The sequence below is a fragment of the Anas platyrhynchos genome, chromosome Z (genome assembly GCF_047663525.1).
Source record: "Anas platyrhynchos isolate ZD024472 breed Pekin duck chromosome Z, IASCAAS_PekinDuck_T2T, whole genome shotgun sequence".
Classification (NCBI taxonomy): Eukaryota; Metazoa; Chordata; class Aves; order Anseriformes; family Anatidae; genus Anas; species Anas platyrhynchos.
Genome location: NC_092621.1, coordinates 67908693 through 67980781, shown reverse-complemented (window position 1 = coordinate 67980781; position 72089 = coordinate 67908693). Strand labels below are relative to the sequence as shown.

The 72089-nt window shown below is 38.1% G+C and overlaps 2 long non-coding RNA genes across 3 annotated transcripts in view; one reads left to right on the top strand and one right to left on the bottom strand.

Moving 5' to 3' along the window:
- The window catches only part of LOC140000747 (uncharacterized), a 19817-nt gene extending 14394 nt beyond the window's left edge, over positions 1–5423 (bottom strand). For both annotated transcript variants that reach the window (XR_011805938.1, XR_011805939.1), the window contains exons 1-2: positions 4617–5423; positions 2033–2067 (exon numbers count right to left, since the gene is read on the bottom strand). This is a non-coding gene — a long non-coding RNA (uncharacterized lncRNA). The remainder of the gene's footprint in view (positions 1–2032; positions 2068–4616) is intronic.
- An 18875-nt stretch (positions 5424–24298) lies between these two features.
- On the top strand, positions 24299–66532 carry LOC110352787 (uncharacterized). Its single transcript, XR_002402357.4, has 4 exons — positions 24299–24607; positions 28349–28419; positions 54169–54240; positions 65690–66532. It is a non-coding gene; the product is annotated as an uncharacterized lncRNA (long non-coding RNA).
- The last annotated feature ends 5557 nt before the right edge of the window (positions 66533–72089 follow it).

Below are 72089 nucleotides of genomic sequence, written 5' to 3'. Positions count from 1 at the left end.
CCCTTCCCTTCCCTTCCCTTCCCTTCCCTTCCCTTCCCTTCCCTTCCCTTCCCTTCCTTTCCTTTTCCTCCTTCCACCAACAAAAAGATGAGTGCTGAGGATCTTGCTCCGAGAAGCATCCAGATGGAAGAGGTAGAGGAATACCTTACAGCAAAAGTTATTTTCAGTAACAGGGCAGCTTTTGCTTTTAGTAGGTTTTATGGTCTTCTCATCTATAGTTTTATCTAGAAGGTTTAAATGCATGGGCGTTGTGTCATGTATCTAATTTACGTAAAATAAATAAATAAATAAATAAATAAAATAAAATAAAATAAAATTTAAAATAAAATAAAATAAAATAAAATAAAATAAAACAAAATAAAATAAAATAAATGGAGGTAGATTGCAAATTCACTTAGGGATATTTTGCATTTGTTCCACTACGTGTGTCAGTGTGTATATGATTTATACTTCTTAAGCCAAAAAACATTAGTTTTCTCTGAACATCTGTCTGGCATCTGTGAGATCTACAGTATGCATCATTAATCTGAATATCTTTGTGAGGCTTGGTAATGACAGATAGTCTAAGTTCACTGTATTAATGTAATGATGTTCACTGGGGTACTGCAAAGCTACAGCTTTCACCATACACTTGAAAAAAAAAAAAAGGCTTTAATAACAGTCTAGAGTAAAGTGTTGCACTTGTACTTAACAAAATCATTTAATGAACATCTGTCTTCATTCCTACTACCTTGCTTTTTACAAAGTCCATATCATATTCTTCATTTCCTGTTCTAAGCTAGTGCTTGTTCTAAATGCCTTAACACTTATATTAACATGGATACATGTTACATACGCATGAGTGTACATATATGTGTTTATGTATATATGTACACATGTATATTGATCCGTACACCCAGTTCTCTCTCTGTATATATATGTGTATATACACATACACATGCATAGATACATTCATTTCCTACTAAGCCTAAGACTCTAGAAGAGACTACTATTATAAAACTATTTATATACCCAGTATCTTAGCTATAATTTCTGTATGATTAATTTTGACTGCATACGTGTGCATGTGTATAATATAAATAAATAAATTCCTTTTACCTCTCATACCATTTCTCTGCTAACAAAACATTTATATGTAAGGGTTACTTTAACTCCAGTGGGATCACGACCATTAATTTACCATCTTATTTCCATGATACACCATATTTGGTCAATGGAAAGACCATCTTTTTCAAAATATACATGGTTCAATTCAGTAACCAGATATAAGATCTGATGTGTGGATAAATTTCTGCCAGAAAGGATGATGAGCTGAATACACTGCTCTCCTCCTATTAATATCACCTACAAATTCTTATGAGCTTTTTATGTTGTATATTCATATAAGAGATGGTCACCTCTTTCCATAAATATAAAATTTCAACTGAAATGAATCCACAACAGGTGAACAAATATACCTGGGGTGAGATAGGAAGGCATAGCTACAGGGTATTGGCAATGTGTTTCACACATGGAAAATCAGTTCATTTTCTTCCATTTACCAGAACTGTTGGAAATGCATTTTAGGTATACCTCAAGTAAGTGACAGTGTAAACTGTGCTTGAAACATAATTAGAAAATTTCCTATTTTTCACATGGCAGAACACCTTGTTTAAATATTTCTTCCTTTTACTGTACCAAAGTTTTAAAAATCAATTTCTTCCACAATTAATTTATCTATTTTAAACATAAAAGCTCTCCTTCTCACACGTGGACATGCCAATTATCAGTTAAACCAGCATCCCAAAACACTAAAGAATTACAAGTAAATCGGTGGTGCAGTTGTATTTTGCATTGATTTTGTTGTTGTTTTTTAATGCCAAGAAAAATCAATTGGGTTATAATTGGCTCTAACTGGCTTTCACACAGGCTGTAGCTTTTTTTTTTTTTTTTACCTGAAGCCAAGTAGCTCTCACACAGTAGATATTTCTCCCCAGAATTTTAAAATATCAAAGCAAAAATATCAAAGAAAATCTAATACAAACTTCTATACCTTGTAATGAGAGGTGAGGAGCAAGTACTTGGTGCCTGGAAGATAAGTAGCAAAGATCATGTGTTTATATTTTTGCACTCAGAATTAGTCCTCAAATGTTATTACATTGACTCAGTTATATTTTCTAAATACTTTTCTCACAAAGTTTATTTATTTAGTTTATTTAGTACCCAGTGTGATCAGGGATCACAGAGATGAAGGACACTATTCCCTATTGCTCTGAACCTTAAAGTGTTGTTTTTACTTCCACAAATGACTCAAAATGGCAGAGAACATCATCCTTCACAAAATCACTAGTGCCTCACTGCAGGTGAACACAATGCTCTACATGGAAAATGTCATGTTTTCTTCTAATGAAAAATATCTCTGATGCCATTTAGGAATCTGATAATGCCATCCCTTCAGTGGAGCTAATGAAGAGACTAAGAAAAACTCATGACAGAGCCACAGTATTTCTGATACTGAAAAATAGAATTACAATAATTCTATGCATGATAATAACACTATTTTAAGCAAAATGTCAGACATCAGTGCCAAGTGTGATCTATCAAAAGTGGAGAAAATATGCCACAAGACAATAGCCTGTCAGTTGAAGACATACAAACAAGCAAAAAATTTCCTATGAATACTAACCCACAAATTCTGTGGTGAAAATAGATACTCTAAGGAGGTCTCATGAATACCCTAGATATTTCCTTATTTTCCATCAAGTAAACAAGTTTATATGAATTGATTGACTAAGATGTTGCTACATGCAAAAACATTGTGCTGTTCTTTGTCTAAATGTAAGTGGAATGAATATCCGTGGTGATGTAGAATCATTTCTTAGGGGTTTATAGTTTTCTATTTTTTTTATCTCTAGGTGTCAGTTATGTGTCCCAGCTGCCAAATTAATTTTAGATGTTCTTCCAAATGCTCTCTGGGTTCCTGGTGATTTATACTGACAATTGTACTAGAATGCTGGACTTAGAAATGATTCTTTTCTTGGACAAGGAATCAAGGAGGCAATGAAATAATGTTAGCGGCCGATTTCAATAAATCAGAGTTGTTTTTTTGTTGCTGTTGTTTTGTTTTGTTTTTGTTTTTACGAAGAGTTGTATAACTCCATGCCAAGAAATCCTTTCTCAAAGTTAAACATTGGTCCATATAATCTTTCATATCCTCACATCAAATTCCTCTTGTTGAATATTTTATATTTTCTGTGTGAGCTAGTAGTAAAATACTTTTGCCCTCTACTATAAGATACTAATTTGCAGGTGAATGTTAAAGTCCTGCCACATTTATTGTTAAAATTTGTGTCTGTATCACAAGTAAGACCCAGAATCTTCAGCATGAATTCTGTAAAATATTTTAGAGCAATTTCATAAACAATTATAACTATTAATCCTTCTTGTTACTAGCACCTTTTAAGCAGTTCCTTCCCAAAACCAAAATCAAATGTTAAGTAAATCAATATAGTAAATATATAGTAAATCAAATAATAGGTACTGCAATCATAATGAAGATTTCCTACTACTGAAGATTGTCCCAATTGTCTCAAAAATATCCAACAATGGAAACAAAGGACTATCCTGATGGTTTGTATTCATCTCTGTCATGAATTAATCTCCAGGCTTTCATATGTTAAATTCTAACCAGCTTTAATTAGTTTAATAATTAATTACTGCCTATCATTGGCAAGAACAATAAAAAGTAGCACTCCAGTCTACTAACTGGGACAGAGCATCAGAGACTGTGCTTCTTATCCATTCATTGGAAGTGAAAACCAGAATACCAGGTAAAGGTGTGTCCTTGCTTCTTTCTCTAATTTTGTAGTAGTTTATCTAAACCTTTGATTATGCATCACCAATCACAATCCATTTTACAAAATCAGCTAGCCTCATATACTGATGTAAGCAAACCAGATTAACACGGGTTTCTTTGTGCAGTACCACAGAACACTTAGTGCAGTTGCAGCTAATTTAATCTGTTTGCATTCTAAGGTAAAAAAAAAAAAAAAAAAAAAAAAAAGAGTTTGTATATGTATATTAATGGCTGCCTAGGAGTCTCATGGAAAAATGTCACTCATCCACTACAGAACAGTTTAGGAGCTCTCAGATAAATTTCAATGAAGAAGGATCTTTTAATGTTTCATTGAAATTCTGGTGCGTTTGACCCTTTCTCACCTTTGTATGCTAACTAAATTTAGTTAATATCTAAAGTCATTTAAACTGTTTCTTTTCTTTCCAAAATGAAACAGTGGTAGTATGGAAACATAATCAGAGACTTTGCACCAATCTTCTTGACATGAAAGAGACAGGATGTTGCACAGTGGATACTTGATGGCTGTAATACCCAGTGTGGTAAGGATGTAGAGAGGATAACTGGGGATATCTGCCTACACCAAATACCCCAAATCCTGCTTGTTCTCCTGACAGTGGTGCCCTGTTGATCAGTAGCTAGGAGATGGGCACCAGCAGCCCCTCCTCACCCAGTAGACACAACATCAACACACAACATCAAATAAACCAAATTATTTTGAGAGCAGAAAAATGTCAGCAAATGTCTTTGAGAATGATGTCTAAGATTCAGCGTTGTCTCTCACCTCTGGAGGGGAAAGGGACCAATGTAAATCTCTCATCCATGGCTTCAGTACTTAAACACAAATCTGTGCTGTTCTTGGAGAAAATACAAAAGCCTGTTATTCAGACTTTGCAGACTGAGCTGAAAAATATGACATTTGCTAGTTCTGGAAGGTTGATTATCCAGCATAATGTTCTTTAGTATATTTTGGCCTGCAGTTGTAGTATTTATAGTGCATTTTGCACGGCTGTAACTCAAACACTTCTATGAATGCTCAGTCTAAGTTTGGTTTCACAACAACTGTTGTATGACTTTGTTAGCCTAGTTTCTGCTCAGAATTAATATTAGTGTGTTGACTTGAATTATGTCCCCATATAATCACAATATGGCATGCAATATTGAATGTCATGTTTGTTTGACTCATGAGAAAGGGAAATAAAAAATTGCCTGGAGCATTATGAATGCAAATACATACTACCTCTTTGGCAGTGGTCATTTTATATTACATTATGACTATTTTATTGAAGGCATATTAAAACTGTTTTTCATAGAATTCCATGTTCTGAGACAAATGCTGTTATTTTAAGTGGGTATTTTACTTGGGATAGCTGACAGACTTTTGGCGAGTGATGATGACAGAGAAAACTAATTGTGCAAACAAGCTTCAAAAAATCAATTAGGCAAGAAAGTAATGAAACAAATTATAAAATGACAACTACGTCTTTGCTTTTGACCAGTGTCAAATATAATTTCTAATAGGGATTCTACTATTCCTTGAAATTCAGTTTTCAGTTTTCAGATATTCCGTTTTGCAGATCCATTTATTTAACCAAAGTTGTAAAGATTAAACCACATTTTGAAAATTTATAGATATTTTTGAATAAGTGATACTTTCAACTACATAAGTTGAAAGATTTCATGATTGATTTTAAGGATTTTAAAATGAATAAATCATGTAATATTTTGTTAACTTTATTAATTTTTGTTCATATTTTAAGTTAACATAAGAAATTCTATTTCTATTATTTCATAAATTTACACTGTTCAGGTATACTGTATACATTGAATACATATTTCTGAGTGTAGGTAGCTAATGTTGCTGTCAAATAATACAATTAAATTGCCCAGGCTTTTATGCAAAATTATATTTTAATTAATTTTTGTAATTTTTAAAAATACATTCAAATCACAAAAACAGTATTTACGTTGTTGTGATCAGTGTTGTTGTTCTGAAACCTTGCTAGGTTTCCTGGAAAATTGTGCTGCTGGTATGCCTGCCTAGTTATTAAAATCTTTATGAAATTACTAAGGTATTTCTAAATTGACAATCAGAATATATAGAAACAACAGATAATTTTTGAGTATATGTGGTGGTTTTACCGTGCTGGGCAGCTTAACCCCACAACCGCTCTCTCACTCCCCCTCCTTTAGATGAGGAGGGGGAGAAGTAAAGCAAAGAACAACTCATGGATTGAGATAAGGATAATTTAATTAAAGGGAAATAATAATAACAATTAAATAAAGACTACCATGAACTAAACAATTTAACTAAGGGGAAATAAGGGGAAATAAAAAGAGAAAGGGGAAAAGGGAGGGAAAAAGGAAAAATAAAAAAGAAGGGAGGGAAACAAACAAACAAAATAAATGAAGGCTATATGGAAGTGCAGAGGAAAGAAATTACTCTCTACTTCCCACAAATGAGCGATGATTGACCACGTCCTTGAAGCAAGGCCTCAACACACGCAGCCGGTGTTCGAGAGGAGGACTGATGTTTTCCCAATGAGAGCCCACCCCTCCCCTCTTCTTCCTGTTTCCACCTTTTAGTGCTGAGTGTGACATCACATGGTATGGAATATCCCTTTGGTTGGTTTAGGTCAGCTGTCCTGGTGATGTTTCTCTCCTCACTTTTTGCCCACCCCCTAGGAGGGTTAGGGAGAGGCCTGATGCTGTGCCAGCACTGCTCAGCAGTAGACACAACACTGGTGTGTGATAACACTGCTGTTCCAGCTACAAGTGCAGAGTACGGCACTGTATGGGCTGCTGCCGGGAAAGTTAACATTCCAGCCAGACCCAGTACAGTATATAACAATTCTAAGAGTATATGTCATTTCCACAAGTCATGTCACAGGCAAGGTTATAATTGTAAGTATGATTGGGTGGAAAATAACAAACTACCTGGCCCAATTTTATCTATGTAACCCAAAGTATAGATTTCTTTAAGTTGTAGTTAAAAATTTTCAGTCAAAAACACCCATAGTTTCTGGGAGTCCTGTAACAGTATTTAATCTCTTAAAGAGTTGGGTAATTCTTAAGTTTTAAGCTGAATCTGTTTTGTAGATTAAGCTTCTATTTTTCTTACTTTCTTTTAATTATTTTTTTCTCCAACAGAAAATAATTGAGCACTCTACCTTTGGGATAATTTTCTCTGTAGTGCATTATCACAGCACACTAAACCTTGGAATTCTCAGTCATCAGCACAAATAAATGATGAAGAATAGCCATCAACTTTTCCTCAAAATATATATTTCCTAAACCTACACTTTAATCTCTCCAGTTTGTTTACCTCTTTCATATATAACAGTGTTTCAACGAGAACAAGCTCTCAAGCTGAGACCTCAAAGCATCTACTGTCTATGTCCTGTATAAAAGTTGGTAGTGCATCACGGAAATATGAGGAGCGGGGGAGTTGTGTATGCTGGTCCCTCTAGATTTTTTTCTATAGAACTACTAAATATTCTATGACTCCAGTTCTCTCTATGTACCAGCACTAACTCAATTTTAGAAAGTCTGTTATTTAATCCTTTTCTGTCTTCTCTTTTCTGAGCAAAATAATTCCAGTTCCGTAAGCCTTTACCCCTACACCTAGAGCTTCCTATCACCACTATTATCAGGGCCCTCCATAGGGTTCATCAGGGCTCTCCACTCCGCTGATCTTTATTTTTCATCAGAGAATGCACAAACGGAAACAGCTCCCCAGCTGTGGCATAGCAACTGCTGGATAGGGGAGCTTAACTCATTTGTTTCACCCGCTGGTTATATTGTAAAATAAATATTACACATCTGCTTAGCAATGGAAGGAGTAAAACCAGAAAAATAATACTAATTAGTTGGCAACATGACACTATTTTCAGAAGTTGAAACAGCAGTCGAGTAGGCAATGGAAACCATAGGCACACAGGAGATCATAAAGTAAAGCTCCAAAACTCCTCTTCATCAGCAATCTCAAAAAGGAAGATTATCTTAATTAAACAACAAAGAATAGGTACAGATACTAAATACAGGATGATTTCACTTGCTTTCTAATATACAAAAAAAAAAAAAAAAAAAGAAAAGAAAAAGAAAAAAGAGAGAGAGAAAGGGAAGGAGAGGGGAAGAGAGAGACTGGGAAAGAGAGAGGAAGAAAGGAAGGAAGAATAGAGGGAAAGAAGGAGGAAAGAGAGAGAGAGAAAGATAGAAAAAGAGAGAAAGGAAAGAAGAGAGAAAGGAAGGAAGAAATAGAGAAGGAGGAAGAGGAAAAGGAAAAGGAAGAGGAAAGGGAAGGGGAAGGGGAAGGGGAAGAAGGGGAAGGGGAAGGGGAAGGAGAAGGGGAAGAGGAAGAGGAAGAGGAAGAGGAAGAGGAAGAGGAAGAGAGAAAAGGAGGGGTTGAGTAAGAAAGTTGGAGAGGGGGAGAGAGAGGGAGGGGAGAGGGGGAGAAGGGGGATAGGAAGGGGAAGAAAGAATGGAGAAGAAGAGGAAGAGGAAGAGGAAGAGGAAGAGGAAGAGGAAGAGGAAGAGGAAGAGGAAGAGGAAGAGGAAGAGGAAGAGGAAGAGGGGGAGAGAATGGGGAGAAAGAGGGAGAGAGAGGTAGAGAGGGAGAGAGGGAGAGAGGTGGAGATGAGAAGAGGAAGGGGGGAGAGGGAGGAAAAGGGGAGAGGTGGAAAGGGGGAGGGGAAGAGATGGGGAGGGGGAGGAAGGGAGGAGAGGGGTGAGATGGAGGGGTGAGGCTGAGGGGGGAAATGGGTGGGAGAGGGAAGGGGGAGAGGGAAAAGGAAAGGGAGAAATAAAAAAAGATAAAAGTTGTAGTTCTGAGCTCTGTGAAATTATTCTGTCTGACAGCACAGGAATGTTGTTCTGTGGCAACTTTAAACAATGCATCTGGCAACTTATAGCCCGTAATTCTCCCACTCTTGACAAGATACAGAAATATTTCGTACAACTTCTGGACAAGACACCTGCAAGCCCAGATTCAGGCTTTAGAGATCTAGTTGCAAAGTCAACTGGCTATCTGAGGCTCTTCAAGGAGCTTTTTGACTATACAGGGAAGTGCTACCAATAAAACAAAAACCAACAGTTTTTCATAGAAAATGGAAAAAAAATGTTATTCAACTTTTTAGAATTTCAGACTGATTTACAGTTCAATGTCTGTTTTGCTTCTAGTGTTTTGCAAACTATAAAAAAGTAAATACATTCAAAAGAATGGTATAAGGAAATTCAGTCTTGGAGCTAATACTACACAGTTGTCAAATAACTACCAGTGGAAAATAAAGTCTGAGACACTCCAAGCTTCTTCCGTCTGTTTTACCATAAATAATCTTGGCTGGACCCATCTTTTTCAAATGATGTGCATGAAACTCATGTTGACATACAGAACATCCATCAACTGAGTTTTTTCAACAATACAATTAGTTCTAAAAGCAGCAGTCACTTAGAGAATATGGTAGATCTGTCCTTTCATTATACATCTATACCATGACTTATTTAGACACTCTACTTACTATATGAAGGAGCAGTAGATAAGATCTGTAATAGTGACATACTCTCAAATCTGTATCGCAACTTCAGAAACTATTGTAGCATGTTGCTAATTTTCTAAACATTCATGGTAATTGTTGAGTAAATCTCTAATTCATTTTTTAAAATAGGAGTAAATAAAACTAATAAAAAAAAAAATAAGTTTCAGAAATGATTTTTAAAGTATAATTTCTGTCTCACTTTGCCACTTTCTAGGAGCTGATTGATTCTAGAATGATTGCTCATAGTTCTTCTCTTCAAAAATATTTTTGTCTTCTCAAGTTTGAACAATTTCAGCATTATTGCTTCTGAACTTGAACAGATTCCAAAGATACAATACTTTATACCTGAATAGTTAATTAAGACTGTTATTATTATTTCACTTTTCTTCTCAAATTGATAGTTACCTGCTTACTAAGATACTTAATGTCTAGTAAATATTAGCATTATTACAAAACATAACAAAAAAGACTTTTTGAAAAGGTGAGACATTTACTGTTCTAAGGGAGTGATTTTTTTTTTTCCTTTTTTTTCTGTTTGATATGTTCCTTTCTAGTCTAGAATTAGGATGAGAGAATTAGGAAGCCAAAAGTAATCAACATCCCAAAACAAAACAAAAACATAACCAAAACAGTTGTACCCCCAAAGCATTAACAAATATAGTTTTATTGGTGCATAATTAAGAGAATTAAGAACAAATGTTATCATAGGCAAACAAATGTCTACTTTTCATTTATATATAAGCTTACATAAGTACACTCCAAATCTTCAATTTAAAATTCCAAAAGAATATTTCCTCAGTTGATTTATTACATGCAGACACACAACTACACCAGTCTAGAAAACTACTGACAATGAAGTGGTCTGTCCCCCTTCAGGGGAAGCATAGCAGAAATAATTGTACTTAATCTAGTACAGTGTAATAAGAAGTTAAAATATCACACAAACAGCTTACTAGAGGGAAAAGAGTCCATTCATCTCCAGCCTGGGAAATGTCCTGTCTAGTGTATGTTTCTAAAAGCTCCGTCTCAATGTAGAGAGGATTATTGCTGATGACTAAGCAGTTGGGAAAGAGAAAACTTTCACATATCTGAAACATAAAAAGAAAACCCTTGACTCTGAATTGCTATTGCTGTAAGGAAATTGATCTTTAAGAAGCACAATTCTTCCTACAAGTCTCATATCAGGCTGGAAACAAAATGATCTTCCTTCCCAGCTGCTATTTGTAGAGCACACTCCTCTGCCAATCTGGAACAAACTCCTGCAACTTTCTTTAATGTTTCCTTATGCTGAAAAACTGCCAAATGATCATTTAAAAAAAAAAAAAAAAAAAAAAAAGTTTCAAAGTTTCATTCAAATTCTGGATCATTTTAATAGGTATTCAGGCTTGAAACCACCTAAAAGACAACAACTAGAAAAAGTAGTTGGGTGCTATTGGATAAGGAGAACCACAGACATTGTGCAGAAGCACTTTTTGTCTGAAAACAAATTAAAAAGCTAACACCCTGGACCTACTCTAATTTATGGACTAATATGTTTGCTAACTCCTTTGCTATTATTCCCCTCCAACATAGGTAATTTCCTCCTGTTATGTCCGTGTAACCATGCTTAGCTCCAGAGTGACTGTTAAAGCTCACTGTCTCTTTACAAGCCTTACCTTCTTTGCACTATTTCCATAGACATAATCTCGGCTGCAACCCTTGCCTCTCTTGTAAATTATCACTTCATCTTGACTACAGCCCTTTAGTTATAATCTTTTTGCAGAACCACACCTTGAGAACTCCAAAATGCTGAATGAGAGTGATTTAATGTTTCTGTTCTTAAAAACAAGCAAAGCAAAACCACCACCCCCAAAACAAGAACAACAAACTTTCTTATAGCTTGTGTCTACATAGAAAAGACTGTAGGATTTTCCTTCAATGTTCTTATGATACTGGTCTACCCTGCCAAGAGTGAAGTCTTACAGCCATGATGTAACTCCGTATGAAACTCTCCAGCATTGTACAGGCTGCAATGCAAGCGTTAGCAGGCAGCAAACCTGCTGCAAACTTTTGTTGTGAAAATATGGAAAGTTTGCACTGGTGTAGGTAATACTAATTGCAAGTGCAGACTTTCTGAGTACCTATCTTCCTGTCACACCTGAAAATTCAATGATAATTATCTCTAAGTTCTTTCTTTTTAGATGCCTTAGACACCATATGAATTTATTTTCAGTCCATTTTAATGTGAAAGAACGAGAACCAGAAACGATATACAGTTGTTTAAACTGACAAAAAATGAAATGGTATGTGACAGTAATAAGACAATTAAAACTTGTATCTGTTCATGTAGAATTCTAGGAAAGAGCAGAGAGAACACCTAATCTAGAAGGAGGTAATTGTTTAAATGTTCTTATTTTCAGGATCAATTTCTGAATAAAGACCAGTTTGGTGCATAAAATGAATTTTAGTAATTTATTACTCCTCAGATTGCAAATTTCTCCAAGACTAAAATATAACTGCTAATTACCATGGGGATAAATTTTATCAATTTGTTTACAAATTCAATAACATAAAATTAAGACCTTATAAAATATTCTTCCTCTTCCCCAGCAAAAATTAGTTCAACTTTCTCAATCTTTTGTTATATCATGAACCAAAGGAGGGATGATGACATGACAGATAAATGTTGTATTCTTTGTGAGAAGCAGTGTACAGAGCTCTTTGTAGTATTTTTTTTTTTTTTGGACCTCTACTTTTGTACATTCTCCAAGCAATATTCCTGGCTGTTTTCTTCATTGCAGCTGACAGGTTAATATCTTTTAATACAGCATTTTCCTCTACTTTCATTAAGATCTATTTCCTTATTGGTTTATTACCATATGTTACTATTTATTTCATATCTTGTAGTTCTTTACTACAGAATTTACTAATGTATTTCTATCTGCAGTGAACTCCATTTGCACTCTATTAGGCAGGTACCTAAATGACTTTAGTCATTATGAACCTGATTACATTTTACATTGTCCTTTATTATTTAATGAAACTTCCAGTTCGGTATCATCAAAAACCTTGCCTTTGACATTAGCTGCTGGAGCTTTGCTCTATTCTGCCTTTTTTGAGCAAATTGCTCAAACTAAATGTATTGTCAGGTTGAAAAACCTCCTGTCTTCCCAGAAACACTCTTTAGAAAAATAAATAAACAAAACAAGTAGAATCCAACCCTAAACTCAGAGACAAGTTTGCTTGATCCAACTTTCAAATGCTGGAAATTTTATATATTACAAAATATCCCGGAGTATTACAAAGGTTAATGTATCTTGGAAATGAGAAAACTGAATTCTGAAAATATAGGACCAGGTCAGATATTTCTAAAAAAACACTGTAAGTATACCCTTCTTTTTGCAGATATATAGAAGACCTAGAATTAAGAAGTATAGACCTGTCCACTTTATTTATAGCTGCCTTATCATTCGTCTGGTGATACTCATTGTCCTTATCCTCAGGGCTACTATCTTCATCTAAAATTTTGAGGTGGCAGGAAGATGAGAATGACAGAAATATAGAAAGGTATGTAGAGAAAAATGTGTTAGTCTTGAGGTATCAGGAATTTAAATAAAATTCAAATTCTAGCTATGTATTAAACATTTATGGAAATTACAACTTGATTACATTTAAAAGGAAAACTGCCCCTATATTATTCAACAGTTTTGCAGTTCCTTCTTAACTTATCCAAAAAAAAGGTTTAGCTAGTTGGTGGGGTGAAATATCTAAAAAACTGTAGCAACAACAAGCCCCAATATAAGAGACATATTTGATCATGACATTGTCCATTGGCTCTGCAAAATGCTGATGCAATGCTGTATTTTAGCAAATAGAACTGGGGAGCTCAATGCATGTAGGATAAATGAGTAATATACTGATTATCTAAATTGCTGAAACATGGTATATTTCATTTTTCCAATAATGACTGGGAAAAAAAAGTTTCCTGACCCCATTCTCGAACTTCCTCCCCCAGTAAAATATTGAAAAGAACCAGAAGTCATCACAACTAGAGTTAGAGAGATTCCTTCCATACTCTGCCAAAGGCAGCAGGAGCCCACCTGTATAAATAGTGAATGTATTCATTGGACTGCAGCAACTTTTTTTCTGAGAAACTCTTCTTGCGAGATTCCTGAGATAAATACATTTTGGGGGCAGTAGCACCCGATGGTAGTCACTGTGTTTTTTGTTTGTTTTTTTTTCATAACGTTTCCTGACTTGAAAATGAGAAATCCTAAAGGCAAGAATATTTGCACCTTCAAAAACAAAGTTCAGAGGAGAGGGGTGTTGTTGGCTTCATACCCTGCTAGCCTGGATTTTTTTCTGGGAACTGGAATTGCTTTAATCGTATGAGCCAACACAAAACATGTCTGCCTCCCTCTTATTTCCTCTGTTCTTTTCAGTTGTTGAGTTCATCTGTGTGTGAATTGTGATTTTTTAAACTTTCCCTTCATCTCAAAATTACTGACATATGGAAAATTCTGCACTAGTGCATTTATAAATTAAAATACATAACTTTAAATATAACATAACCAGGTGCAATATAGCACTACAAAGAAGGAGAACCCATGGCAAAGCTTTCTTAGTTTTCTTAGCTTTCTAAGCTTTCTTAGAGGTTGTTTTGTTTATTATTATTATTATTATTATTATTATTATTATTATTATTATTATTATTATTATTATTATTATTATTATTATGTAGAAGACCTGGGTTCCAGTTTCTGTCTTCAAGAGATTTAAACCAGCACTCTTTAGTAAATTGAAACTATGAGAAAGTATCTGGTTTGAGGAACTTTTTTTGAACTTTTTTTTTTCCCTCTTCACTTACAAATGGTCAAATGGCTAAGTGTCAAATGACTTAAGTGAGGAATATTAATTAACAAAGTTAAACACCTGCTCACATCCTATGGGCCTTAATGAAATTTAATGCTATGATTTAAGATAGGTATACTGTTGTTTTCATAAATATGTATGAAGTGAGCTATACTATTATTCTTACTGCTAAATTAAGAATATTCACAGCTCAAGGGAGAAAGGTCAGTCTGGATTTAACATCTTGTAACACTATTTTATTCTGGCAGCAGCAGAAACCCATAAACCCTTTTGAGGATGGACAGATAATTTTGCTAATATCATTGAAATCTAAATGCAGCTGCTATTATTTTTCTTGCATTTCCTCAAATCTATCATAATAGTATGAATTTTGAAATATTGTATATTTGAAAGTTGAAAAAAATCCTAAAATATTTTTTTAATTTATCCACTGAAATTATGGGAAGAATAAGTTGAATAGGTTGTATTTATTAATGTATCCTTGAAAAAATATAGGTACTGAAATATTAGTTATGTGATGAGTTAATTTCACACAGAAACTATCAAGTGATGTTTGAAAGTGAATTTTAACTACTTTACAAAGTTAAAACATAATTTTCTGAATTCTTAAATCAAAAGCATACAAGAGTAATAGTAGTCATAGAGTGCTGTCTTCTCATTCTCTTCTAGCAGGCATCTTAATTGAGCCAACTGAATTATCTATAATTGTATTATTAGGCTAAAAAAACATACATAATTGTGGCCAATGCACACCTGTTCTAAAACTTATTTGTTTTGGTGTCAACTTGATCTGTGGGGAAAAGACACATGATTAGCACAAAACTATCTCTTGCTTAATCTAATTTTTACTTGATGGTTAACATCCCTCCATCTTTAATGTGTATAACATGCATAGTAATTTTTGTATTCATACATAATGCTGTAATGGCTGAACCAGAGGACGTGAATGCAGGTAGGTATCTGAGGCTGCTTCACCCATGTTCTGAGAGGGATCTTGTACATTTTCATTACAAATCAGAAGTGTAATACACAATAAATGTTTGTTCATTGTCTTTTGTATTATAAAAACAAGGAGTTCTGTTTGAGGAACGGGAGTTGTGAAAACTCCCTGCTGAAGTAAGGAGCTGTATAATGCTTGGCTAGACACTATGAAAATTCTTTTGCTTAATGTAACAAAAAAGAGAACCCCCCCCTCTTCTCTCCTTCTGCATCTCAGTTGCCTCTTTTGTTTAAAGACACTGCTGCAAAGCTCATGTAACCATCTCCTGATAAGTTGCTAACCTAGTGTATCAACATCCTGCCTTCCTGTCTCACGCTGGGCCAACATGACCAAATAAAAAAAAGAAGTTGAACCACAACGCCGAGGAAGACTACGGCCTTCAGCTTCACGACCACCAGAGGGACAGAGACGACCCCCTAGCAACAGCGCGCGCAGTCGCAGAATATACCAGGATGTGCTGCGTAATCCCGGAATTACCAAGATATAAAAAGGGACCCTGGCGGGGGTGAGGTGCGCGCCGTTGGTGGAGCCGAGACTCCCCGGCCGCCCAGCGCTGTTTTGCTTGCTGTTGCTTACTCAATAAATTCCTTTCTATTATTAATGCAATGCTCTCTGAAAATTAATTAAGGGGGCAACTTATAACAAGAAGTAGGTGTCATCTGCCAACTGGACCAGCATACACACACTGCCTGCGCTGGCCAAGGAGCAGAAATAACCAGCTTCAGGTAATGACTTCTGGAGACAACCACAACACTGGTGTCAGTGGAAAGAGAAATAAAGAGGAACATTAATTCACTTAATAATTGAAGATGATCAAACTGATGGTAAGCAAACGGAAGATAAGCTTGTGCTAACTGAGAGGAATTTCTGTCACCAAACATCTTGCCATCTGGGGTCTTCATGTGACAGTCAAGGTGTAAGAGCACACCACGTCCTCTCCTCTGATGCGCTCCCTCATGTTTCAGGGAGACCCATGCCAAGCACAGTGACTATATTAAAATGAAATGGCAAAGATCTCAAACATGTTAAATGTGCAGTTAAGCAATGTGGCTAATGACATTTTCCTTTTTGCAGTTTCATCATACTTGAACTTTCCCCAAGTGCCCGGTGGAAAATAAATAAACAAATAAATATCAGAACTTTCTGGTTTCCAATGGGCAAGTTTCAGAGTCTTGGGGCAGTCACAATGAAATTTCTTGCAAACTATTCCTTATCTTTTTGCAGCAAGTAGCTTGCTAACTGTGACAACATTCTTTGCATCAAGAGCAGACAGAAGGAGGGATATGAACCTTGGATTCCCCTTAAGAACTGATACTGCTTAAGCAAATTGGAAATTTTCACATAAAGCCCATGTATGGCTTCAAAATAATTTTAAAATTTTAACTTTAATTTATGGTATCAAAACTTGAACAGGGGTTTCTCAAGTTCATTAGAAATAGGTATTGTTTCATATCTTGAAAGCAAATTAAGTTATCAAATCTTAGTGCCATTTAAAATACGTTTTAGCAAGAAATGGCTAAAGAACAATTCAATGAAATCTCCCAACAACTGCCTTCCTGTGGACAGGACCATACAAATAAATAAATCAATAAATAAATATTGAGTAAACAACACTTTCAAGTATCTAGATGAGAATTTATGCTGAACTATATAATGCACAAGGATATTGTCTGTGATATATGTTGGTAGTGGTACTGTTATCAAGCCTTCTGTCATTTTTCTTTCATTGTATTGACATGCTAATGTGATTTCAGTGGTGTTTTTGTTTGTTTGTTTGTTTGTTTGTATGCTTTTCCATCAAAACTATGGCTGGTTAAGGAAAGTGAATGCCAATATTCCTTTTCATTATGCACTTAGACATATAACATTTTTATGAACGTGTCCTCCAAGAAAATAGATCAGCTCTTTTTTGTACATTTGATAACCTGTTAGGTATTTTAACCATGAAATTTATGTGGGATAGACAAAGGTATTGCCAATGACAACTTATTTTGTAAAGAAGATTCCATAGAATACCTTTGAATAAAGAGCACTCACTTCTCTTGGTACAACATATTTATGTTTTACTGACTTTGATGTTCAACAACTCGCTAATGTCTTAAGGATATCCATACTGGCAGGGAACTTGGGTTTTGATTTCATTAGTAACCTGAAGTAACAGAAATCAATTATAGCCAATGTACATGCAATTAAATCGATTGCATTAGATGATAGCTTAAGCAACTGTCACTGTACCAAGATTTAAATCAAACTATATTGGAGCATTCATACGTGCTATTTGTTTAAAGAAGAATCTTCTACATGCAGTAACATTTTGCGTATTTGTATTTATTTATTTATTTTTCCAGTAGAGCTGTAAACTTGACTATAACAAAGTAAAGAATGGATGACAATGACCTTGAAATAGTATATGGACTCTAACAGCTCCCAATATGTGATTTTTTGTTAAAATTTATGTAAGTCATTTGTAAGAGAGTTTAGCAACAGAGAAATCTCACAGAAACTTATAACAACTGTTATAAGCCTGTAAGTCAGCTGTTTATATAGTTTGCCATATGTACATGGTAAAAGAAACATGAATTCTTTCCATGTACAGTCCCTCCTATTTGTGCACTGGACCTCAGGCATGACAGGAATTGTTAAGTTGATGCTTACTACATGTATATTGCTGTCTCCAACCCCCACCCCACCCTGCTCCACTTCCTTCCTTATGCTTATTTTTTAATGTTGTGTGCCATCAGAGATGCTTGGCTGGTATTTAGAATCTGCACCTTGACCATGTGAGCTGAAAGCTGATAACAGAGACCATTAAGCACAGCCTCACAGAGCTCATACTGCTGCAGAACACAACTTTATGTGTGATTGGCATAGAGGTACATCTCATCCCACTTGACTTGTAATTACAGAAACAAGAAATTGCTTCTCATTAAAATTTTAAGGTTAACAATAAAAGAACATCAAGAAAACACAGCAAAATGAAACAAAACACATTTAATGGAATCTCACTGCTGGAGTTGAATAAAGCCTCATACAAGTCAACTCTATACTTAGGCATACTCTTCTTCACATGGTGTAGGTCTGTAATGCATTATCAATCTCCTTTTATCTGTTTTGATGTTTATGAAAAATGTTACCAATTTGTAACTGCCCAACAATGTGGCACTTTTCCAGAATCTTTTCTCAAATCATACTATACCATATTTTTTCCTTCTGTCAAAACAACAACAAAACCCATGAACTTCTCCCTTGCAAAAATAGATGAGTTTCCTAATTTACTAATTACTAACTTATATTTTCTAATTTATTCAAACTTACTAATCCATGGCATTCTTATTCCTATATTCAAATAAAAATAACAAACTGTTCTATATATTGTTTTCCTTTCAAAAGGATCCCAAAACACATTGCTTGATAAGATAATCAGATACTTCTTGCCAAGGTATTTCCGTTATAGAAGCTTTAAAAAGAGCACAAGAAAAGGAATGAACATTTATTTCCAGAAATGGAAAACAATATGATGTCAAATTGGCATAAGTGTAACAGAAGTTTATGTTTCAGTTTTGATTCTAAAGTAAAGACCAGTTGTTTCCTCTAGTACTGTAAATAAATATATATATAATAATAAAAATTAAAAAATAAAAAAGACAATGTGAGATTTTGAAGCTGAAATATTTTATCTAAAACATTCTGCATATGTTTGTAAGTTTGTTTGTTTATTTGTTTTAAAATGTTAACAAAGCAGTGAATGATAAATCTAAAAATTACTTGTCAATATATACTTCAGTTTTTAATGTAGTAACAAAAGATCAAATTGGATGAAGTTATGGAAGACAACAATAAAGAAAAAATGATGAGAACCTGAAGAATAATAATGTCTTCTTTTATTTTATACAATACTGAAGAAGCTACTCTTTTCCTTTCTTTAGTCACCATGCAGAGATCTACAAGAAAGCAAGGCACAATTATGCTATGCACACACCCTAACTGAGGAAGACTAATTTTTTTTCTTTCAAGAAATATATTTTCATTATACCATTCTATGTTGTGCTTTCTGGGGCTATGCAAAATGGAATTGTTCATGTGTTTATGGCCTCCTTAATGATTAATAACATTGGCTAAGCAGTCATTTAGGCACTACAGCTAACAGCAACAGTAGATGTCCAGATTTAGGGATTTAATTTATCAGTGTGAACAAGGTTTATATCAGCTCCTCCAAAAATGCTTTCTCTCTCTTGGAAAGTAGATGGTGGGATGAGAGAAGAAACATCTGCTGCATTTAAAAACAGCTTGTTGGCTGATGCCATCAGTGAAGCCAGCCCTGCAGTTAATCAGCTCTGCCCTCACCAACAGATGTCACTGCAAGCAAAAGGAATTAATTTGTGAGGTTATTGGGCTCAAGGAGTGACAGAACTCTCTGAAATTCAAACGTGAAAGAACCTCTCTTTCAGAGCATATGTTCATGTCTCAGTTCCTCTACCACAAGCTGAGAATTAGCAGCAGGCAGATTGGTAAAAATAACAAAAAAAAAAAAAAAAAAAAGTGTTCAAACTTAAAGCCATATGAAACAACTGAAATACATCAAAGGAAAATGCAATACTCTGCTTTTAATTTTATGAATGATTTAACTGAGAAAACAAAATCTGTTCATTCATTGTGAGTATTTCCTCAAGGCACATTCAGGAAAGTAGACATTCCCAGCCACCTGATTCTGTTGGTAAAGATGGGAAATCAAAATTATTTCTGTAGCTGTTAATAATCAACTCTTTATTTTTTTCTGCTTGCGAATATAGTAAGACACACAAAACAGCACAAAAATAATTAAAACTGCAAAGTAAAGAAATTAAAAGATAAAGACTCTCGCATTTAAGATTATTCATGTACAATCTTCATTTTCCATTTTGGGGATTTGTATGCATCTTTTTGTATAATCTTTAATTACACAATCATATTGATCTTATTATTGGTTTGTGTTTCAAAGACAGCCTTAGATAAGCATTTAGATTTTTAAAGAAATACAGACTGATGGGGTGGGGGGAGAGGAGAAGAAATAATGTCATCAGGAAGAATTATTTTGACTTCTGTGTCAGCAGTCTAAAATCCTTTAGATTAGATGCAAATCACAACTCCCTCTCCCTCTTCTGTTTGCACTAACACCAGTACTGGCAGCAAGTGTAACCTAGATCCCTGGAGGTTTGATACACATTTTCCATAACTACTTGAGAGCAGTACAAAAATAAATTTGTGGATTTTGGGAGCTTATCCAAAGCTTTAAGGATAGAAACCTTTGTTTGCACAAATTCTGCTCCAGCTCCTCACAGCTTGTTACCCTTGTCCTCCCCTTGCCTCCCTGCAATACCTCTTCTCAGGTCTCCAATTTCTTCCTCAGTCTGCTTTCATGTCATCCCATTTGTAGGATTTGCTTTCTCACTCTGTCCCGATTTGTGGTTTACCACTTATCTCTCCCACTCATTAGGAAGGAGGACCATGAACAATTTTTTCCTGCTCAGAATTAGCCAGTCTTGGCTGCCAGTTGGATGAATTGCAAAGTTGCCTTGCTAAGCCCTCAGTGTCCTACATTGGCACAGCTTTGCTGCAGGAGGAATCTGACAAATTTAGCTGCCAACATCTAACAAACCTCTGTTGAGCACTAGCAATTTGAGGTTTGTTATTTGCAAAGCCTTGCAACTCAGCTGACATTTAGCTTTAGCTTTCTTTTTTTTTTTTTTTTTTTTTTTTTTCTTTCCCTCCCTCCTGTTTCCCCCCCCCCCAAGAATAAAAAGCCACAAAATGTCCTTTTCTGATTTTTGTGATTTTTCATGAAAACAATAAAATAGTGAAGATTCACAGACAATTTTTTTACCTCTCATGTGATCTGATATTTGCTTCTTTATGGTGAAGGCTTTCAAAATACAAGAGTCCTCCATTATGGAAGACTTTGGTCCATGCTAAATAAAAAACATGTAGAATATAGTATATATGTCGTGGTTTAACCCGGCCGGCAGCTAAACACCACGCAGCCGTTCGCTCACCCTCCCCCCTCCCTCTCTGGGACGGGGGAGAGAAATGGAGAGTGAAGCCCGTGAGTTGAGATAAAGACAGTTTAATAAGACAGGAAAATAATAATAACAAAAATAATAATAACAATAATAATAATAATGATACAATGGTGATAATACGAAAGTAATAGTATGTACAAACAAGTGATGCACAATGCAATTGCTCACCACACGCTGACCGATGCCCAGCCTAACCCCGAGCAGTCCGGCCCCCTCCCCCCAGCTAGCCACCCCTATATATTGTTTAGCATGACGTCAGATGGTATGGAATACCCCCTTTGGCTAGTTTGGGTCACCTGTCCTGGGTCTGTCCCCTCCCAGCTCTTACTGCACCCCCAGCCTGCCCGTTGGCAGGACAGAGCAAAAGGCTGAGATGTCCTTGGCTTAGTATAAGCACTGCTCTGCAACAATTAAAGCATCGGGGTGTTATCAGCACTCTTCTCATCCTAAGCCAAAACACAGCATTCCACCAGCTACTAGGAAGAAAATTAATTCTGTGCTAACTGAAACCAGGACAATATATTATTATTATTACATATAGTATATTATATAGTGTGAAAATTATGTCAGTATGCATGCTAAATAGAATGTGCTAAAAAGGTCATTCTTAAAACTGGTAACCAAAATGCTTAGTGAACAGCTGGCTTTCAGAAATAAAAAAGGTTATATGAGCTCCCATTGCATTTATGACACTTTTTAAAACTTCTGTAGTTTTGAAAATATGATTACTACCAACAAATATTTAAGCACATTTCACTCAGAGGAACATTTTGTTTTAATGGGACTACCTATACACACAGACTAGTGTGTGAAGTTCTGCACCAGGTCCAGAGGCCATTTTTAAAAAATCTGACCTACCTACACAAACCACTTTCTTATGTGAATTTTCATGCACATTTTCTGTAATAATTGTTTTATATGGGATACAATAAAAGATCTTTTATTATTTACCAAATGGGTGTTTTGCATGTTGTGATATGAAAAAATAATTCAAAGGGAAGTGTATATATATATATCATATATATATATATCAAAGAGTCTCTCCTCCCCCTTATAGAATAAGGAAGTGCATCTACAAGTAGTAGATGGAAATCAGTAATACAAACAAGCTTGTAGTTTTCCTAGAGTTCAAAGGAAATGATCATAATAAATATTCCAGCCACTTTGAAAGACCCATAAAAATATATAAGCAGTCAGGCACCAGCAGAGCTGTCGTCAATATCTTTGTTCTCCCATGGAGGTGGGGAAATTCTGCATTTGTTTCAACATTTTTGTTTTCCATTTACTGTGGGAAATCTGGCTGTTTTCCACAGAGGCAGGCATTTTCAAAGGTTTGGGGCTGACGCTAGTACTTTGGGTGGCTACGCATCTTTCGCCTTTGGTGATTGAATTTTTAGCCCTCTGGGTTGAGTACATTTTCAATGTGGCATGTTAGTGGTTGAAACTTATTTCCATTGCCTAATAAGACTGAGCTTCACTGGGTCAAAAAAACCTCTCTTACTACTTTTCAGATCCTGTGCAGGTGCAACGAAGTGAGGAAGGGTATACTGCCTCAGCTCAGCATTAAACCACCATGCGCTTAAAAAAGAGATTAGACACTGTGGGAAAAATACAGCCCTAACGTTTATGGGTAGTATGGAAAAGAATGCAGTTGCTCAGAGTTCAAAACAGTATCAGTAATCCTAATAGAAACTATTTAACAGGCAGAGGGAAGGTAAAGTGATAAAAGTTATGTTCCACATACTACATTATTAATGAAGTTTTGCTATTCCAAACATTTACTTACATCCTTCATTTTAAGCAGTCACTCTGAAGTCAGATAGGACAGACCATTAAAGGTACAACTTGAAGAGTATGGGAGTTAACCAAGAACACTGATTTTCATTTTAATTTCACACAGCCATCAGTTTTTGTCTCATCAGGAGCACACGTTAGCCAAGCACATGTTGGCTTTGAATGCTGGTTTAGGCACTATTAGTACACATCACATGTGTTATTGGTTTTATATTTGGGGCACATTACATAAGTGCTATACAGTTTTTAAAAATAAAAGAATCTGAACTGGCAAGAAAGGTCATTTATTTTTACCAAATATATACCTTACCATAACTTAGATGGATTTTTTTTTCTCTTTTCAGCACTAGGAAATTGATATACATGTATACTCTACGAGATTCACACAAATCCCTAAATCATAGTTATAACATTTAGATGACTGAAATGATCACATCAGACTTTTTTTTTTTTTTTGGTTTGTTTTACTATATAACATCTCACAACACATTATAGTTTACCAGAAAAGAAAAACAATACAGAATATATTAACCTTTATTCATATGAGAAACAGAGTTGAGTTTTCTGACCTCCATGAACAGAAAGAATTGCAAATGTCCATTTCCTTTATGTGAATTTACCATGTCTAGTAACACCAGATGTTTGTGTCACTCTTTACATATCCAATACGTAGTGAAGGCTCCCTCCAAAAAAATCAATAACCATTATCATTGTTATTTACCATCATCATAATCCATCATCTGCTGTTGTTTCACACCACATTTTCCATGCCAAGTGTGGGTGTGCATTACCAGGTTGATGAATAGCTGAAAATTCCCATGACAGGATTGCTGAGTTTCTGCTGGCTGGCACAGTAAAATCTAGGATGATTTTTTACAGCAAGATGCATTAATAAGTACTGCAAAACTCAGCTCTTAATCAAGAGTTTCCAAATTTTGATGTGTTCTTGATGTACAACACCAGTATATATAGCCTGCAGATACAGTAAAAGAAGAGTTTATACTACTAATAACATTTTGGAATTGAGTAGCAACATCTTCCTGTGAGAAGAACAATGGTATTTTATACTTTGGTTTGTTGACTACAACAAAAGACAGTAAGACAGAAAGATTATAAAAGGAAGTACCTCTAGACTGATTAAGGAGTGTACTGGGTCTGGCTGGAATGTTAACTTTCCCGGCAGCAGCCCATACAGTGCCGTATTCTGCACTTGTAGCTGGAACAGCAGTGGTATCACACCAGTGTTGTGTCTGCTGCTGAGCAGTGCTGGCACAGCATCAGGCCTCTCCCTAACCCTCCTAGGGGGTGGGCAAAAAGTGAGGAGAGAAACATCACTAGGGCAGCTGACCTAAACCAACCAAAGGGATATTCCATACCATGTGATGTCACACTCAGCACTAAAAGGTGGAAACAGGAAGAAGAGGGGAGGGGTGGGCTCTCATTGGGAAAACATCAGTCCTCCTCTCGAACACCGGCTGCGTGTGTTGAGGCCTTGCTTCAAGGACGTGGTCAATCATTGCTCATTTGTGGGAAGTAGAGAGTAATTTCTTTCCTCTGCACTTCCATATAGCCTTCATTTATTTTGTTTGTTTGTTTCCCTCCCTTCTTTTTTATTTTTCCTTTTCCCCTCCCTTTTCCCCTTTCCCTTTTTATTTCCCCTTAGTTAAACTGTTTAGTTCATGGTAGTCTTTATTTAATTGTTAATATTTCCCTTTAATTAAATTATCCTTATCTCAATCCATGAGTTGTTCTTTGCTTTACTTCTCCCCCTCCTCATCTAAAGGAGGGGGAGTGAGAGAGCGGTTGTGGGGTTTAGCTGCCCAGCACGGTTAAACCACCACAAGGAGGTCTTATCTTAACCATTAATTTGCATGGCTGCCATCTGGAATGATGTAAAATAATTCTACCAGCGTATGCCTATAACCAGGCCATCACTATGTTCCTTGCAAACCTCTTCTGTATCTTCTGATCTTTCAGAGGTTTCTTATAGCTTGCTATTTCCTGATAGCTTGCTTTATGGGCGAGATGTGAAGGGAACTCATAAGAAAAACAACAGACATAATTTTTGTTGTTGTCTTATCTGATACTATTATATAAAATACATGTATTTAAGTTGTTTTTATGTATGTGTACTCAAAACTGGCATCTGAAAACCACCCAGGCAGACCTGCATCCCCCATTACCCAGGCTATCCTGAAAATGTTTGCTCATAGAAAACTAAAGTTGTTTAAACATTAATAGTTTCACCACTTGGCCTTCTACTTTTTTTTTACTTTTTTTAATATTTTTTTTCCCCACTAGCTTCAACAATTAAACACTCAGCCTTGCCTTTGCCTAGTTACAAGGTCTGTACTTGAATACAATTGATTTAGCTACTGCAGAGATCGATCAGACTGCCAAAATGATAAACCAACAAACCAGTCCAATTTTAACATATTCTTCTGGCAGAGGACAGTGTCAATGTTTAAAGAAAATATGCCTTAGCGCAGTAGGTGTCTGTGTTCTGAAAATGTTATAATTAAGTTATAGGGTTGTATACCTGAAAAGCTGAGGGTCTGTTACACCTTCTCCTCATCATAAGAAGGTTCAGACTCAGTCTCCCACTTTTTGAGCTCCGTCAGCACCATTCAGACTGCTGAAACCTGATCTGAACCCAAACCCTGAGCTGGGTGGAGAAATTGCTGGGGAGTCACTGTGTCAGTCACTGTGACTGCTGGATTGCACCTCCTATTCAGTTACTTACCTCTTCTTGTGCTATTCCCCTTTCTGGCATGTAAAAGTTCACCATAGCACCTCTGAAACTTGTAACTTCTCCATGCGCTATATAGGGCTATGGCACTTAACACTGAGCTGTAGAGAAAATTCTGAGGAACACATCGATATTGTGTATACATACAGTGCAGGTGGGACGAGGTTGATAAGGAAGGAAGATTTCAAGTTGTGTAAACGCTGCTTCTGGTAACAGAATAAATGCCTTAAAGCACACAAACTTATTTCAATTGAATGAGAACTGGAAGAAAATAACTTACTATGTTCTATACTTGTGCTTGAGGTTGCATAGGGGCTTAAATGTTTTCCCGATTAAGGACATAATTTTTACACTTAGATGTATAAATGGAAAGTTGCAGCAAGAGTCCTAGCTCACCTAAACCTATAAATAAATAAGTAAAAATAAAAAGTAAGATTCTAAGAAGAAAAACGTGGAATGATAGTGTAAGGACAATGACAGCAATATTTAGGTTTTAGCATGCTCACATTACAGTAACTATGACATTTTTTTAATACATAAAGCAGGCTACATTCAGGTGTTCAGGATTGTTTTCTGGGACATTCTAACTTTTTCAAAAACATTTGTGACTATGACTGTAGGTCCACAGACTAGCTTGAGTACTTAATATGTACTTTAAGAAAATAGTGTTGAAACTTAAAGTTGATCAGCAATCTTGTCATCATAAAAGGACTACAATAAGGCTAACTGACTAAGTATAAAAAATAAAACACAGTTTAGTAACTATGATAATCTAGTCTATGGTAGTCAGTTGCTCACAACAGAGCAAGTACAGTGCAGCCCAAGTACATATTTTCCATCACTAGCAAAAGCATTGAATGAAGATGGGAATTTTTTCTGCTACTTAATATATACCATTAATATAAATTGTAGTAACATATTGAGATGAGAAAATAGATTTTTGTTTGTTGTTTTTAGATAACAGATGCACTTGTGCTGAAAAATAATACTGTAACACAAGACACCAGGTGACCTATGCATCTCTGTCTCTCATCTTCTTCATTAAGATATCCAGATATGGAATTATAATGAAGTTTCAGTCAGAGGGCATATGAATTGGGAATAATAATTTGGATAATTAATTGAACCATAACCGTGAGTACAAAACCAGGATGCTTAAATCAGATCTGGGCTTTGGTTTGTGTTGTAAGATGGCATCGATTTCCACTAAGCCTCTAAACTCTTGTGCCACCTGCTTGGATTCAAACCCTTTTCCTCAGACCTCAGTGCCTACATGCAATCCCTGCCCATGTTTCTTTTCAAAAGAGATTGAGATAAAGAAAATAACAGATCCCAAAACCTTTGCCTAACAGATTGCTAGTGAGTGCCACCTGAGGCACCCTGAGGCCCGCTACAGCACATGCATGTACTCTGACTCACTGGGTAATATGGAGTCTGAGCAAGCTTGCTCCATGAGCAGTATGGGAGATCCTGATTCCCTTCCTTGTCGCACTTCTATACCAGCTCTGGTAACACCCTTCTCCGAAGATTTTCTCCAGGAATATCTGAGCTGTGCTTAGAACCTATTTGCCTTTTAACAGAAATGCAGGGTGTAACCAGTACTGGTCTTGAAAGAGAAGTAGCACGCCACCAGTTGCACACTGCTTCTCTAGTGATTTCATCCAACTTTATTGACCTTTTATTGGTAAGGGCCTAAGTGGACTTCTAGTGTAGCTATTGACACAGGTCTTCTCTGAATAGGTGTCTGCTAGCTGAAACCTGTATTCTGCCATTGTAATTTGGATCATGCATTACAAACGTGAACTGGATTCAGGAAAAAAAATAAAAATAATAATAAAAAAAAATCTAACTAGAAGAAAGAATGATACTTAAAGTCTTACCTATGATCAAATAAATAAATAAATAAATAAATAAAAATCTACAGTACAGTGATAACTTACAGAAGTATTGTAAATAACAAAAAAATCTGATTATATACTAAGTGGTATTTAGTATCTTAAATATTCTCAGATGTTGTTTATTGATAATTATTTTTCATGCATGGTCATGTAGCTCTCTGAACAAATTAAAATGTAGAAAGGTCTGCTGTATCTCAGACTGAAAGTTGAATGTGAAAAGCTTAAATATTTTTCCTAATCATAACTGACTGCTAGCTTAATGTAGTGAACTATCTCATTAATGGCTGAAAATTCATCAGCCTCTCTAGGGTTACTGTGTTTGTCCAAAGGGATGATTTTAATGCAGTCATAGAAAAAGAATGTGCAATGTCTACCTAAATCTTCAGTATTTGTTTTTGAGGCCAGAAAATCTAATTTAGAAAGTGTATTTTACATTATTTTTACTTTTGCAGATTACACATTGTATTCAGTTTACTTACCTGTATTTATGAAACAAAGTTTGTGAGATAATAGGAGAGGAAACAAAAGAAGACCATTCTGAAGGGAAAACTATACTTGTTAAGTATTCACATATGAAAGTTTAGAGAATATAGCACATTCTTTCTTTCTCTCTCTTTTTTTTTTTTTTTTTCAGCTGAACAGCTCATCTTTTATAGATGGACAGAGAAGGGAAATCAGAAGATGCTGGCAACTTGAGAAATGAAGGTAAAGATAGCTTCCCTTGGAAAAGTGGCAGCATGGAGCATGGAAAATTTGCAATTATCAGTTTATCAGTAACTAAAACAATTGAGCTTCCCCTGAATGTTTTCCTTCATTCCTTCTTCAGACCTCCTGAAGCTTATTTTCCTTTCAGTCACAGTGAGAATTTTTAACTTCAGTACCATTGTGTTATGTTTCATAAAGTCTTCTATGCCCTTTATTCCAAACTTTCCACCAAGGTTACTGCATTGGATGTCTTCTTCATCAGTTACTATCAGCTACCTTTTTAAAAAAATTACATTTTTACTGCTTTATTTCTCATTAAAGTGAATATAAGTTTAGGGTTCTGGGTGTCTAGAAAACTCAGTTGCTTATTTCACAGAAAATAGAGGTTGTAAAAAATACTTTGTCCAAAAAATACAAAGGGTAGAGAAAGACAAAAAACAAACCAAAGAATAAATTATAGTTGTGGTTTCATCTGGAAGATAGGTAAGCACCATACAGCCACTTGTTTCCCTATAGCCTTCCCACACCCTGTGGTGGTTTTACCAGTAGGATACTAGTGGTTTTAACAGTAGGATAGGGAGAAAATCAGGAAAACAAAAACAAAAAACAAACAAACAAAAAAAAGTGAAACTTGTGAGTTGGAATAAAGACAGTTTAATAGGACAATAAATGAAGGAAGAATAATTAACTACATCATCATTAGCAAGACCAACAACAACAACAATAATAATAATAATAATAAAATACACAAAACATGTGATTTACAATGCAGTTGCTCACCATCTGTTGACTGATGTCCAGCCAGTACCTGAGCAGCACCCTCCTCTGGCTAAGTTCCCCCAAATTTCTTGCTGAGCATGATGCCACATGGTAATGGATATCCCTTTGGCCAGTTTGGGTCAACTGTCCCCTCCTAGCTTCTTGTGCAACTCCAGCTTTCTTTCTGGCAGGGCAACATGAGAAGCTTGGGTCTGTGTAAGCATTGTTTTGCAGCAGTTACAACATCACTGTGTTATCAACATTATTCTTATCCTCAATATGCAAAAATAAGCATCATATCATCTCCTAGTTAGAAAATTAACTGTATCCCAGCTGAAACCAGGAAAACATCTACCATCTATGTCATGCTCAGGCCCCACACATTCTAATATATCCCAATTAATCTCTACCACCATTCCTGTCTTTACAAACACACACAGACACACACACACACACACACAGATATTATTCCCTTATTCCCTTAGTCTATGGGCCATACCTCTAAAATGTCTGTTAATTTAATCTGCCTTTGGGCTCTATCTGTCATAACAGTCCTACGGTCCTTCAGGGCAGGAGAAATGGTGTGTGGTGCTGGATTGTTGTGTGATGAAGCCAGTCTGGTTCCATCAACATTGTGGATGTCCGGTTCTATAAAAAAAAATAATAATAAAAAAAAAAATCATTAATCTGGGTAATTCATGATGTAGTATGATTGATATGGTATATAACAACCAAATTAGTAATGACATACAATATTATATCATAAATAACATCATACAATTTAAATCTTTGGCTATTCTCACACAATATCCAAATTCACAGAGGTTGGAGCATGACAGAGAATGTGATATACCCACTTAATGCCATGCTCTTTGGCCCAGGTATCTATCAGGTTGTTTTGCAAATGCATCCCACTGTCTGACTCAAATCCTTATTGCCATGTCATCACAGGATTTGCTTTCCAAAACCCAGGATAGTGTTCCAGGTGGTGGTATGGGGCACAGGATATGTTTCCAGCCATCCAATTGTTGCTTTCACCACTGTAAGCACATGGCACTTGTTTTGGTGTGTTTGTGGGAGTGTGACATAACCAATCTTCCAGGCCTCCCCATATTTATATTTCAGCCACAGTCCTCCATACAAAAGAGACTTTAACTGCTTGGATTCTTTAATTGCAGTGCATATTTCACAATCATGGATGACCTGTGCAATAGCATCCATGGTCAAGTCCATCCACTGGTCACAATCACATCTATATGTTGCATCTCTTCCTTGATGGCCTGAGGTGGCATTGGCCCACTGAGCTATAAATAATTCACCATTACGTTGCCAGTCCAGATCCACCTGAGCCACTTCAATCTTAGCATCCTGATCTACCTGATGGCTGTTTTGGTGTTCTTCAGTGGCCTGACTCCTGGGTCAGGCTTGACTCTTGGGTACCTGCATGGCATAATTTTACAACCATATTCTCTACCTGGACAGCAATATCTTGCCACAGTGTGGCAGCACAGATGGGCTTGCCTCTGAACTTTCAGTTCTGCTTCCATTGCTGTACCAACTCCATCCATGATTCAGTATAAAGATGGAACACTGGCAACTTGTACAGCAATTTTTGCATTCTAAGGCCAGCTGGATGGCCTTTACGTTTGAAAATTGGCTCAACTCACCTTCTCCTTCATCAGTTTCTGCAATTTGTTTTGAAGGGCTTCATACAGCAGCCTTCCCTCTCTGATGCTTTTCCACACTTTGACAGGACCCAGCAGTGAACAAGGCATATTGCTTCTCACTTTGGTAGTCTGTTATACAGAGGGACCTCTTCAACTTGTCAATTCCTCCTCTAGCAATATTCCAAATTTTTTACCTTCTGGCCAGTCCATGATAAAGTCCAAGACTCCTGGGCAACTGAGGTTTCCTATCTGAGCCCATTCTGTGATCAGTGTGACCCACTTACTCCACATAGCATCAACTATATCATGTGTAGATAGGACCCTCCCTTTGAACATCCAGCCTAGCATTGTCAATTGGGATGCCAAGAGAATCTGTACCAACAACTCCCAAACCAGCTCAGTCCCCATCATGCGCTGCTGTAATCTCTTTTTTAGTTTTAGTCTCTTTTTTTTTTAGTAAAAAAAAGTCCAACTTTTTTTTAGTTGGAGTACAGTGGGCCTTAGATCATATTTCCCATTCTAAAACCCTAGGTATCAACCTTGACTCTCCACTGGTGCTTTCTAATAGAGTCTTCAGGTTGGATCATTCTCCCCAGCTGCAGTGTAGAGCATATTTACTTCTTGTCCTCCCTAGATTAGCCCAAGGACTACTGCATGAACTATTTCATGTTTGATTTGCTCTAAGGGTTGCCATTGCTCAGGGCCCCATTTGAATTCCCTCCTCTTCTGGGTCACTTGATAGAGAGGGCTTACAGTCAGGCTGTAATTCCAAATACGCATCCTCCAAAAATCCACAATATCTAAGAAAGCTTGTGTTTTCTTTTTGCTAGTTGGTGGAGACATAGAAGTTATTTTGTTGATCACATCCATTGGGATCTGACAATATCCATCTTGCCATTTTACCCCCAAGAACTGGATTTCCTGTGCAGGTCACTCGACCTTATTTTGTTTTATGGCAAAACCAAATTTCAGAATTATTTGGGCAATTTTCTTCCCTTTCTCAAAATTTCTGCTGCTCTATTGCTCCATATGTCATCAATATATTGCAGGTGTTCAGAAGATTCACCCTGTTCTAGTGCAGTCTGAATCAGTCCATGGCAAATGGTAGAGCTGTTTGCAGCCCGGGGGAACTAGACAGCCCTACAAGTGAAAACAAACTGTGGAATTCAGTCTGTTGCCAAAGAGGCTGAGAGAAGTTCATTATCAGTGTAAGTTGCAGCAAACCACTTGGCTGCCTTTAACTCCTTTTCCTACTGAAATTCTAACATGTTCAACATGGCATCAGTGTTGGCATTGCTTCATTCGGGCCACACCAGTCCATTGCTAGTCTCCATTCACCATTAGAATTTTGCACTGGCCATATATCGTGGTTCCACTCGAGTGGGCAGCTGAGCTCCACCACAGCCGCTCTCTCACTCCCCCTCCTCAAAGAGGAATGGGGAGAAAATATGATGAAAAGGGCTCAAAGGTTTAGACAAGGATGAGAAGATCACGCAGTAATTATTGTGATGGGTAAAAGAGACTGCATAGGGAGATAGTAATATTTATTGCTCATTACTAACAAGCTAGAGAAGTGAGAAACAAAGGAAAGAAACCAAAAACACCTTCCTCCCCATCTACCGTCTTCTACCTCCTCCCCCCCGAGTGGCGCAGGGGAACGGGGGAATGGGGGTTATGGCCAGTCTACAGCACTTCTCTGCCGCTCCTTCTCGGTCACTCTCGTCCCCTGTGCTGTCGGGTCCCACCCACGGGATGCAGTCCTTGATGATCTGATCTGTTGTGGGCTTCCCACAGGCAGCAGCTCTTCCAGAACTGCTCCAGATATGGGTCCATACCACGGGGTCCATCCCTCAGGAGCAAACTGCTCCAACCTGCGTCCCCCACGGGCAGCAGCTCCTGCCAGGTCACCTGCTCCTGCATGGGCTCCTCTCTACGGGCCACAGGTCTGGCTCGGAATCTGCTCCAGCAGGGGTCTTCCACAGGCGGCAGCCTCCGTCAGTGCAGAGCCACCTGCGCATAACTTTGCCACATAAACCCACTACACCTTATGAGACTATTAAAGTGTGAGCAAATCTTACTGATCATTCCTTAGCTCTCCAGCTGATGAATAAGATTGTGGACAGAAATCAGGGAGTGTCAGTGCAATATTGTGACATCTGCATCATCCAACTTTTAACCCTTCAGCTCTGGGGAACTGCCCACTGAAAACTGGAGCAGCCATTGTCCTGTAAGAACCTCCTTTTATGGTTGCTACTCCTTGCAAATCACATACCTGTGCCTCTAGAAATGGAGAAATCCTAGATTGGATCTTTTCTTAACAAAATTTTCAATTTCTGATATTGAAGAGCCACTATTAATTCAATTATTGCATAAAAGAACATTCCCATCTACTATGAATTAGAATATAATATTATATATATACATGTATATATATCTGTAATGAAAGAAATAATTGCAACAGATTTAGATTATGCATATTAATAAATAAACATTACCTATATACAGTGTTAGCACAGAAATAGCAACTAATGACACAGAAATAGCTGAATTAATTTTTCAAGTTGTATGTAAAGGACTGATATTTTTTTTCTTTTTTTTAGTTTGAATTTGTTTCAAAAATAAATATGTAGATCAATTGAGAAATTGTATCCTACATATGTAACGCCTTGTACTATTAGAAAAGCCACTAATTATGAATGAGAACTGATATTTTTAAGTCCTAAGACCTTAAGATGGCCTACAGAAAAACTGGAGATGGACTCTTTGTGAGGGAGTGAAGTGATGGCAAAAGAAGTAATGGTATTAAACAAACAAACAAAAAGGTAGATATTGATTAGATATTAGGAAGAAATTCTTTACTATGAGGGTGGTGAAGCAGAGGAACAGGTTGCTCAGAGAAGCTGTGGATATCCCATCCCTGGAAGTTATTAAGAGCAGGTTGGGGCTTTGAGTAGCCTGATCTAGTACGAGGTGTCCCTATGCATGATGGGGAGTTTGGAAATAAATGCTCTTTAAAGTCCTTCTTCCAATCCAAACCATTCTATGATTCTATCATTCTAACAGTCTAACATTCTATCATTCTATCTTTAAGTCCACATATTACCAGTGATAGCCATAGTATTATCTGAATTTCATCTCTCTTAAGGAAAATAGAGCTTAACAACAACTCTTAGAACAGCAACTCTCTTATTTTATTTATGTAACAAGAATAATAAATAATAGGATATGAATCATAGAATAATAGAATATCTGAGTTGTAAGAACCACCAAAAAATAAAAGTAATAATAAAAAAAATCATGTGGCTGAGAGCATTGTCAACGTTGTCAAAATAATTCCTGAACTCTGGCAGGCTTGGTGCCATGACTGCCTGGGGAGCCTGTTCCAGTGCCCTACCACCCTCTTGGTGAAAAAACATTTCATGATATCCAACCTGAACATCCTGTGTTGCAGCCTCAGACCATTCCCACAGGTCCTATCACTAGCCACCAGAGAGAAGAGCTCAGCACCTGCCACTCTGCTCCCCGTTGTGAGGAAGTTGTACACCACAATGAGGCCTCCCCTCAGTCTCCTCTTCTCCAGGCTGAACATTCCAAGTGACCTCAGCCACTCCTCATACATCTTCCCCTCTAGACCATTCATTATCTTTGTTGACCTCCTTTGGACACTATCTAACAGTTTTATATCTCTCTTATACCGTGGTGCCAAAAACTTCACACAGTACTCAAGGTGAGGCTGCACCAGTACAGAGAAGAGTGGGACAATCATTTCCCTCGACCGACTAGCAATGCCATTCTTGATGCACACCAGGATACAGTTGGTCCTCCTGGATATCAAGGCACACTGCTGGCTCATGTTAAGCTTTCTTTCAATCAAAACCCCCAGATCCCTTTCTGAAGCGCTGCTGTCCAGCATCTCATCCCCCAGTCTGCATGTTTAACCAGGGTTGCCCCTTCCCAGGTGCAGAATCTGCCATACACTATTGTTAAACTTCATATTGTTGGTGATTGCCCAGCTCTCTAATTTCTCAAAATCTCTCTGCTAGGCCTCACCAACCTCAACAGAGTCAACAGTTCCACTCACTTTTGAATTATTCATGAACTTGCTCAAAAACCCAAGTCCTTCATCCAAATCATTTATGACAACATTAAAGAGGACTGGTTCTAAAATGGAGCCCTGGGTAACCCTAATAGTGACAGGTCACCAGCCTGAGGTAATCCCACTTACAAGAACCCTTAGGGCTCAACCCATCAGCCAGTTGTTCACCCTTCTTATGCTTTTATCTAACTGTATTCTTTCCAGAAGGATACTGTGAGATACAGTATCAAAAGCTTTACTGAAATCCAGAAAGATTACATCATCTGTTTTCCTGTGGTCAACTAGCTGGGTGATCTTTTCATAGAAGGAAATTAAGTTTGGTAGACATGACCTTCCCCTAGTAAACCGATATTGTTTCTGATCAATGACTGAGCTGTCCTTCATGTGTTTTTCAATAATTCCAAGAATCATAGAATAATAGAATGGCTTGGGCTTAAATGGACCTTAAAGGTCATCTAGTTCCCTTGCCCCTGCCATGGGCAGCGATGCCACCCACTAGATCAGGTTGCCCAGGGCATCATCTAACCTGGTCTTGAACACCTCCAGGGATGGGACATTCACAATATGTCTGGGCAACTTCTTCCAGTGCCTCATCACCCTCTGAGTGAACAGTGTCCTTCTAACCTCTAATCTAAATCTCCGCTCTTTTAGTTTAAAAACATTCCTCCTTGTTCTGTCATTATCTGATTGAGCGAATAGTTGTTCATCTTTTTTATAAGCCCCCTGTAAGTATTGAAAAGCTGTAATGAGGTCTTCTCTTCTTCAGGCTGAACAGCTCCAGCTCTCTCAGCCTTTCTTTATAGGAGAAGTGTTCCAGTCCTGGATGATCAGGTGCTCTGATCATCTTCTTCATAATAATATATTATAATTATAAATGTAAAATATGGAGAATAATCTTCATAATTTTACCAGGCACTGAAGTGAAACTGACAGGTTTGTAATTGCCAGGATGTTCTTTCTTGCCCTTCTTGAGATTTGGGACCACATTTGCTGGCTTCCATTCAACTGGGACTTTTCCAGATTTCCAATACCAATTGAAAATAATTGAGATAGGTCTTGTGATGACATCAGCCAACTGTCTGAATACTCCAGTAAGAATCCCATCAGGCCCTATGGACTTGTATTCATTCAAGGAGAGCTGCAAATCCTGCACAAGTCCAGAGTTAACTGGGAATTTACCATTCCTGCAGTCACAGTCCTCCAACTCAGGGCACCTGGTGTCCTGGAACCCATCACTGGTTTTAAAGACAGAGGTAAAAAATTCCTTAAACATCTCTGCTTTGTCTATGTCCCTGTTTGTGAGGTGACCATCCTTATCAGGTATCAGACCAATGTTTGCTCTGTTCCTCCTTTTCCCATTAATATACTTTAAAAAGCTTTTTTTTATTGTCCCCTACACTGTTGGCCAACTTTAATTGAGCTTTGGCCATCCAGATTCTCTCTCTACAAAGACAAACAGCATCCCTGTAGTCTTCATGTGTTGCCTGACCTTGCTTCCAACTGCAATACACTTTCTTTTTCCATACAAGCTCTTGAAGAAGAACACTACTCAGCCAAGCTGGCCTTCTGCCCCTCCTGCTTGACTTCTGACTCTGAAATTGCCTGTTCCTGTGCTCTGAGGAGGTGGTGCTTAAAAACCAACCAGTGCTGATGGACTCCAATGTCTTTAAAAGCAGTTTCCCAGGGGACCTTACTATCTAGTTCCCTAAGCAGTCTGAAGTCTAGCCTCCCCAAATCTAGGGTTGAAGTTTTGGTGGTAGTTTTCCTCCTATCACCAACGATTTTAAATTTGAGTACTTCATAGTTGCTATGGCTAAGGCAGCCACTTATTACCACTTTACCCACTGGACCCTCCCTGCTTACAAGCAATAGGTCCAGAAAGGCACCTTTCCCAGTTGTCTCTCTTAGTACCTATACCAAGAAATTATCATCAAGGTGCTTCAGGAATCTCTTGGTCTCTCTTGTGTCAGCTGAGTGATATTCCCAGCTGACATCCAACAGGTTGAAGTCCCTCATAAGGTCAAGGGCAACTGATCTAGAAGTATCTCTCAGTTCTTTACAGAATAGTTCATCAGTGTTGTCATGATGGCTGTGAAGTCTATAGTAGACTCCCAAAACAACACCCTTTATTTGCTTGTTCCTTGATCCTTACCCAGAGGCTCTCAACCGTGTTCTCACCAACTGCAAGCTCCATACAGTCCAGGGCCTCCATTACTTTGAGTGCCACACCCCATACACCTCATGTGCCCTTCCTGTCCCTACTGAAGAACCTGTAACTGTCCATCACAACACACGAGTTGCAGGCCTTTTCCCACCATGTTTCTCTTATGCCAATGATGTTGTAGCTCTGTGGCTGATCCAATGCTTCTAGCTCCTCTTGCTTGTTTTGCAGGCTGCACCTATGCATAGAACTGTTTCAGATGTGTTTCATTGAAACCAGCCCCTAGTGGGGCAGACTGAAGGGTATCGTTAGCATGCAGTCCCTCAATCACTGGCATACAGTCCCATAGCTTATCACTGGTGAGCCTGTTTTTGCCCCTTTTCCCCTTCAAATCTAGTTTAAAGCTCTATCAATCAGTCCTGCTAACTCCTGGGTAAAAATCCTTTTCCTCCTCTGAGAAAGGTGCTCTCCATAAGGAGACAGTAAGCCAAAAACCTGAGAGGTTACATAAAACCTTATATAAGGTTTCCCATTATCAAGAAACCCCAAACTAAGTTGTTGGCACCATCCTTGAAGCCACATATTGGTCTGCTGTGTCTGCCTGTTCCTTTCAATATTGATCACCACTACTAGAATGATAAAGGAAACACTACCTGTGAACCTGATCCTTCAGCCAATTACCCCAAAGCCTTTTGATAGCTCTTGGACTTCTCTTTGCTATCTCATCACTGCCAACGTGAAAACCCAATAAAGGGTGATAACCAGTGGGACATACCAGGCAAGTGCCTTTCCTAGCTCTATCTCTTATCCAAGCCCCAGGGAGACAACAGACTTCCCTATGGGTTGGGTCTGGATGGCAAATCAGGCCCTCCATTCCCTTCAGAAGGGAGTCCCTTAGGACAATAACCCTTCTTTTTTTTTTTTTTTTTTTTCTTGGTGGGCGTTGTTGTGATGCAGGGCTTAGGTTGACTTGCCCTGGACAACTCCCCTAATGTTGATGGATCTTTGTCCACATTGTCATTTGCTTGTTGATCAAGTTCCAGAGCCTCATACCTGTTGTGTAGGGACAGATGGGAGGGTGAGATATGCAGCAGGATGGTTTGCCTGCTGTGCCGAACCAGAATCTGCTTCTATTCTCTCCTCCCTCTTAGGTTCCCTCCCTCTACCTGTTGGTGAGGGAGTAGGGGAACCTATATTTCTCATCTGTCTCTGGGATGTCCTTCTCTGACTCTCAGATGCTCCTCAGCCTGCCTACCTCCTCCTAAAGCTCTACCCCCAGACGAAGCAGTTCTTCAACCTGGGCACACCTCCCACAGTTATGCTCTCTACTGTCATGCTGCACTGGTGTAAGAGCAGGGCACACCTTGCAGCCTGACACCTGGGTGGCAGCATGTTCCCCCTGGAGCTCCATCTGGCAGGCTGCATCAGCTGTGGTGGGTTCTGAACTTTGTCGCACTCCAGGCCACATGCACTTCCCAGGGTCTGCCTTGTTACAAGAAAGGGGGTATGCTTCTGGTTCTGCCCAAACATCATCAGCTGCCCTCAAGAGGGCTGACAGGTCCTGGTGGCTCCTTCGGCTCCTGGGAGGGGCCTTGGTATAGGGAAACCCCTGCATGCCATGATCCCCTGCTCTGCTGCAGAATGCACATGCCCCAGAGAAGATCTCCTTGGCAATGAGGCAAAATGAAAGAAAACTTAAACCATATGAGAATAGTATGCTTTTTTAGAACACTGTTGAATACTAAGTGCTCCATAATAAACACTTTTTTGTTCACAACAAGCTATGCAAATACATAAGCAATAGCCCTTGTCACTTTTATATCACTTTGGTGGCAACACATTACTGATATTGTTCTCTCTGTTTTTTTTTTTTGTTTGTTTGTTTTTGTTTTTTTTATTAAAAAAAGAAAAATAATTACAAGATTACTTTTCTTGGTGTCAGTTTTTGGGCCCTCTAGTATTAATGTTCTGCCATTTATACAAACTATTCTACTAACAACAGAGCTTCACAAAAGCACAATGAAAGACTAGATAAAAGAGCAAGAGAGTGAGTAGAGGGACTTAGGTTTTTCTTTATTTTTTCATCTGAAAAGAATACAATTCCTGTCCATCAGCCTGACAGCTCAGCCTTGATTAGGGCACAATCTCTGTGAGAAAGCTCTGAGGCTTGAAACCTTCAGTTGCAGTTGTCACAAGCTGAAGTATGAGAAATGATTATTAATGCCTGAAAGTCACTGCATCTAACTAACCTAATAGGTCATTCATTTTATGAACTGTGTCATTTAGTTTCAACAGATGTCTCTTTTTCCATACAAGCATACAAGTACTTTTTCCATACAAGTACTGTATGCATTATATAAGTGGACAAATATGAATGTTGATTCATATCTTTTAAAAAGAATAAGATTATGTAGTCTGTTGCAAAAGATTTAGATCACTTGAGTGTCTAACCTGGAAGTGGATCGGAAATGTCAGTCAATCAGGCTGTGATAGATGAGGTGTCGGATAAGGGAGATTCTAAGGAGATATTACATGTCAAACACAAAAGAACTGCAATCTATTGATCCAGAAAGAAAAACAAAATTTATTTCTCAATTTGCCTTTAGTTCTCAGTCAAATGTGAAACTGTGATGATGTAGTGTTTTTTACCTTGCTGGGCAGCTGATCCCATCAGCGAGTCATCTTCAGCCACATCCTGGATAGCAGGGCCTCAATACATGCAACAGTTGTTTGGGAGGACAGCTGTTTTCATAATGAGAGCCCTCTCTCTCCTTTCCCTTTCACACTTTTTATTGCTGAGTGTGACATCATATGCTATGGAATATCCCTTTGATCAGTTTAGGTCAGCTGCTCTGGTGATGTCCCCTCCTGTTGGCTCAGTGGGGGGCATGGGGAAGGGGGTGGGGGAAAGGTGTGATATAGAATCCTGATGTGGTGCCAGTATTGTTCAGCAGCAGACACAACACTGGTGAGATACCAATACTGTTCCAGCTATGAGTGTAGAGCACAGCACTGCATGGGCTACTGCAAGGAAAGTTAACTCCATCCCAGCCAGACCTAGCACAATCTCCACCCGCTATATATTTGTGCCACACTCAGGTCCCACATACTTGAGTATACTTTAGTATGTAGGTATTCTCATCACCACTGTTCCTTGTTCATTAAAAGATTTATAGATGTGTACTTATTTTCAATCTATAGGCCTCTCCCAAAAAGTTCACTAGAACTGTTGATGATTTAAGCTTCATCTGCCAAAGTGTTCACTCAGAGCAAGCGGAGTTGGTTTTCTTGATGCCAACACCAGTTTAGCTCAAGTCATCCCTGTACTTGCCCAGCTCCTTGCAAAGTTGACCTTTCATTGGTTCTGCAGTGTCTTCTTACAACGCAGAACTTAAATTACCGATTACTTTTCTCCCAAGGTTAAATCTTCTTGAGGCACGCACCTGATACCCCTATCCTTTTGCATGACCCACCAGGTGTACCCTCATCCTTGGGCAAAGACCAAGAATGCCTTTTCCCAAAGCTGGAGCAACCCATATCACTTTCCCCATCCACTTCCTTACATACACTATGGGGACTTTAGCTCCTCCCACAGTGTGTAGGGGTTTTGTTTCAGCAGGACCAAGATGGCTGCTAGACCCTCTGGTGTTAACTAGCCGAGTGGCTTCTGGTAGATTTATATCCCAGTGTTTCCCTATCCCAGCATCCAACGCTCATAATGTAGTCTTTAACAGTCCATTGTGCCTCTCAACCTTTCCAGAGGCTTGTGGGTGATTGGGGGTGTGATACACCCACTCCATGCCATGCCTCTTGGCCCAGGAAGTGACAGGATTGTTTCCAAAGTGATTCCCATTGTCAGACTCAATTCTCTCTGGTGTACCATGATCCCACAGCACCTGCCTTTCCAGGCCCAAGATAGTGTTTCAGGCAGTAGCATGGTTTCCTGGTTATATTTCCAGACACCCAATAGCTGTGTCTACCATGGTGAGTATGTACCATTTGCCTTGGTGGGTTTGTGGGAGTGGTCCTACATAGTCAATCTACCAGGCCTCACTGTATGGAAATCCAAGGCACCGTCCCCATTGCAGGGAGACTACCCTCACAGTTCGCTTGATCACAGCACAGGTTTTACACTCATGGGTGACCTATGTAATGTCCTCAGAGGTCATGTCTACCCCTTGATCACAAGTCCATCTGTATGTTGTATCCCTCCCCAGATGTCCTGATATTTCACGGGCCCATCAAGCTACAAATAGGTCACCCTTGCATCCCCAGTCCAGGTCCACCTGATCCACTTCGATTTTCAAATCACAATCCACCTCTTTGTTATTCTGATGTTCTTCAGTGGCATGACTCTTGGGCATGTGGACATTTACATAAGGTACCTTTACATTCAGGTTTTCTACGTGGGCATCAATATATTGCCACAGGGTAGCAGCCCAGATAGGTTTACCTCTGTGCTGCCAGTTGCTCTGTTTCCACTGCTGCAGCCACCCCCACAGAGCATTGCCACCATCCATGAATGAGTCAGTGTAGAGATACAGCACTGACCATTTTTCTCTTTTGGCTGTTTTTAAGGCCAGTCAGATGCCTTTAGCTTCTGCATATTGATTTGACTCATCTTCCCCTTCCATGGCCTTTGCTACTCATTGTGTGGGACTCAACAGCTTTCCACTTCCATGGCTCCCTACCACATGACAGGACAGCTTTCTGTCTTCTTGCAACTCATTATATGGTGGTGCCTCTTTGGCACGAGCTACTTCTTCTCTTGGTACTCTGAAATCTCTGCCTTCCATCCAGTCCATGATCTTTTCCAGGTTTCCTGAACAGTTGGGTATCTCTATTCAAGCCTGCTGCGTAATTAATGCAACCCACTCACTCCACATAGTGTTGGTTGCTTGGCGTGTAGCGTAAGGGATTTTCACTTTGAACATAGAATGTAAGACAGGTAGCTGTGGGGCCAAGAGGAGCTGTGCTTCTGTACCAACAAATCCTGAGGCAGATTGAACCCCCTCATATGCTGTTAGTATCTCCTTTTCAGTTGAGGTGTAGTTGGTTTCTAGTCCTAGAAAGACCCACCAGCTCCAAAACCCCAGAAATCGACCTGGGGATTTCTGTTAGAGACTACAGGTGAGGCCATGCTCCCCAGCTGCAGTGTAAAGTATGTTTTGCACAGAAAGTTTTGTTAGAGAAAGTTTTTGTGCATGCACTGAATGGCAAACAGTAAAGTAATTCTGAATTACACTGTAAAACATAGATTCTGATTTTGAAAGCAAGAACAGGAACAACAATAATATTGAAGAGATTAAAGCAAAGAGTTTGCTGGGATCAAACACAGCCAGAAAGCAATACATATCTGAGCATGAGAAGAGAACAGGGTTGGGGACTTCCCAGGTTGACAGAGTATGGTACTAATGAAAAAAAATATATTTCTCTCAACTGACTCAATTTTAAATCCTCTTATGGTCAATGGAGATAAAATACTGATTTTGGAGCTACTTATATTCCGTGTCACTGGTCTCAATCAAGCATTGCTGTATGCTTGTAATGTGAAGTGTGTACTACCCAAAGAGATAAAGATTAAAAAATGAAGGGATAAAGCGTTTTCAGTTTCTGCGGGGGAGGTCCCAGTTGACTGGTGGCTAGCAAACGTGACGCCCATCTACAAGAAGGGCCAGAGGGCAGACCCGGGAAACTACAGGCCTGTCAGTTTGACCTCAGTACCAGGGAAGCTCATGGAGCAGATCCTCTTGAGAGTCATCATGCGGCACTTGCAGGGCAAGCAGGCAATCAGGCCCACTCAGCATGGGTTTATGGAAGGCAGATCCTGCTTGACGAACCTGATCTCCTTCTATGACAAAGTGACGCGCTGGGTGGATGAGGGAAAGGCTGTGGATGTGGGCTACCTTGACTTCAGCAAGGCTTTTGACACCGTCTCCCACAGCATTCTCCTCAAGAAACTGGCTGCTCTTGGCTTGGACTGGCGCACGCTTTGTTGGATTAGAAACTGGCAGGATAGCCGAGCCCAAAGAGTCATGGTAAATGGAGTCAAGTCCAGTTGGAGGCCAGTCACTAGTGGCATTCCCCAGGGCTCGGTGCTGGGGCCGGTCCTCTTGAATAACTTTATCGATGATCTGGACAAGGGCATTGAGTGCACCCTCAGTAAGTTTGCAGATGACACCAAGCTAGGTGCGTGTGTCGATCTGCTCGAGGGTAGGAAAGCTCTGCAGGAGGATCTGGATAGGCTGCACCGATGGGCTGAGGTCAACTGCATGAAGTTTAACAAGACCAAGTGTCAGGTCCTGCACCTGGGGCGCAATAACCCCAAGCAGAGCTACAGGCTGGGAGAGGAGTGGTTGGAGAGCTGCCAGGCAGAGAAGGACCTGGGAGTGATGGTGGACAGTCGGCTGAATATGAGCCAGCAGTGTGCTCAGGTGGCCAAGAAGGCCAACAGCATCCTGGCTTGTATCAGAAGCAGTGTGGCCAGCAGGGCTAGAGAGGTGATCGTCGCCCTGTACTCGGCTCTGGTGAGGCCGCACCTCGAGTACTGTGTTCAGTTTTGGGCCCCTCGCTACAAGAAGGACATCGAGGTGCTTGAGCGGGTCCAGAGAAGGGCAACGAAGCTGGTGAGGGGCCTGGAGAACAAGTCCTACAAGGAGCGGCTGAGGGAGCTGGGCGTGTTCAGCCTGGAGAAAAGGAGGCTCAGGGGCGACCTTATTGCTCTTTATGAGTACATTAAAGGAGGCTGTAGCAAGGTGGGGGTTGGTCTATTCTCCCACGTGCCAGGTGACAGGACGAGGGAGAATGGGTTTAAGTTGCACCAGGGGAGTTTTAGGCTGGATGTTAGGAAGAACTTCTTTACCAAAAGGGTAGTTAGACATTGGAACAGGCTGCCCAGGGAAGTGGTGGAGTCACCATCCCTGGAAGTCTTTAAAAGACGTTTAGATGTAGAGCTTAGGGATATGGTTTAGTGGGAACTGTTAGCGTTAGGTCAGAGGTTGGACTCGATGATCTTGAGGTCTCTTCCAACCTAGAAATTCTGTGATTCTGTGATATTAATTCTTAAGATAAAAATAACCCTCTCTGTTGAGATAGAATCTGTATCAATATTATATTATGGTTCAGTAGTTTGTAGATGTGGTTTTGCTGTTTTTTCTTTAAAAATATTTAGCCTTAGTTGGTCTTAGTTTGGTATAAAATTCTAGGAACATGTAAATAAATTAACATAAATAATAAACAAATAAATTAAAACAATGTTAAAATACTGTTAAATAATTGTTAAATAAAATAAATGTTAAAAAATAAATTAAAACAATATTATGTAATGAATGTACTGCTGTTTTACTGCTCCATTTTTAATCATAAGCCACTGCATGAACTTTATTATATGATTTTTTATTGTATGATGTTATATGATTTTTTTTTTCTTCAGTTCAACCTTTCTGGGTTGTTGTTGGTCTTTAATATCAGTTTAATCTTCACTGCAGGAAGCATGCTGATACCATAAATACTCCCAAGTGTACATTAGATTAAAAATAAATAAATAAATAAATAAATAAATAAATAAATAAATAAATAAATAAATAAATAAATAAATGAGAAAGAGAGATTTAGATTCTTACCAAGAAGAGATTATACAGGTTATTCAGGTAGATATTTAACAGAAAATAAGAGCTTATTCTTAAATTTATAAGAATGAAAGTTTACTCTCCAGTTCATCTAGCTGGTTGTTTTTGTTTTTGTTTCCCTCCAAATAACTGAAATCCCACCATCATTTCTTCTGTTCACAGTGATTAAGAAAATCATATTACAATGTTTCATTGTATCTAAATTACAAAAGAGAATTCTTTTTGTTTGTAAGCACCTCAAAGCCATAAGTTCTAGCTGAGTTCCAGACACATGATTGCTTGAAAGTTTAGATAAATTTGAAGTGTTAGCTTTGTTGTCACAAACAAACAACAACAAAATCTCCAAAAAGATGCAGTTTCACGTAGTTGTGAAATATTGCCATACACTTCTATCCCAGCTTCTCAGATTCTTATTTCAAGTGAACGTTATGCAGCTAGTACCTTTTCTCAGAGCCACGTGAAATTTACATGAACATGGGCTTACAAAGTACAAACTTGACAAATTGTTTCCATGTACAAGAAAGAGCTCCATATAAAAATGTCAAAAATAAAAAGCAGTGGAAACTTTAATTAGGGGTTTCTGACAACTTACTCCTTAGGTTTAAAGTCTCCTCTCCTCTCCTCTCCTCTCCTCTCCTCTCCTCTCCTCTCCTCTCCTCTCCTCTCCTCTCCTCTCCTCTCCTCTCCTCTCCTCTCCTCTCCTCTCCTCTCCTCTCCTCTCCTCTCCTCTCCTCTCCTCTCCTCTCCTCTCCTCTCCTCTCCTCTCCTCTCCTCTCCTCTCCTCTCCTCTCCTCTCCTCTCCTCTCCTCTCCTCTCCTCTCCTCTCCTCTCCTCTCCTCTCCTCTCCTCTCCTCTCCTCTCCTCTCCTCTCCTCTCCTCTCCTCTCATTTCTACTTGGTGGTTAGATACATTTGAAGTCAGTATCTCCTGAATAATCCTGCCCTTCAATACTGGCTTCTGTCCATTTTGCCCGCCCAAAACTGAAGTTCCTCACTGTGATGTGAGGTTGTTCTTCCAGGAAGGAAGGGGAAAGAAAGGGGAAGAACTGAAAGGGGAAGAATATTTTCCATCTCCTTCATATTAAGTGAGATAAAGCAGGTCAAACTATTTTGAAAGCCGGTTACAGCTGACAGGAACAAATCTGTGTGGTGGCTTTAGATTTTTAGATTTTGCACAAATTTTACAGGGAAAAAAATAAATAAATAAATAAATAAAATTAAGGAAGACAAAACTACTTTACCCTTTCTTCCATAGTTTCTCATAATTGATCATTTCCAGAGGAAAATAATGTAATGAAATATTTATTTCTTATAAGAGAAATCCTTCTCCTCATCAAAGGCTTTCATATTGATTCATTTTAAGGTTAAGAGAACATGGGCATAATTATTTATTTTTTTTTATATTTTCTTCAGCTTCTTCATATGAATACTGTTTCTCACTGCTCCAGAGTAGCATCAGTCTTAACATCTGCAAAACATTTGGCTTTGTCACACAGAAAAACAAACAAACAAACAAATAAATAAATAATATGTATACATCATATTCTAGTAAATTATGCAGAACTTAGTGAAGAAAAACAATGCTACATCTGCTTTGATTCAAATAAATTCCAACTTAAGGGTGTTAAATCTATAGTGTCCCACCAATGTTGCCTATGAATTGTCTGGAAACACATTTTTTATTCTCTGGTTCTCTCTATCCTGACTCACCACTCTTCATACAGCAAATATGAAGATCTACCTTTCTGTCTTCCTCTTCTAAACACATGAATAGAATCTGATCAGTTCATACTATATACAACTTGAAGAGTCAAATGGTGAAATACCAACAGGTAAAATGCATTGAATTATGTCTTATCATCAAAAGAATTTTATGAGATATTAAAAACAACCTCAAACATTTTGTACAGGATATAGATATTTTAATTTTTAATGAAGGGAAAAACCTACATCCTGTGCTTCTTGCAGCCTCTGAAATGTTTCTGGCATCACTGGAAAGATTTGCAGTAGTTGTAGTAGACTTCGGTCCTGGCTCACACATCACAAAGCTTATTTGTGGTGCTAAACAGGCAGTGCATAGCAGTCTGTATGTAAACACCATCACATATCCATAGCTATAATAATCACATAGTTTCTGTTTTCAATGCTTGGGACACACACATTCTCAAAAAGAAAATACCCTTTTTTCTTTTATATTTCTTCTTTTACTCAAAAAGAGAATACCAGAACAGGGGGGATATAACTGCCTGCCTCTGGACATCCTTTTAACACTCAACCATGGCTAAGAATCTTTCTTGAACATTTTCTTTCCTACTATCAGTTTAACATCAGTGTAAATAATAAAGAAATAATAAAGTGAATTTTACTTATTACTTGGCCAAACTCTAAATTCTATATCTTTCCATTGTCAACATTTCATGAAATTCTTCCAAAGTAGCAAATGAGACTCACTCAATTCATTGTATTTTGTTTAATGAAAAGCTCATCTCTGCTTTTACCTTTTTACTAGATGTGAAAAATATGATGAAGTAGATGAGTTTTCATGAATTAGATGTAATCTTCTTACTTTTGCAGCCCAAAAGGATGACAATAACCACCTCATACAGCAACATTTTTTTCTCTTGTTTCTTAGTGTATTCACCAAGAAATGGTAGAAGGAAAAGGCCTGTTAAAGTGATGAGCTGAACAGTCAGTCTAGTGGTGAAAACTTTGCCCAGAGTTACCAAACAATTCTCATTTTCCCAAAACAAAAAACAATCTTCTAAAACATTTTTAAAACAGTCTAAGGACCTTTTTTCTTAAATTATTATTATAAGTAAAAAACTAATGATAATAATAACTGGCAGACAAACTCAGTTTTTAAACAGAGCCTTCACAGATGTGCTTTTTGTATTTTCTGCTCCTACTTCATCTGTCTCTATGCTATAAAAATAAATAAATAAATAAATAAATGCTGTAAATGTGCTAGCCCACTTATATGTAAAATCTTAATGTCTGCTCATTATTTCATTAATTTTCACCACCACAACCCAGCCCCAAGTTTCACCATGGAAATTGATGGGAGACTTACATTAGCTTAAGAAGGATCATTGAAAATATGTGTTCCTTTGAAATAACCTGACATACTCGAGAAGTAGACAGACAATGAGAGATGTACATCTAAGAAGCCAGTAAAGACATGATTGGGAATTAGACAGGTCTTGCTTCTCTGTCAGTTCCCTACAGAGCATAATGTTCCATCCCTGTGCAGATTGAAAATATAAATCTTTTCTATGTTTTGCTCATCTGTTTTTTTCCCCACCTGTTACACTTATGTTCATTTCCAAAAATGTTACCAATGTCTTAGTTTTGCTGTAAATTTTGCCAGCAGACTCAATCTTGTAAATATAATTAATAAATGAAGCAGATGGTAAGGCTAAGAAGGAGGGAATTGAATATCAGAAAATTCTTGTGTTATAGGTAATTGGTTGGGGGTTTACTTCCTTCCTGTCATGCTTCATTCATATTTGATTTTGTAAATGACAATGATCACTACCAAGCAACAGGCCTAAGTTACGTTCTGCTACTTGGCTGAAAAGTTCAATGTCTATAAATTACTACAAGGCAAAACAAAAACAAAACAAAACAAACAAAACATCAGACTAGTACAACATTCACAACATACAAATAATGGATTAAAATCTGACAAAAGTAGTTCTTGATTAAAGAATTAAGACAAGGCACATTTCTTTCTCAGAATCTTTGCTGAACCTAGATCCAAACCAACTTCTTTTTCTGATTCATACTGAGGCATGCATGTTGTCTATGTTCTTGAAGCTCTTTTGTGTGTGTGTGTCAAGTGACTTGTCATTACAAATTTTTATTTATTTTCAGCAAATATATCTGACAAAAGTAAAATAAAATAGAACTGAAACATAAACTTTTATTTTTTTTTCTTTAACTTTTATAAGGAATTTTGAATGTAATGTCCTGGAATAGTGTGACTACTCCAGAAAATCCACTGGAAGTTAAAGCCCCATGCTTGGGTCTTGTGATTATTCTTTTTGTTTCTACATTTTTAAATGCAGCCATACAAACTTTATGACACACAACCCACAAGATTTTGATTAAACCATAGGTATAAACAGCTTGTATGTTATGAAGGAACATACAATGTTATTTTCATTGAAAAATTTAGACTTTGAGGTTAATTAAAATGCTGAAATACTTCGGAAAATGTTTTCTAAAACTCTACTTACATATCTGCCTGACTTTTAAAATTAAATTTTCAAGATTGGTAACCTGACACCTGAATTAATTGCAGGAATGTTAAGAGGATTATAAATTTGGTTTGCCAGATTTAGAGTAGGCTTTTTTTGTTGTTATTGTTGTTTTCTTCTCCTTTCTGAATAGGTGTCTGATGATGGTAATACATTATTTTCAAACTTGTGTATGCTTTGAAATGCCATGCCAAATTTGTATGCAATTCAGACTGAGAACCTTATAAATCAGAATTTATTTATTTATTTATTTGTTACCAGTTGCAGGATAATGAATATTCCTTACATTATAACCCTTACCATGAGCAGCTACAGGTCTGATTAAAGCCAGATGGTTCTTGGTTCAGCCTTTCTGTCTTGCTAAGGGCATCATTTGGTGTTAAGTATGTTAGTACTTTGTGATACAGGATAGAACTGTACAATTTAATCTTGGATTCCTATTTGAACAAAACTCCTTTTTTAAGTCTGTTAGCTGGAAGGAGACTACATAACGCCACTCCTCATGATCTCACAGAACATGTAATATTTCCAAGCCTGTGCTTGGTCAGGTCTCACACGTAAGTTAATAATAATTTAAATGGTGTGATTGTTCTTCTCCTGGGAGAGGCTGATTTACCCTGTCAATACAGTGATTTAAGATTGATTAGAATAAATTTTGATTAGGATCCATGAAGATCTGTTTCAAAGATGTTAATTTCTCTTAGCATTGAGAAGTCTAATCTGGGAAAAATAAATAAAGTTATATTTTATTTTATTTTCAGCATCTTTTCTTGTCCTAAAAGTATCTGGCAGTACTGAAAGGCAGTGAAAAGGACACACACACTGATAAAGTGATGAAAAGTATTAGTAACTTAACACATGCAGCTACTGCAGTTGTTATGGTATTTGTTAAAAGTAAAACTCCGCCTATCCTATACTCAGCACTACGTCCAGAGAATAAAGAAATATTATTTTAACATTTACTAACGAATAAAGTTGTTTGCATGTTCCTTTCACTTTTTTTTTCAGTGCCAATACATCTATAGCAGGTTTAATTTTCACAGAGCTCTTTACTTCCCAGAAACCTGTTTCATGTAACATGCAAGCCAAGTTTCCTTTATGATTCAGCCAGTGATTAAAAAAAAAAAGCTTAATGCCCTGTAGAGGACAAGGACAAATCAACACTTTCTCATTGGTATTCTTAATACAGACTTCTTTTATGAAAGAAAAAAAAATTGAATTCCTTCCTTATCATGCATGAAAACTTTAAGAAAATTCTCAATTAATATAAAACTTTGATTTAAAGATAATCAAATAGATGTTTTTCATTAAAATACAACAAAGACACTTCTCAGCCCAATGTGATATAACTATTAAATGTGAAAAATTTAGAACAATTTTTTTTTCCATGCAATTTATTTTTTTATACTTATCAAAGTTGCTAATGGTATGAAAAAAAAAAAAATCAGTTTTCTTTAGTATGTTTAAATTGACACATATATTGAAATCTTTGTGTGCTGAAAAGCCAACAAATGAGAATGGTTGAATGAAGAAAACAAAAAGAAATACTTTTCTGTCAAGTGTTATTTCCTGTGCAGTAAACACTTTTGAGAGAACATCATCAGAATAAATATTTTCCCACATGAGGAATAGATTGAGTAATGATGATGCTGAATCAGAGTTCTCCTGAGTTCAAGGTTCCAAAACAAAAATCCTCCCCCTCTCCTTGACATTTTATGTTTATCACAGATTCTGAATTTTGTTGAATTCTTGACCTATATTTTCAACCCCCAAGCTCATAGCTTTCAGTGAAAGAAACAGCTGCCAACACCACTTACCCTTGAAGATGATCAGTGTTTCAGGTATATTAAAAGTCCTTTTTGTGATGTTTTGCATGAGCTGTTGCAAGCTTTTCACTTAGCACTTCAAAGTCTAATCAGGGGAAAAAAGAGATACTTGGCCTTCCTGCTTTTGAATGTACTTGACTATTAAGCTTTAAATAGTGTTCGTGGTATGCCAAGAGATGTGAATTATGTCTTTTTACTTCATTGAAATAATGCCTTTCAAAATTACGCTTATTTTGCAAAATGAATATAGGCTGTGATCAATGAAGCCAAACTTCAGCATTCTATCACTCCCAGTTTTGAAAGTCCAGCGGTTTCTGCAGGAAAATAAATAAATAAATAAAATAAAAATCTAAATTAAGAACAGAGAGCGGAGCAATAATTACATATTTTTTGGAGTGATTATGAGGCAGATGATCAGTTTAGCATGCAATTGCTAAATTTAACTGCCTCTATGAATGATGCTTTCTCTGTTCATTATAACATTTCAAATCCTTTACTGTTGCTGTCAGAGGGACCTAAGGTATTTGAAATGCCCACGATTTTCCATTTTCTCATCCTATAACATAAGGTTTTGGTGGCTTCTGTTTGTTGTTATTCATTTTTTTTTGTTGTTGCTTGCTTGCTTTGTTGTTGTTGCTTTTGTTTTTGAGCAAAAGAATTATTTTTAGACTGCTAAAAAGGAGTTTGTGAGCTTGTGGTACTTGCAGGGAAAATTTCTGGAATACAGAAATGTTATTTATGGAAATTGATCCAGATGATACAAAATGTTTCTTAACACTGTAATTAGAGCACCTTGAATATTTGTTGCTCAGATTACATTATTGATAACAACACCAGTTAAGAAAAGAAACAAACAAAAAAAAAAAAGGCAAGAAGACAAGAATTAGGAAATTTGTTTATGTGAACTAGCTCTTTCATATTCAGAAAAAGTTGCTTTATTATTATTATTATTATTATTATTTTTATTATTATTATTATTATTATTATTATTTAGAGCAAAACAGAAGATGTGATAACTGGAAGATACAACAGATGACTGTTTTGTAAATTATTCTGAAGTGGATTAGTATCAGTTATTGTACCAGTTCTGGTCCCGCAATCACAGAGATGATCAGACCAGGATCTCTTTCATTCATGTTACCCATATCACTCACCGATTTACCCAATTTTTCAGAAAATAGATGTGATGAAAAATGTCAATAGCCCAAAACTAATAAAAAATCATATTGTGACTTGGTATGTGCCTTATATCTGTCTTCTAGATAAACTAGCCTTCAGATAAAAGTAACATAGATGAAAACATGTTTTTTTTTTATTCCATTTTCTTCTAGGGACTTTGAAGCCAAAAGAGGTAGAACAGAGCAGGTGGTAACTGTATGCTTGTTCTCAACCCACAGCATGCCAAATAGCCTGGAGAAGGAAAGTCTCTGATTCACTAATAGAATGGGAGAGCAGTAAATTATGAACTTCCATAGACAAGGAGGGAGGACTGTAATTCAAAAACGGTGTCTGCCTCCAGGGGCTAATCTTAGTGCGGAGTAATCATCACTCTTACTCAGCACTGTTCCAAAAATTATCAGTACCTTTCAACTGTTTACTTAAAATTAATAAGTATAATATTCTTAATTTCTTCTTACGTTTTCGTTCATTTTTAATGTCAATCACTGCTACATGTATAATAAATCGTCAGAACTTATGCTCAATATTCCATGAGCAATATTTCTGTGTATGCATCTCAGGACACACCTCATTAACAAAGCAGGCACTAGAACACGCCCATTAATGCTCCAGACTGCACGTAAAAGCCAGAGTTGGGATCAAGCTTCTGAGTCTCCAAGACTTTCCAGTTCAGTGGCCTGCTTTATATGGAACCTGAAAAAAGTGCTATGATATCATCTCTCGGTCTGCCAACCAAGGGGGGGTTGCTCCTTTCAGCTAGGGAAGAAAAAGAAAAAAATAAAATAAAATAAAAATAATTAAAATAAAGTAGTGAAGGTAACTACTTTCAAAATCACATTCTCTCTCCTCTCATTACTCAAAAGCCTGCATTTTACAATGAAGAAGCCATCTAGGCTAAATCCTGTATCTGATGCTTTTACTGCAAATGCATGAAAAGTAGCATTCAGTAATGGGAAATAAATAAGTAAATACATATTCAGACAAACCAAAACCAACAACCTGATCAGACCTGAAATTAAAAGTCCGGTTAAAATTTCCTGTAAATTCAAGAACAGAGATCTCATGCATCTCTTCAATGACCTTCTCTCAGAAAAGCAAATGATATGTTGGGAAATGAAATCTTATGATGTCTGTCTATTCTTGTCCAAAAAGATATAAAATCAACCAACCAACCAACCAAACAAACAATTCATCCTTTTCATCCTTTTAAAAGGTTGCCACTCTGTTGGCTTTTTAAATTTTTTTAATCTACTGATCGTGTAAACCAAGAAATGGTATGTTGTTGGAGGAATACCAACCTTACAACCAATAAATTATTTCAGGCCTCTAATGTAACCTCTTCAAAGACCAGCAAACTATACCAAAAATGATGCCTGAAGATGAATGAAAAATTGAATGACAGAATAGGAAACAGGCGTTTCACAGGAATTATTGGGCAACAGGTTACAAAATTTATGATTTTAAAAAAGTCATAGATGGAAAAAATGAAGTCCCAGAATTTCTAGACTTGAGAAAAACTTCGTTTTTCCACTAAAAAAAAACATCCTATAACAAATTATTTTTTCCTCTAGGAGTCTTCTTTATTTTTTTCCTCTCAGAATACATATATTAGAAGCTCTACTTACATTAGTTTTAGGATTTTTTTTTTTCAACTTTTTCATTTCCAGAACTGCAGCTGAATGTTTTCCGCAAATGTTTTCCCAGTATTTCCATTAAATCTTCCTTCTTCCTCATATGCAGATCACTCTGGAACTGAGTATTACATAGATAAGTACTTTGTGGTCTACTGTAAAATTGGGAAATATTGTGCAAAAGCAAAAAATAATCTACGAAAACAATTTTCACACAGGTCATTTTGATGTTATTAGCCATAATGAAGAAAAGTTAAATGGTAACAGATGGTGACAAAGCAGAACTAGTCTCTACGATCAGTATAGTGATAGCAAGTCAGTAAAAGTCAGTAGTTTCTGTTACCGGTGAAGTCAATAGCCAGAAGCATCCACATCCACTATTTGTATATATTCAAGAGAGGATAAAATCCAACCATTATCATGACAACAGAGCAATGGTTTGGAGAGCTCATCGCTAGTTAGAATGTGAAGCAGGGTGATAAGTAGTGATTAACGACCATAAGCAAAACACATTTTTAATTTTAGTCCAACTTTTAATCAACAGATGTCCATTTCATGAAAACCATCTGCATAACTGGCACTAACGGAAATCCCAAGTGACATCTCCAACAAAGAGGTCAGTGATTTCCATGGACATAGGGGATTGTACCATTATGCTTAATCATAATAACTACTGTACTTTTATACGTAAATATAAAATGTACATGTTAACATGACTAGTCACAATATGTCTAGTTTTGCTCCCAGTACAATACAGATGTTTTTCAGTTTTATGAAACCTATTGATGTCAGTGCAGCTCCACAAGATAGAACACAGTATTGACGTAAACATGGAATAAATATTGTATTTCATTTTAACAAAGAGAATTAATGCCTTATATGGAATGAAGTCACATGAATTAACACTGAAGTCTTAATATGATAATATAAATCAGATGGAATTAGTCATTTGTTACACTACCATGTTCAGTAAACAAGACAGTGTTGACATTATTTTCCTTCAATATGTGCAGAATGATCAAGCCGTTATTAATCCACTGTAGATTCACCAGCTGATTGGACTTGTCCCTATCCCTACCTTCAGGAACTATCTAGTATGCACTTACCATCAAGATTTCATTCAGCAGATGCTGCACAGGCTTATTTTAAATAAATAATTTCATTCATTTTTTCCTTTCTCATTAATTTTAATATCTGCTTAAAAACACTGTTATCATCACTTGCATACACCAATATCTACTGATCCTCCAGCAATGAAAAAATTGTTTGGTTCTGCAGTTTCAGGTTCCACTTAAGCTGGTAACGTTATCACTATTCTCACTGTAACTTCAATAATAAGATTTGTCATGAATATGTTCATACTTTCCTATTTGGTCTTCTGCAACAGTAAAATAATTACTGTATTTTATGGAGGAGATAAATAATTTTTATTTTATCACCCATCATTCTGATACTAGTGTCAGTGATAGATGCCCAGAGCCTAGAGAAGTGTCACGGGTCAGCAGGAGAGCAGCTGAAGAGCAGCACAGAGGAATACCAGCTGCTCCAGCTAGTCAGTCAGTTTCATCAGGGGCCCAACTCAAACACATGTAGCATGGGGAAAGAACACAAGGAGACAGAGGTGTACACATGCTTGCAGGGCTATGACCTCATTGATATTATGGTGGGATGGCTCCCATGGCTTGAGTGTTGGAATGGAAGGATAAAGGCTCTTCAGGAAGGATAGGCAAGGGGGACGAGGAGGAGGCACGTACCTTCTATGACAGTGAGCTGCTAGAGTTCATATATCTCTGCTTGCAGATGGATGAAGAGCTGAGAGAGAGTTTATGGGTCAGAATTAAAGGAAGGGCAGGGGTAGGTGATGTTAGAGCTGGGGGTCTGTTACAGGTCCCTTCATCAGAAAGACCAAGTGGGTGACGATAGACAGTCCCCTCTATAGACAGATAGAAGCAGCCTCACATTCTCAACCTCTGATCCACATGGGGGACTTTCACCACTTCAATATCTGTTAGAGAGACAGCACAGGAGGGCACAGGCTATCCAGGAGGTTCCTGGAATACACCAATGATAACTTCCCCCAAGTGATAGAGGAGACAACAAGGACAGGTGTTATGCTGGACCTCATTCTCAACAACAAAGAGGGACTGGTAAGGAACATGAAGCCAAAGGGCATCTTTGGATGCAGTGCCCATGAAATGGCAGAGTTTAGGATCCTGGGAGCAGCAAGGAGGGAGCACAGCAACCTCACTACCTTGGATTTTGAGAGAACAGACTTTGGCCTCTTCAGGGATCTGCTTGTTAGAGCACCACAAGACAAAGCCTTGAAGGGAAGAGGGACTCACAATTACTAGGGTAATTGTGGGCATTCTTCTGAATGAAACAGCAGACATGGGTACTTGGGATATGGAAAAGGTTGAAGTACTTGATAATTTTTTTGCCTCAGTTTTCTCTGCTAGGAACTCTAGCCACATAGCTCAGGTTACAGAAAGCAGGGACTGGGAAAATGATGAACTGCCCAGTGTACAAGTGTGAGACAATCTTAAGCAACCTAAATATGAATACATTCATGGAACCTGATGAGATGCACCCAAGGGTCCTGGGGAACTGGCAGATTAAGTTGTGAAGCCATTGTCCACCATATTTGAGAAATCATGGCAGTCTGAAAAAGTTGGCATTTCCTGGAAGAGGGGAAACATAACCCTCATTTCTAAAAAGGGGGAAAAAAAAGAAGGTCTTTGGAAGTACAGGCCAGTCAGTCTATATGCCCAGGAATATGATGGAACAGATCCTCCTGGAAACTCTACTGAGGCACACAGAAAATAAGGAAAATTTGTCTCTACAATAGAAAGATATGGATTTGAGAGATGCACCACTCAGTGTGTAAGCAATTGGTTGCAAGGTTGCAATCGAAGAGTTGCAATGAATGGCTGAATGCCCAAGAGGAGATCGGTTACAAACGGCATTTCTCAGGAGCTAGTATTTGGACCAGTGCTGTTTAACATCTTTGTTGGTGACACAGACATTGGGAGCACACTCTCAGAAGGTTTGGTAAGGTGGGCTGGTGCAGCCCTTACGAAGTTCAACAAAAACAAGTGCAAGGTCTTGCACCTGAGTCAGGGGAATCCTAAGTATAAATACAGGCTCAGTGAAGAATGGATTGAGAGTAGTTCTGCAGAGAAGGACCTGGGGAGATTGGTTGATGAGAAGCTCAGCATGAGCCAACAGTGTGCACACTTGGAGCCAGAAAGCCAATCATATCCTGGGCTCCATCAAAAGAAGCATGGCCAGGAGGTCAACGGAGATAATTCTCCCTCTCTACTCTGCTCTCTGAGACCCCATCTTGAGTACTGCATTCAGTTCTGGGAGCCTGTATAATAAAGACATGGATGTGTAAGAACAAGTCCAGGTGAAGGCCATGAGGATAATTAGGGGCTGGAGCACCTCTCCTGTGAAGGCAGTCTGAGGGAGCTGGGGTTGTTCAGCCTGGAGAAGAGGAGACCTTATAGTGTCCTTCCAGTAGGCCCAAAAGGGCCTACAGGAAATCTGGGGAAAGACTCTTTGTCAGAGAGTGTAGTGACATGAAGGGGTAACAGTTTTTAGAAAGAAATTCTTCACTCTGAGGATGGTGAGGCACTGGTACAGGTTGCCCAGGGAAACTGTGGATGTTCCCTCCTTGGAAGTGTTCAAAGCTGGGCTGGGTGTAGCTTTGATCAACCTGATCTAGTGGAATGTGTCCCTACCCATGGCAAGGGTGTTGTAATTAGAAGATCCTTTCCAACACAAATCATTCTGTGATTTGATGATACTATGATCCTGTGAAAACAGCTGAAACTATTTCACATGGGTATTATTGCAATCACTCAGTTTTTATTTCATTCTACATTGTTTCTACTTTCTCATAATCTTCCAAATTTAGCAAAAGTTGTTCAAAAGAATTTCAGGTCTGAGGTAGTTTAATGACAGACTTATTAGTTGAACATGAAGCAGTAGTTTGTTTGTGAGTCTGAAGGAATTGTCAGGATTCATTAATAAAGAGGAGAGGATCATTCGTAGCAGATTGAACACTCCCTGGCAAGAATGGAATATGGTTACTTGTTTGTTTCTTGTTGTTTTATTTTTCAACAAAGGAGAGAATGAAAGCCATGTGTTCTTATTCAAAACTGGATTTCACCTTGGTCAGTCTTTCCTTATTGGCAGACTAATCTAATTTACATTAACAAAATATTTTATTTTAATGAAATTATGAATGAATCTTAAATAATCCACATCTGTAAAATATAATCATGAACAGAAAAAGCAAGAAATACCATCTAATGATTTTCCACAACTAGTAATAATCTCTTACTGTTAAATACATATTGGAATGGACCAAAACTAGCCAGAAACATGCAAGGCTTGTTTTCTAAACTTCATACCACAAAAACCAACTTGTAGTTGCTGTACCCTAACTGCACAAAAGATTAAATTAACTTAGAACACAAAGTTCACATTTACTTGATATTGTGCAAATCTAGTAAATTATTAGGCTATAAGGTGTTGTACAGTGGAATATATATATTTTGGTGCTGCTGCTTCATATGGTGTTAATACCTTCAGCTCTCACTAGGACATCTGCATCTTCATCCAGGAGGTCAGTGAGGGCAGAGTTTTAGAATATTGTGACTGCCTTACATATACATAAAAAAGAGGTCATGGCTCTCGTAGTTGTATCCCTAAACTGACAAATAAAACAGAAATTTATGATCACTGAAGAGATGACCAAATCTATCTTCTCTGCACGCAGGATGGTTATCTGAAATCATTTACCTCATTTGGACTGCCACTGTGGACACTCAGGACTATGACACTGACTTTATTAACCAATTCCTACTTCCAAGTAGCATAAAATTATTACCACTGTTATGCAGCCTGCTCCAGTTCCAGAGCAAGAAGTACACTTGGGGAAAAAATAAAAATTAAAAAATAAATAAAAATAAATAAAAAGCTTTTTTCAGTAGCATCCTTATCCTGCATTGGATTTACATGGCAAAATTTTTGTAGTAGGTAGGCTTCAGGGGTGGTCTCTGTGAGCAGAGCCCAGTAGCTGCCCCATCAGATCAGAGACAGTTCCCAAAAGGGATCTGCTGCTGGCCAGAGCCAAGTCAGTGAGGGATGTTTCTTGGTTCTCTGGGAGAGCAGAGTTAAGGAAGGGAAAAAACTGCTGGGCAACAGCAGCTGGGAGAGAGGGGTGAGATCCAGCCCTGCAGCCCCCAAGAGCAGTGCAGCAGGAGGGCAGGAGGTACTCCAGGCACACAACATAAGTTCCACTGCGGCCTATACAGAGGCCCCTGGTGGAGCAGGCTGTCCCCCAACAGCCCATGGAGTACCACAGCAGAGCAGATCTTCACGCTGCAGCCCATGGAGAAGCCCCCGGTGGAGCAGGTGGATGTGGCCTGGAGGAGGTTACGGCCTGTGGAGAGCCCCCACAGGAGCAAGCCCCAGGCTGGAGCTGCAGGTTGTGGACAGTAGCCTATGCAGGAGCAGGCAACCTGGGGAGAACTGCCATCCATGGGGGACCCGTTGTGGTGCAATTTGCTCCTGAAGGAAGGACCCTGTAGTACAGACCCAGAGTTGAATAGTTCTTGAAGAGCTGCTGCCTGTGGAGAGGAGCCCACACAGGAGAAGGTGATCTGGCAGGACCTGCCACCTGTGGGGGACACATGTTGGAGCAGTTTGCTCTGTAGGATGACCCCATGACATAGACCCATATTTGGAGCAGTTATTGAAGATCTGTTGTCTGTGGAAAGTCCATGTATGATCAGTTCAGGAAGGACAGCAGCCCATGAGAGGGACTCCAAGCAGGGGCAGAGAGTGATAGTGAAGGAGCATCAGAGACAAAGTTTCCTGGGCTGACCACAAACCCTATTCCCCATTCCTCTGAGCTGTTCAGGGGAGGAAGTAGAAGAGGTTTGAATGGGGGAGAAGGCATTTTTAAATTGCTTTTAGTTCCTCTCTATTCTACTCTGCTAGTAATAGGCAATACATTATATTTTTCTCCTTATTATTATTATTATATTTTATTATATTATTATTATTATATTTTTCTCCTTTGCCCATGATGATAATCGGTGCATGATCTCCCCATCCTTATCTCAACCCTTGAAACCTTTACAGCATATTTTCTCCCCCTTTCCCTTTGAGAAAAGGAAATGAGAGTGTGCTTGTAGTGGAATTCAGCTGTGTAGCAATGTGAAACCACCACACATCCTCACCAGCCTGAATATTTTGAAAGTTTGTACAGATGCTGATACTTGGCTGAAGCCACATTTTCAGTAATTCAAACTATAATTATCATCCAAATATTAACCTCAAAACAATTTTAAATATTAACTCATTGTCAAGGTACTCTTTTTCCATGCATTATTTAGTATCAGGTAGCTTTTTATTTCTACCCTTTAACAACTTAATTCAGCTACTGAAAGTAATAAAAGTATTAGATTTTATTATCACACTCATTAGACAAAAATATATTAGAATTAATTTTTATATATATTAGAATTATTTTATTTTATTTTATTTTATTTTTAATTTAACAATTTAATGGAACTGAGAGCTTGTTACGTTCATAGTTGCTGAGAAAAACCTGACACACCAAGAAAATATAACCGTGGAAGAACATGGCAGATAAGAAGTCAAATCTATTTTCTGTTCACCATTGAAACAAAACAAATATGTTTCTCTCTTAGTTACTAGGAGGTACCAGTGGATATAAATTGATAAGGCGTATGTGTGTATAGGATGCTTTGGTGAGTTTACTTTATTAAAAAGCTAAATGCCCACTCAGCTGCTCAATCACTCTTCTCAGTAGGACAGAGCGAAAAAACAATGTGAGAAGTTCTGTGGGTCAAATTCAAGACAAGAAGAAAACTAACCAATTTTGTCTTGGACAAAACAGAATAAAATTGGGAAAAATTAGGTTAATTTTGTTTTCAAATAAAATTGATTTGTTTTGCTGGAAACAAAAACACAGACATTAAAACAATGCTTTGCCTCCCATCCTTTCCCAGGCTTTACTCCATCACTCACAACCTCTTTACCAAAGTTTATTGATGCAAATGGGGTATAGATAATGAAGGATTATGGACAGTATATAACAGGGTTTCTAAGCGCTACCCCTTCCTTTTCATACCTTCCCTGTGCTCCTGCAAGGGCTCTTCACAGGTTGCAGTTCCTTCAGGAAATATCCAGGTACTCCATCATGGGAGTTCTCCACAATCGGCTGCATGGATATCTGTTCCACCATGGAGCACCTCCATACCTGCAGGCTCCCAGTACCAACAATTTGACACCTAAACCCACTACACATTCACTCACTTGCATTTTCTGTTGTGTAGCATTTCAGTGTGTGTTGTAGTTCTATTTAAACCCTGTTCTAAAACTTTGTTCAATGGTAGATGTAAGTGGGGTTTCTACAAAATATGCAGTGCATTTTTGATATACAGAAAACAAATCTAAATTCTAAACTGATACAGGAAGTTTTCAAGATCCACCTCATGGAGTAACACCTTAATCTCACTGCTGTCACTTCCAGTTGTGCCATGGGAGTGAGCAGGCAGTGAAACAGCAAAGGATTTCAAATAAGGGATGCAGATGCAGCACTTGGGGGACACATACTGAAACAGCACTGAAAGACATAACAAAGTCAAAATTTAATCATTAATCAATACTACATTTTCTGTGGTATGTTTCAAAACTCTTGTTCCAGCTTCTCAACACCATTTTTTGCCTCTGCTGTCCTTTTATTTTGGAAAATACTACAGACTATAAATGATATATTTCTTGTAATATGATTGATTGTAAGAGGTAGCTCTAGATCATCTGCAGCCACCTATAACATTGGGAAAATGCAACTGTATGCCCTTTTCCATCTCAATAACTCTTTTCCATCAGCAGGTGGTTTATATAAATAGCATGTTAATGAGGCATCAGATTAAAGGATTTATTCTATAGATGAAGTTCATTGTGAAAGCATGATTCTCTTACGAGAAGGTGTTTAGTTTCTAAGCCACATTCTAAGCACTACTGCGCAGATGGATCAATAGGAGATGTGACAGGGAGGCAGAGAGGGAGAATAATCCAAGAAACATTCTTAAAAATTCTTTTATAGCATATGTAGCATATGTCAAAAATATGAGAGGACTAAGGTCTTTCTCAGGAAAGAAAGGACTAAGGTCTAAGGTCTTTCTCAGCACTCTTCATCAGCCTGGGATAGTACATCTATCACAAAACCAGAGGAACATAATTAGATGTTTTATTACCCATCAAGTATTTTTTTTTTTTTTCTAACTCCTTTCTGCCAGTGTGTACATCAAAATTTATGGATGAATAGTGTCTTTCTGTGCACTGTGATTCATGTACATAATTTTTATTCAATAAGATCAGACAGAAATCAAGAACGTAACACTCAAAGTTTGTGCTAATTCATCCTTCTAAAACCATTATTGGAGATCAAAGGAGAACAGGAAATTGATGGCATATTTGTCAGGCCATCTGAAAGTCTGATCTAAGAAAGTGATTATCAAAGTGTCAAGATGAATTATTTCTTACATTTTTAAGAAGCATTTTATATTTTTCATTTTAATAAGAAGCTTTAAGATTCCTTATTGTTTCAGTAATATGATTGTTTTTCATTGACATGTTTTATCTTTCTGCTGATAGTTGACTAGTGTCAAGAAGAGATTATTTTGACTAGATTAAGACACAAAGTAAAATACTGAAAATGAGTCTTCAAGCCTCTGGCATTATAGCAAGAAGAATCACTTCTCTAAATCACTGACTGCCTATAAGTAGGTTATTCTAGCTCCTTCACAGATACTCATACATATGGCATTAACTTTGCCATCCAAATCTAAATTCAAGATGATTATGTTAAGTATGATTAATTTTTAATGCAACAACAAAGCAGAAACTGTGGGAGAGTAAGGAAAAAATAAATAAATAAAAAATAGATTATATAGCTTGACCAAATACTTTGGATAATATGCTATTCTTTCAAAGAAAAATAGAATCCTAAAATGTGCTAAAGAAGAATTTGTCATACCACTTTTAGAATATTTTTTTTTTTTAATGGAAAGTGTATAGAAAAGGCAGAAAGCACTTTAGGTATTAAGGGATATTAATTTAAGGGGTATATTAAAACTGAGGTCTGTTTGACTGTTAGTTGGTGACATTTATCTCCTTCCTGTTTCTCCTTCTTATAGAAAGGAAGTAACAAATTTACCTACAAAAACAAAATATATCTTTCCTACCTACCTTTCTAAATGATCCTATCACCATCATACCTGAGGACATTCTTTTTATTGTTATTTTTTTAACATGTCCGTGTTAAGATGCAGAGACATAATAGTTTGGCCTGGTATGACCAGACAATTTTCACAGACAGACATAAATCAAATCCATATCTTGGACAATCAGGGCAACTTCCTGAGCATATAGCCTCTTCCTCATAACTGAAATAATAGCAAGAAATTTTATCCAGCTTCTGATTCAGACTTAAAGAAAAGCATATTCTAATGCTAAAGAAGACCTAAAGAAATCCATATTCTTAGGGATGAGAAAATAAAACTAGTTTTCCCTTCAAACCATTGCTTGTGAAGAAAACTGTTCTCCTTTTTCAGTGTGGGTTTCACCATGTATCGTTTTCTCCAGCATAAAGTAATGCAATGGACTCTGCATTTACCACTATGGCGTATATATACTACTGTTCAAAACCTTGAATTTCTTTATTAGAATAAAGAAATAAAGCTCAAGAAAAAAAAAAAAAATTATATATATATATATATATATCTCCATGTTTTCATAAAAGTTTATTTGATCAAAAAGACAGAAATCTGTCCAAAACTTAGAGGAAAATCAAAAACAGCAAGAGCAACAAAACACACAGAATAAACAAACAACAAACAAATATATAAATAAATATATTCTTAAAAATACACAAAAGCAAACAAACAATTCTTTCTCTGTACTTTCTGCATCTTTTACATTTTCTTATCTTGACTTTTCCAAACTTGCCAAATAATTGTGTTTTCTCCCTTTGGAAGAAGTTAAAGTAGAAAACATGGAAATATCAGGCTGAATTACAGAGTGACAGAAGCTGTAGTAGCTGAAATGTTATCATGATACAGAATACTTGGTGAGACATGGAGCAGACTTGCCCTTGCTCTAAATCCAATCCCACCTTTTATGTATGAGGAAAAAGCAACTGAAAATAAGGGAATGTACTTCCTCATGCCATAATCAGAATAAAAAGACGGTGTGGAGCTACAATACATTTGCCAGTTTGTTGGTGCTCCTGCCATTGCCGTTTGCTTTGCTTTCCTCAACAGCACTTTGGGCTCCAATGCACATGTGCAAAGCTGATACAGGAGAACAGTGGCTTGGCTAGAAGGTGCATCCTCTGCCTCACACTGTCATTGCCTTGTAGCCTCACAGAAACCTTGAGCAGGCTGTGTGGTAGAAAGCACTGACTTGATTGAATCACTTTATGTGGTATAAGATGAATTTATGATCATATTGCACAGAGTGTACACAAAAGACTGGATCTGGAGAGAGTGAGTACGAATATGCACAAGTTCCTCAGAACAGTCATATTTGTGCCTTTCTTGTGGTGAAGCACAGCTAGACTGAATTAATTCACAATATAAGTATTATTTAGAAAACAAGTGCCTCAGAAATGGTTTGGTTCTTCCTTATGTCATGCACTTGGTACCTCGTCAAAGCAATAACTGTAAAACTACAAGTGTTCTAGCTGTCTTTTCAAAATATTGCAGTGTTGGCTGCCCATATAATTGTCAATTTAAGCCTATATTGATTTAGAATTGGTAACATGAAAGCAAGACAGAATGTAAATTTCCTCTATAAAGGAATGATTGATCTTGTTTGTGTATTACCCAGATAAATTTTAGAAGGTTTGATTAGCTTGATATAATCTTGTGAGTTTAATTTGCATAATGATGCTTCTTATGATGCTTCAGCATCCTTCCTTTTATGACTTTTTTTGCTTCTGTACATAACACCTAATTCATTATTTTTATCCTTTCTATAGGTCTATCCTTTTTGGTAGTGCTGAAACCTTTATATTGTTAGTTTTTTTCAAACCTGTACCCACTCTTTGAATCAGTGCATTTTATACTACCCATTATACATCTGCCTATGTAGAAAATCATCAGGCACACAGTTATTTATGGCTGTTCAGAAATATAGGCTCAATGCCTTAAAATAAAAAGTATTTTATCAGTATAAACTTTGAAGAAAGTCCAGCTCTTACCAAGAATATTTTCTCTCATTTCAGTATGTGAATGAGACTACCATGCATTAGATCTGAACTTAAGTTATGTTAAGTAAGCAGTAAATTTATGTTAAAAATGAGCATTATTAGGGTGGTCAGGTCTCTTCTTTATGCCGTGAACAACTACAAAATAATTAAATATCAGTACATAAAGGTGATCTATTTTAAAATCTTCTTTGGCAATTTTTGAAGTATATGCTGTGATCATTTACACTTTCAGATATATTCAGACACCTGAGATTCCACTAAAAAAAATAAATAAATAATACAAGGAAGTTCTAAGTGAAAAGAATTTTCCACGGGTCCCTTAGCCCAGATAAAATGGCATTTCCAGACTGATTTTTCAGTCATTCAGGACCATTTCAGTGTAATGAACACACTTCTAATGCCTGTGATGCACAGATGAGTTTCCATCATCATATCGAACAGCCTCTTTTTTGTACTAATTCTTAGGTGTGAACATGAATGAAATTTAAATAAAAGGAAAAGTCAACTGCTGGAAATTGACGAGATCAACAAAACAAGGGAGAAAGAAGAACAGATCTAGCATGTTGAAGAAACATAAAGAATAATAAAGAATAATAATAATAATAATAATAATAATAATAATAATAATAATAATAATAATAATAATAATAATAATAATAATAATAATAAGTAAAAAATCTTAAGTTACTTTGTGAAGGGACTTTGTACCTTCTGATCATTCAAGAACTCTTAATCTGTTTGGTCCCTACAGGAAATTTGTTCTTCGGATTGTTTTCCTATAAATACAGGATTCAAACTCTTTTGCCTATTTCTTGGAAGCAAGGTCTGTATCCATCTGACTTTATATTTTTAATCTCTTAACACTGCTTTTGTAACCTATTTGTAACTCTGCTACTTATTTTCCAGTGAAAGGTGGTGTGCAATAAGAAATGGTAAGCATACAGGACTCAAACCTGACCAGAAACAGTGTACCGCTGGTATACCAATTACTCAGTTGATTAACACTTGAGTACTTTTTCCTTCTAAATAGTGCTCCATACCTGTCCTTTCATTACAATAAAAGATACACTATATCTATCTATCTATCTATCTATAAATTGCAGATAGAGAAGGATGGGTAGGCAGACTTTTATCTTAAATCTATTTATTAATTAATCTATTGATTATCTCTAAAATGAACAAGAAATAACCCATGAATGGCTTTCAATGTTGTCCCCTATTGATTCCTGCAAAAATAGTTCAGATTTCTTATACTTACTAAGATTAAAAATTAAAGAAGAGTTTTGGGTTGAATTGGTCAATTCATGTTTTTATTTATTTTCTTTGTTTCATTTTTGACCTTTTTCTCTTCAAACTATTCTTTCTATCCTATCAATGACTTATTGTGCCTCAAGAGAATTGAATTTTGTTTCAATTTGAACTTTTTGACATAGAAAAATGTTAGAACATGAAAGTTATGGGAAAAAAAAAAAAAAACAAAAACAAACAAACAAAAAAACAAAAAAACTACCTTAAAAATTGCATTCCAAAACACAGTATCAGAATTTGTTGATGGAAAAATAAAGTAATAGAAAGCTCTTAAAAAGTTGCTATATCATGTCGTTATTATTATTATTATTATTATTATTATTATTATTATTATTATTATTATTATTATTATTATTATTATTATTATGTATTATATCTGTTGGAGGGGCAGCACAGGCAATCCAGGCAATCCAGGAGGTTCTTGGAATACACCAATGATAACTTCCCCCAAGTGATAGAGGAGACAACAAGGACAGGTGTTATGCTGGACCTCATTCTCAACAACAAAGAGGGACTGGTAAGGAACATGAAGCCAAAGGGCATCTTTGGATGCAGTGCCCATGAAATGGCAGAGTTTAGGATCCTGGGAGCAGCAAGGAGGGAGCACAGCAACCTCACTACCTTGGATTTTGAGAGAACAGACTTTGGCCTCTTCAGGGATCTGCTTGTTAGAGCACCACAAGACAAAGCCCTGAAGGGAAGAGGGACCCAAGAAAGCTAGTTAATATTCAAGATTCACCTACTCTAAGTGATGCATGGCAATAAAGAGGAAGTCAGGCAAAATCACAAGAAGGTCTGCATGGATGAACAAGGAACTCCTGGCCAAACTCTTACGAACAAGCCAAGCCAAACCAAACCAAACCAAACAAACCAGACCAGACCAAATCAGACCAAACCAAAACAAATATACAGATCCTTCAGAGGAAAGCAAGGACAGAGAGCCTGGGAGGAATACAGAGACATTGTTAAAACATCTAGGGTTCAGGTTAGGAAAATTAAAGCCCTATTAAATTTAGCCAGAGAAGTCAAGGGCAACAAGAAGGGCTTCTAGAACATGAGTGGGAACATGAAGAATAGGGAAAAAGCAGTTCCTTTGCTGAAATGACAGACCTGGGTACTAAAACATGGAGAAGTCTGAGACATTCAGCAACTTTTTAATATTGGTCTTCACCAGCTTAAGTCACAAAAACTGAAGACAGTCACAAGGAGAATGAAGTACCACCGACTACAGGAGAAGATCAGATTCATGACCTTCAAAGACACTTGAATGAACACAAGTCACAAAATCACACAGAATCACAGAATTTCTAGGTTGGAAGAGACATCAAGATCATCGAGTACAGCCTCTGACCTAACGCTAACAGTCACCACTAAACCATATCCCTAAGCTCTACATCTAAACGTCTTTTAAAGACTTCCAGGGATGGTGACTCCACCACTTCCCTGGGCAGCCTGTTCCAGTGTCTAACCACCCTTTCGGTAAAGAAGTTCTTCCTAACATCTAACCTAAAACTCCCCTGGTGCAACTTAAGCCCATTCCCCCTCGTCCTGTCACCAGGCATGTGGGAGAACAGGCCATCCCCCACCTCGCTACAGCCTCCTTTAAGGTATCTGTAAAGAGCAATATGGTCGCCCCTGAGCCTCCTTTTCTCCAGGCTGAACAAGCCCAGCTCCTTCAGCCGCTCCTCGTAGGACTTGTTCTCCAGACCCCTCACCAGCTTCGTTGCCCTTCTCTGGACCCGCTCAAGCACCTCGATGTCCTTCTTGTAGCGAGGGGCCCAAAACTGAACACAGTACTCGAGGTGCGGCCTCACCAGAGCCGAGTACAGGGGGACGATCACCTCTCTAGCCCTGCTGGTCACACTGTTTCTGACACAAGCCAGGATGCCGTTGGCCTTCTTGGCCACCTGAGCACACTGCTGGCTCATATTCAGCCGACTGTCCACCATCACTCCCAGGTCCTTCTCTGCCTGGCAGCTCTCCAACCACTCATCTCCCAGCCTGTAGCTCTGCTTGGGGTTATTGCGCCCCAGGTGCAGGACCCGGCACTTGGCCTTGTTGAACTTCATGCAGTTGACCTCAGCCCATCGGTGCAGCCTATCCAGATCCTCCTGCAGAGCTTTCCTACCCTTGAGCAGATCGACACACGCACCTAGCTTGGTGTCATCTGCAAACTTACTGAGGGTGCACTCAATGCCCTCGTCCAGATCATCGATGAAGATATTCAAGAGGACCGGCCCCAGCACCGAGCCCTGGGGGACACCGCTAGTGACTGGCTTCCAACTGGACTTGACTCCATTTACCATGACTCTTTGGGCCCAGCTATCCTGCCAGTTTCTAACCCAACAAAGTGTGCGCCAGTCCAAGCCATGAGCAGCCAGTTTCTTGAGGAGAATGCTGTGGCGTCAAAAGCCTTGCTGAAGTCAAGGTAGACCACATCCACAGCCTTTCCCTCGTCCACCCGGCGCGTCGCTTTGTCATAGAAGGAGATCAGGTTCGTCAAGCAGGATCTGCCTTCCATAAACCCATGCTGAGTGGGCCTGATTGCCTGCTTGCCCTGCAAGTGCCGCATGATGACACTTAAGAGGATCTGCTCCATGAGCTTCCCTGGTATATCATATATCACACATTACTTGTGTTGTAAATGTACAACTAGTAGTTATATATAAAATTATGAAAATGCAGGCAGTGGTTATCTGTATGGCTTTAGGACATTCACAGTATTTCAGTGTAAACAAAATGAAACTTTTTTTTTTTTTTTTTTTTTTCTTTTCTGCCAGAATGCATTTTTCCCAGTTTCTAGACTTGCTCTGTGGTAACTGAATGTATTTATTATACTTCTACTAAAAAAAAAAAAACAAACAATCCCAGATTAATAAAAAAATAGCCATCAACATCCATTGATTTGAGTGTTATCATTTTCTCACTGTTTATCAGGAATAAATCATTCAAACCATACCTCCCTACAGTTCAGGCTGTCACACTTCTGTGTATCTTGTGACTGATGCAATCACCATGCAATCAATGGGGTCTCCCTGGCAATTATCAAACCCTCTGGGGCACTGTATAGAATTGTGTTGTGAAACAGTTTAAGTGTCCCTCTTTCTAAATGACATTTAAAGTCCCCATAGTATCTCTGAGAACTGACAACATATATTTCCTGTCATGGATCTTCCCAGGCTCAGCTAAGACATGTACAGAAAGATCACATTTTAATCAACACTCATTACATACTTAAAGGCTCAAACATTCCCAATTCTTACACTGTACAGCTTAAAGGATGTTTTCTGTCAGATATATTGTAGAGAAGCCTTACTTACATTATATCTGTGTTGCAAGAGTGTTGATTCCTTACAGCTGTTTTTAATAACAGATACAGATCAATAATTTTTGTCTATTTTTTTAAGTGAGGCAATAAACCACTTAACACAGCTGTTGCTCTGCCTGGGATTACAGTGTTTATCCAAAGAAAGAATGTAGTTACCTTATGTTTTGGGGTTTATCCCAGTTGACAGTGAAGCAATACCACCACCAAAAATAAATAAATTAATTAATTAATATTAAAAAAGTTTTTATTGTATCCTTGAAGGTCCCTTTCTCCAGAAAAAGAAATTGTTCTAGATATATGTTATCTGAAGGCAAACCTTATAAAATGAACAAATACCTGATCCAGAGGAGACACTAACAAAATCCTCCTGTCTGCATAACACTGGACACTATCTTCAGTTAAATAATGTACTTGCAAAGTAGGTCCAGAGTCAGTGGCACCAGTTTCTAGCATCCCAGCCGCCAAGGAAGAACTGTTACTGCTCCAAAATTCTGTCATAAATTCACCTAATACTCAAATCTTCATTATACTAAACAAAACACCTGGTGGCTTGGTAGTGAACAAGTATTCTCATCCTTTTTTTTTTTTTTTTTTTGTTTCTGTAAGGGTTTTTTTTCAAAACACTTTTCCTGTCACCAGGCACATGGGAGAACAGGCCAACCCCCACCTCACTACAGCCTCCTTTAAGGTATCTGTAAAGAGCAATAAGGTCACCCCTGAGCCTCCTTTTCTCCAGGCTGAACAAGTCCAGCTCCCTCAGCCGATCCTTGTAGGACTTGTTCTCCAGGCCCCTCACCAGCTTCGTCGCCCTTCTCTGGACCCGCTCAAGCACCTCGATGTCCTTCTTGTAGCGAGGGGCCCAAAACTGAACACAGTGCTTGAGGTGCGGCCTCACCAGAGCCGAGTACAGGGGGACGATCACTTCCCTAGCCCTGCTGGTCACACTTTCTGACACAAGCCAGGATGCCGTTGGCCTTCTTGGCCACCTGAGCACACTGCTGGCTCATATTCAGCCGACTATCCAGCAATACTCCCAGGTCCTTCTCTGCCTGGCAGCTCTCCAACCACTCATCTCCCAGCCTGTAGCTCTGCTTGGGGTTATGGCACCCCAGGTGCAGGACCCGACACTTGGCCTTGTTGAACTTCATGCAGTTAACCTCAGCCCATCGGTGCAGCCTATCCAGATCCTCCTGCAGAGCTTTCCTACCCTTGAGCAGATCGACACACGCACCTAACTTAGTGTCATCTGCAAACTTACTGAGGGTGCACTCAATGCCCTCATCCAGATCATCGATGAAGATATTCAAGAGGACCGGCCCCAGCACCGAGTCCTGGGGAACGCCGCTAGTGACCGGCCTCCAACTGGATTTGACTCCATTCACCACGACTCTTTGGGCCCAGCTATCCCGCCAGTTTCTAACCCAATGAAACGTGCGCCAGTCCAAGCCATGAGCAGCCAGTTTCTTGAGGAGAATGCTGTGGGAGATGGTTTCAAAAGCCTTGCTGAAGTCAAGGTAGACCACATCCACAGCCTCTCCCTCATCCACCCGGCGCGTCGCTTTGTCATAGAAGGAGATCAGGTTCATCAAGCAGGACCTGCCTTTCATAAACCCATGCTGACTGGGCCTGATCGCCTGCTTGCCCTGCAAGTTCTGTGTGATGACTCTCAAGATAATTTGCTCTATTAGATTCCCTGGCACTGAGGTCAAACTGACGGGACTGTAGTTTCCCGGGTCAGTCCTCCGGCCCTTCTTATAGATGGGCATCACGTTTGCTAGCCGCCAGTCAACTGGAACCTCCCCCAATAGACAGGACTGTTGATAAATGATGGTAAGCGGCTTGGCCACCTCCTCTGCCATTTCTCTCAGTACCCTCGGGTGGATCCCATCCAGCCCCATCAATTAGTGCACATCCAAGTGCCCTAGTAGGTCACCAACCATTTATTCGTGGATGATGAGGGCCACATCCTGCTCCCCATCCCCTTCCACCAGCTCAGGGTACTGGGTATCCAGAGAACAACCAGTATTGCCGCTAAAGACTGAGGCGAAGAAGGCATTAAGCACCTGCGCCTTTTCCTCATCTCTTGTAACTAAGTTTCCCCCCGCATCCAGTAAAGGATGGAGATTCTCCTTAGTCCTCCTTTTTGCACTAATGTATTTATAAAAACATTTTTTGTTATCTTTAACGGCAGTAGCCAGATTGAGCTCCAGATGAGCTTTGGCCTTTCTAATTTTGTCCCTGCACAGCCTCGCAACATCCTTATAGTCCTCCCTAGTGGCCTGCCCTCTTTTCCAAAGATTATAAATCCTTTTTTCTCTCCTAAACTCAAGCCACAATTCTCTGTTCAGCCAGGCTGGTCTTCTTCCCTGCCAGCTCGTCTTTGGGCATGTGGGGACAGACCGTTCCTGCACCATTAAGATTTCCCTCTTGAGGAGCGCCCAGCCTTCCTGGACTCCTCTGCCCTTCAGAACCGCCTCCCAAGGGACTCTACCAACCAGTGTCCTCAGCAGCACAA